A 72089-nucleotide genomic window follows, 5' to 3' on the forward strand; every position below is an offset into this window, starting at 1 on the left:
GGAAATGTGAAACCACAAGGGTTAGATCACTTACAGAAGTTTAAGGCAAGACTTAAGAACACAGAGGAACACTTTAGAGCTCTTGGAATGATCAGATGAATGAGTTTTGAGGTGTGTTCTAAGTTGTGAACAAGTATGCCTATTTATAGTGCAAACCAAGCTCCAAGATCATCACACATTGGTCTATAAGTGACCATGGATGATGGGCAGGTGGCCTAGAGTGTTATGGGTCGAGCATAGAGTGCCCATGCCCCATTAATTGGTTGTTGGTCGTTCAAATGGTCCAAAGGTCAAGTAGTTACAATGTTTCTGCATCTGGGCGTCTAATGCGGCCCGCATGGAAGTTCCATGCGTTTATAATGCGGGCCGCCTGGGATTTAAATATCAGGCGAGTAAAAAGGGAGGCTCGCGGCCCACCTCAACTTAACCAACATGCAATGCGGGTCGCGTGAAGCCTGTTTTTCAGATTTTTAAAATCTTTTGAAATGATTACGAAATCCTGGTAATTAATAACGAAATCTTTCGTAATGATTTACCTGACCTTTCGGGTTTGAAGGGGTAACTTTGCGGTTTGGCCCTCGGTTATTTACCGATAGGGGCCTCATGTTATTTATCCGCGCTATTAAGTCCCCGGTTAGTTTATTAATTATTTGGAAAGCCTTAACTTTCACTGTTGATGCTTTTAACCCTTCTCATACGAATTCGAGTATAACTCTTTCGTTTTAAAACGGAATCTTCGCGGAATTTATACAGTATATTCTAGTGAGCGTATAATACTGTTACGAAGCCTTGGGAATGTTAAAGGGTCACTCAGATGTATAATTAAACATGTTGACACAGTTAACCCCTGTAGTTCGTAATCTCTCACTTTCTTCCGCGTTTCGCTTCCGTACGATTTATGATTTATTCGTTTGAAGGTACAAGCATTTATTTAGGGTTACTATACAGTATATTTACCCTTGTTGACATTTATAACCCTCGAATTTATATACTTTCAAGGTTTGTCAAAATTAGTCCTTTATTTATTATAGATGCCACGTGTAAACAAATGACACGTGTTAACACATCATTGGACACCAAAAATTCGAGGTGTTACATCCTCACCCCCTTAAAATAAATCTCGACCCGAGATTTACTCAAATAAATAGGGGTACTTTTCTTTCATTGTAGCTTCGACTTCCCACGTATATTCAGGACCTCTACGAGCATCCCATTTGACTTTTACAATCGGTACGTGCTTTCTGCGAAGCTTCTTCACCTGTCGATCTTCAATCGACAAAGGTTTTTCTATAAATTTTAAGCTCTCATCTATATGCACATCTGTGTGTGGAATCACCAATGATTCATCGGCGAAGCACTTTTTGAGATTGCAGATGTGGAACACATTGTGAATTCCATTGAGCTCTTCAGGCAAGTTCAACTTATAGGCGACTGATCCGACCCGTTCAATGACCTCAAAAGGTCCTATGTATCTCGGACTTAGTTTGCCTTTCTTGCCGAAACGCATCACCCCCTTCCAGGGTGACACCTTAAGTAATACCTTTTCACCCACTTCGAAGTGAAAATCCTTACGCTTTGGATCAGCGTAGCTCTTCTGCCTATCGCGGGCAGCCTTGAGACGTTCCCGGATCTGGACAATCTTGTCCGTCGTCTGGAAAACAATCTCTGGTCCCGATAGTTGGACCTCTCCTACTTCCGCCCAACAAACAGGCGATCTACATTTCCTACCGTATAATGCCTCGAAAGGCGCAGCCTTTATGCTGGTGTGGTAGCTATTATTGTAGGAGAATTCGATCAGGGGTAGGTTCTTATCCCAGTTACCGCCTAAATCGATCGCACATGCACGAAGCATGTCTTCTAGCGTTTGGATAGTACGCTCACTTTGACCGTCCGTCTGTGGATGGTAAGCCGTACTAAAGTTTAAACGCGTGCCCAAAGATTGCTGGAAACTCTTCCAGAAGTGAGATGTGTATCTAGTATCCCTGTCGGAGATAATAGACACAGGTATGCCGTGTAAGGCTACAATCTTATCAACATAAAGTTGGGCTAGCATATCGGAGCTATACGTCTCCTTGATGGGTAGAAAATGAGCTGATTTAGTCAGCCTATCGACTATGACCCATATTGTATCATTTCCTTTCCTGGTTTTGGGTAACTTGGTTATGAAGTCCATAGTTACGCATTCCCACTTCCACTCGGGAAGTTCAGGCTGTTGTAGCAAGCCAGACGGCTTTTGGTGCTCGGCTTTGACTTGAGCACAAGTCAAGCACTTTGCTACATGGGCGGCTACAGACTTTTTCAAGCCTATCCACCAATAATTTGCCTTTAAGTCTTGGTACATCTTGTCAGCACCAGGATGGACTGAGTATTTGGAACTATGGGCTTCCTGGAGAACAACATCTCGTAGTCCTCCATAAATCGGAACCCATATACGTCCGTTCAGCCTAAGAATTCCATCCTTGCTAAGAGTCAACTGCTCCTCAGTTACTCCCAGCTTTTCATTGGGGTAATTAGCTTCCAACACAGCCTCTCGCTGTGCAGCTAAAATCCTTTCAATTAAATTGTTCTTGACCTCAATGCTCTTGGCATTGATTCGAATAGGTTTTACCCTTTCCTTTCTGCTCAAGGCATCGGCGACTACATTCGCCTTGCCGGGATGGTACCTGATCTCGCAATCATAGTCATTCAGGGTCTCCATCCAACGGCGCTGCCTCATGTTCAACTCCTTTTGGTTGAACAGGTGCTGGAGGCTCTTGTGATCAGAATAAATCACAAATTTAATACCATAAAGGTAATGCCTCCATAATTTCAGTGCAAATACAACGGCACCCAACTCCAAGTCGTGGGTGGTGTAATTCTTTTCATGCACCTTTAATTGCCTTGAAGCGTAGGCAATCACCTTGCCTTTCTGCATAAGCACACACCCCATGCCTGTGTGTGATGCATCGCAGTAAACTACGAATTCGTCTGTACCTTCTGGTAATGTCAGTACAGGTGCGTTGCTTAGCTTTTGCTTCAGTATTTCGAAGGACTCTTGCTGCTTTGGGCCCCAAATATACTTTTCTTTCTTCTTGGTCAAGGAAGTCAAGGGCGCAGCAATCCTCGAGAAATTTTCAATAAATCTCCGGTAGTATCCTGCTAACCCCAGGAAACTACGGATTTCGGTAGGCGTCTTTGGCTCTTGCCAGTTCATGACCGCCTCTACCTTAGCGGGATCCACTTGGATACCACGCTCACTCACAACGTGTCCTAAAAATTGAACCTCTCTTAGCCAGAATTCATATTTCGAGAATTTGGCGTAGAGTTTCTCACGCTGTAGTAATTCGAGAATGCAACGGAGGTGCTTCTCGTGGTCAGCTTGATTCTTGGAATAGATAAGGATATCGTCGATGAAGACTATGACGAATTTGTCTAAGTACGGCTTGCAAACGCGATTCATGAGATCCATGAACGCAGCCGGTGCATTTGTGAGCCCAAAAGGCATCACTAGGAACTCGTAATGACCATAGCGAGTCCTAAATGCAGTTTTGTGTACATCTTCATCTCTGACCCTTAGCTGATGATAACCCGACCTTAAGTCGATCTTGGAGAAGTAGCTTGCTCCTTGCAGCTGATCGAATAGATCATCGATCCTTGGTAAAGGATATCTATTCTTTATGGTAACTTTATTCAGTTCTCTATAGTCGATGCACAACCGCATCGATCCGTCCTTCTTCTTTACAAATAGGACAGGAGCTCCCCAGGGAGATGAACTAGGTCTGATAAAACCTTTCGCCAGCAGTTTATCCAACTGGGTCCTCAGTTCTTTCATTTCCGTTGGAGCTAGCCTGTAAGGTGCTCTTGCTATCGGAGCTGCTCCAGGAATGATGTCTATTCTGAACTCCACTTGTCTATCTGGTGGCAAACCAGGTAGTTCTTCAGGAAAAACCTCGGGATATTCAGAAATGACAGGAAGATCCTCGATCTTCGGCTTAGGTTCTTCTATTATCACCTGAGCCATGTAGATTACACAGCCTCTGTTCAAACACCTTGAAGCTTTCAGCATAGATACGTCTTCGGGCAATCCGTAATGCGTATCCCCTCGAATGGTAAGAGATTCACCACTCGGAGTCTTTAAAACTATCTGCCTTTTGCCGTAAATGATTTGGGCCTGATTACGGGATAACCAGTCCATGCCTAGCACGATGTCAAAACCCGCTAATTTGAAGGGAAGTAGAGATAAAGGAAAAGAATGGTTCCTAATGGACATTTCACATCCTTCTAGAACAGTTGAGACGGTTTCTATCGTGCCGTCTGCTAACTCTACTTCGTATTTCGCGTCAAGGGTTTTGATTGGCATATTTAGTAGTTGGCAAAATTTCTGGTCTACAAAGGATTTATCAGCGCCAGAATCGAATAGTACTCTTGCAAATATATTATTTACGAGAAAAGTACCTGTAAGCACGTTGTCGTTCTGGACCGCTTCCTTTGCATCCATGCGAAAAACTCTCGCATTTGACTTCTTAGTCTCCTCCGCCTTCTTGGCATACTTAGGGCAATTACTCTTTATGTGCCCCTTTTCGTTACAACCATAGCAGGTTGCATCCCTTATCTTTTTGCACTCCACGGTCTTATGATCCTTGGACTTGCATAGCCCACAGGATGGAGTCTTTTGTTGCGACTGTGAACCAGACGCAAACCTACACTTCCCGGAGTGAGGTTTCTTGCAGACCTTGCAGTGAGGTCTTCCATCAGCTTGCCCCTCCTTCTTTGCCTCCGACCCTCTCTTGCCCTCACCGTTTCCACGGTGCTTTTTCCCAGACTTTCGTGAGGTATCATCCTCACGTTTTCGCTTTTCAGCCTCCTTGCTCCTTTGTGCCCTCAGACGGACAACATCAAGTGTAAGAGACAAGGAGAGGTCAGTAACTGACCTGAAGGTCGTCGGCCTAGAGGCCTTCACACTGGCCTTGATCGCCGGCTCTAAGCCCCCAATGAAACGGGCGATTCTTCTGGGTTCTGGTGTCACAAGGTATGGAACTAGACGAGACATGGTATTGAAACTCGTCAAATACGCCTGGCAGTCCAGGTTCGTCATCACCAGTGAGACAAAATCAGCCTCTATCTTCTCAACCTCGTGCTGAGGGCAGTAGTTTTCTTTAATGAGAGCAATAAATTCCTCCCATGTCATTTTGTACAAAGCAGACTTACCAGATGCCTGCACCAACGCCCTCCACCACGCCAGGGCCTCGCCCTTAAAAGACTGGGACACATACTTCACCACATCCCTCGCTGCACCCGCTGATGTCCACAATAGTGTCCATCTCATCTAGCCAGGTGATGCAATCAACAACACCTTTCTCCCCTGTAAATTCCCGGGGCTTACATGATACAAAGTATTTGTAGGTGCAACCCTTAGCACTGGATGCATCAGTATATTCTCTATCACGATGAACGCTGTGCTCAGTGGACGAGTGTTTGTCGTCATCTTTCTTGGGTTCAGAGGGTGGTTTGGAGTGTGTCTTTGGTTTAGAGGGTGGTTTTGACACGGTTCTGCCTTGGGACTCAGTATATTGACGATCAATAGCTGCCTGAACAGCATTGTCAATCAGAGCCTTCAGTTGTGCGCCTGTCAGATGTACTGGCGTATTGTCATAGTCATCTTCATTTGTGTGGCTGTTCTCTCCATTGGGATCCACCATTGTAACTTGAATCTGTTACAGAAGATAACAAAATTTTATTTAGGCGATTATTATATAATTGTCTTTTATGACAATTCGTCAACCATGGTACAGAGACCATATTTGGTTAACTTATTAATTCATTACATATTAGGATCTGAATATACCCTATTTCAGCTATATAGATAATATTGGCGGCATAAAGCCTAATCATGATGATGTTTTATAATATTAGCCGAGATTTCAGAGAATCAAAGGCATAGAGATTTGAACCGTAGTTCTTTTATCTCTTTCTGACAGAGAGTCATAGACTGCCACTGCCTTTTGTCTTTATAAGACAATTATTATGGCCCATAGGCACTACACCTCTAATGGATGTTTTAATATAGTTGGCCCGTAGGCACTACATCTCAAATGGATGTTTTTAATAAGGTTGGCCCGTAGGCACCACATCACTAATGGATGTTTTTATAAGGTTGGCCCGTAGGCACTACATCTCTAATGGATGTTTTAATATGGTTGGCCCGTAGGCACTACATCTCTAATGGATGTCTTAATATGGTTGGCCCGTAGGCACTACATCACTAATGGATGTTTTTATAATACTGGCCCGTAGGCACTACATCACTAATGGATGTTTTTAATAATACTGGCCCGTAGGCACTACATCACTAATGGATGTTTTTAATAATACTGGCCCGTAGGCACTACATCACTAATGGATGTTTTTAATAATACTGATCACCTTCATTGGTGATTTAACCCACGATTTATAAATCATTTATTTGAGTTTTGAAATCCTTAAAGGATTATTGTATAAGAATGACGTGCGTGATTTTAACGAATCACATCTGCCATGATTGTTAACATGCGTACAGAGGTTAACAGGGAATCAGAATCTTTTCAATTAGGTCGTACCATCTTGACTGGATCTTTTTATAAAAGACACCAAGCTAGGTTTCACCTTTTAAGATTCTTTATTTAGGCAGATCAATATAAAAGGAATGGTTTTGATTTATTTTATACATATTAAAACAAAACTCATAACATACATTCCAAAATCTCAAATACAATTACATATTGCCCTAAACGGGTCTTTTAAATAGTACATACCTCCATAGAGGTTTTAAATATAAGTGACAAGTCCACGCAGGGACTAATACAAGATAGGTGTCCATGCAAGGACTAAAGATAAGTCCACGTAGGGACTGAAATACGATAAGTTGTCCACGCAGGGACTTATTTCAAAGTAGAAATTACATTAGTACATCTATTAAGGCTAATGGTCACGTTTCTTCTTTTTGCCCTTTAGTAGGTTCGCCAAGCCATTGAGAAATCCTCGGTGGCTCTTTTTCTCTTCTTCGAACTCTCTCTCCACACGATCTAGTCGATGGAGTATTTCTTCCTGTTCAGGAGGAGAGAAACGTGGTTGTGGCGCTTGATGCGGAACGGGAGGTCTGGGAGGTATTGGATACCCATGAGCTGAGTAGTCCGGTGGTCCCATGTTTCCATGTGCTCCGTCAGGGTAGCGCGCATTATATCTTGCCGACACCACATATGGGTCGCGCTCATAGCCGTAGTTGTATTGTGCTTGTGACCGTTCGAACGGGTTGTAAGCCGTTGGACCCGTGTAAGCTGGTATGGGTTGGTCATACCCAAACGGTGGCGAATTTTGTGCAGCTGGTGCGGAGTTCGCCTCCTGTATAGGACTTGAAGGTCCTTCTTCTCGTAGTGGCGGATAGTGGCTACTACTAGAATGTCGAGGAGTGCTGAAGTGGATACCCCCTCCTCCTCGTGTAGACATACGAGCATTTGTCCTCCTACGCCTTGGCGGATCAGGTATTACTGGTTGCGCCGGTGGCGGAGGTGGTGGCGTAACTGCCACAAAGCGTGAATCCTTAGAAGGATCCTGTGGATGTCGCGGTTGTTGAGATGTCTGTTGAGGTGGCGTGTAGTACCACTCATGTCGGTCAAACAACGCTTGGAAACTGTCAGGTCCTTGATAGGGCGTTCCATGGAAGGATGACCCATCAGAAACTTCTATCGGATGCGTGGGCGTACCACGCGCTGGTTCAGTAGGATCCTCATCTTCCTCCATGGGATCTTCAGAAAAGTGGTCTTGTGGCCCTAGTGGAACAAAACCTGAAGGTTCCTGTATGTAGTCAGCTGGATTAAACTGACCTATGTAGTATGGAGTAGGGTCGTCATAATTCCGGGTCGATACCGAACGTTGTAGAGGTATGAAGGAAGGTTGTGGGTTGTTGGGATCATTTTCTGAGTTTGGTCCAAAAGAGTGCCGGTAGGATGGCGTTGAGCTGTGCGAAGTGGAATGCCTCGCGGGTTCGTAGAGATCTTTTCGTCGTTGTGGTTCTTCGCTCCTTGTCATCGAAGGATGTCTTGTACCAGATGGTCCAGCTTCGTTATCGTGATGTGTCACGATTTCTCCTCGGCCTCTTCTTCCCCTTCCTCTTCCTCGGAATATAACGGGTGGCATTTTCCTGCTCCAAAACTTATTAAAAATCGAAATGAAAGTAAAGACAAAAAGGAGTATTAATCCGAACTTGTCCTAAGTTCTTGTCTAGACTCAAGTATGTGCAATTGTGTCATTGAGATTAAACACAATAAGATAGTGTTTAATTCACTCAATGTTGGCTCTGATACCAACCTGTCACACCCCGATTTCCACGTGTCTCACCGGTGGGCCCGGTGGGGGATTTCCGTGACGATGTTGGCAACAATATAGTCAAACCACACAATTATATAATGCACAGCGGAAGCTTAAAGATAAATATATAAACTTCAACCTCAGGTTGTAATATCAAATGTATTACAGAAGTTGAATATATCCACAGCGGATCGTAAATAAACATAAAGTGTTGTTCCATCAGATACTGCAATCAAGCTTGCGAGACTTATCACGACGCTAGGGAGCTAATACCAGCCAATTTACGTTTAGGTACCTGCACTTAATCTTTTTGGGGAAAATACGTCAGTTTACACTGGTAAATACATTCAACTGACACATTTGAAAATGTTTATTAAAAATTGATTTGAATGCACAAGGCACAAACTCTTTTATAACTTGGGAAAATTATAATAAAATCTTGTGAACGTTTTACATGTTCTTTTATGCGTTCAGTAGCCCGGGTCGTGCCGGGTTAAAGATTTATAGACACACCACGTTTGCGTAAAACCGTAGTATAAAAACCAACGGCTACGTCTTTTAATTTAATGTCGACACTTTATACCGGGTGTACGCCTACACCGGGATGTCGATGGTCGTGGCCATTTCGTAAAATGATGCCAAGGAAATCCGGGACAACGGTCATTAAACCCCCCAAAGGCTTATAAGCAACAAAACTGTTTAAATGAGCCGATCATATTTAATCAATTAACCACCTAAGCGATGGAATTATATAATGCTCAATCAAGCGGTATTAATATACTGTAACCCAAGCCCATATAGGGGAAATAAGTTAAAGTATTTACCTTTGCAAGTATATTTCCTTAATTTGGATTAAATCACCGATAGCTTTTACTGGGGCTCCTAATCTGGAACGAAGGTTTTAATTAACCTCTTAGAATCCTAACGGGTCGTTATAATGGCCGTAGCCTAGACCGGTTGGTTCCGATATATATATATATATATATGGTTTAATCGCGTGAAAGGCGAAAACCGAGAATGGAGTGTGATTCTGACCCAACAAGTTCAGAGACTTGTTTTATACGGGTTTATGGTTCACGCTCTGAATTTTGGGGTTCAAATAATATAATTTGACCCGTATCGGCTAATTTATGAAAACTAGTTTCATAAGCCGAACCGTGCGCGCAATAGGCGAAACGGTTAACCATGAGAGTCGTACGCTTATTTCCTAAGTCAATATGCCTTAAATGGGTTGTGGTATCAGTAGGATACCTTCCGTGATGCCCGTAACGAGTTTAAGTTAGTATTATGCCCCGTAGGGGCTTTTCGGTCATTTTAAAGACTTTAAAAGGGCTTTTCGAGTTCTACAGGAAATCTGAGTTTCCCGAACAGCTTATAAAGCTTAAAATACTTTATTTATTATTTAAAATCAGTAGCAACTGGAATCGGGTCAAAAGACCTTGTAGAACTCATGTTTTGGCCGAAAAGGGCATATTCGGTATTTACCGAACCGTAGCCATAACCGCAGGTTATGAGCGAGGTAAAATTTATTAAAAATCTTTAAAATTCCCAAAATATTATTTTAATACAGTGGGTAAAAGTTTTGGTGACGAAATCTTGGTTTAGATAGGTGTTATGCTAATTGCGCCGTTAATTAATAAAGTTTACTTTAAATGCGCCATTTAGCATAACTCACATTCTAGACCTCGGATTGACGTGAAACTTTAAGGACATGCTTATAATTTAGTAAGCAAGGTTCTGGTCCGTTCACGCGTCCGAAATACTCGTTTTAATTTCAAAAGGCCGTTACGGTCAACTTTTAGGCGAATGACGGAATTGCGCAAAAGACTCGGATAACTCATGAACCGATCACAGAGGTTTATACCAACATGTGACCTGGTCCTAAGAGAGTCCTAAGGTATATTTGTACCTCACTAAAACGGGTCAGAACTGAAGTCAAAGCAAAAGTCAAACTTTTGCGACATTCGGCTCCGAACCGGTTCAATATAGCAAATGGTCGATTCAAACGAGCGCAAACAAGTTTATATACTTAATATCATGTTTTATAAGTGTCAAAACAGGTTTCATAACATATACATTACAGATTATGCATAAATCGCTAAAATAGCTTTCTGTTGACTTTTTAACCGCACGTTTGACTCGATATTTGACATAGTTAGAGTGGTGATCAGGGGGAACCTTTTTAAAGGTTTATTACCCACATAAATACCATCTCATAACCACTTTTGATTCGTCATAAGACTGAACCATTTGCAAGTTATTGCAATGACAACCGTTAGTTACGACGGTTGTGTTTTTAGGCTATAACTATGGAAATGTGAAACCACAAGGGTTAGATCACTTACAGAAGTTTAAGGCAAGACTTAAGAACATAGAGGAACACTTTAGAGCTCTTGGAATGATCAGATGAATGAGTTTTGAGGTGTGTTCTAAGTTGTGAACAAGTATGCCTATTTATAGTGCAAACCAAGCTCCAAGATCATCACACATTGGTCTATAAGTGACCATGGATGATGGGCAGGTGGCCTAGAGTGTTATGGGTCGAGCATAGAGTGCCCATGCCCCATTAATTGGTTGTTGGTCGTTCAAATGGTCCAAAGGTCAAGTAGTTACAATGTTTCTGCATCTGGGCGTCTAATGCGGCCCGCATGGAAGTTCCATGCGTTTATAATGCGGGCCGCCTGGGATTTAAATATCAGGCGAGTAAAAAGGGAGGCTCGCGGCCCGCCTCAACTTAACCAACATGCAATGCGGGTCGCGTGAAGCCTGTTTTTCAGATTTTTAAAATCTTTTGAAATGATTACGAAATCCTGGTAATTAATAACGAAATCTTTCGTAATGATTTACCTGACCTTTCGGGTTTGAAGGGGTAACTTTGCGGTTTGGCCCTCGGTTATTTACCGATAGGGGCCTCGTGTTATTTATCCGCGCTATTAAGTCCCCGGTTAGTTTATTAATTATTTGGAAAGCCTTAACTTTCACTGTTGATGCTTTTAACCCTTCTCATACGAATTCGAGTATAACTCTTTCGTTTTAAAACGGAATCTTCGCGGAATTTATACAGTATATTCTAGTGAGCGTATAATACTGTTACGAAGCCTTGGGAATGTTAAAGGGTCACTCAGAGGTATAATTAAACATGTTGACACAGTTAACCCCTGTAGTTCGTAATCTCTCACTTTCTTCCGCGTTTCGCTTCCGTACGATTTATGATTTATTCGTTTGAAGGTACAAGCATTTATTTAGGGTTACTATACAGTATATTTACCCTTGTTGACATTTATAACCCTCGAATTTATATACTTTCAAGGTTTGTCAAAATTAGTCCTTTATTTATTATAGATGCCACGTGTAAACAAATGACACGTGTTAACACATCATTGGACACCAAAAATTCGAGGTGTTACATGAAGAAGCCTCGGTTGCTCTCGCGGTCTTCACGAACCACTCGCTCAACTCGGTTCAACCTATCGAGAACCTCTTGTTGGCGCTCCGGCGGAATTAGCTGCGGCTGCGGCGGCTGGTACAGAGGTTGAGGAGGTGGCGGACGCTGGTACCCATAAGTTGGGTAACCAGTGGTCCAAAGACCACCATAGGGTCCCTCTGGGTGACGAGCATTGTAGTCCCATGCCTCCTGGTATGGGTCCACATTAGCATAGTCGTAATGGGTAGGAGTCGGCTGCTCAAAAGGGTTGTACGCCGCTGAACCGGCGTAAGCAGGGATTGGGTTATCAAAACCCACTGGTGGCGCCATAGGCGCAGAGTTGCAGAGTTGATCTCTGGGATGGGGTTCGATGGACCCCCTATCTGTGGTTCTTCTTCTTCTTGGAGTGGCGGGTAATGACTGCCACTCAAAGGCTGGGGTGTGCTGATGCGGACACCCCCTCGCACGGACATCCGTGCGTTTGACCTTCTCCGCCTTGGTGGCTCCGGAGGCGGCTGCTGTTCCACGGGTGGTGGTGGTGGCGGAGTAACTGCCACAAATCGGGGATCCTCAGAAGGATCCTGCTGCTGTTGCTGCTGCCGGAGATGAGTGTTCAGAGGGCGTGAAATACCAGTCCCACTGGTTAAAACTCGCATGGTAACTGTCAGGACCACGGTGAGGTGATCCATGAAAAGATGACCCATCGGAGATTTCGATGGGGTGGTTCGGGGTCCCGGTAGCAGGCTCCACGGGATCCGTATCCTCGTCCATGTCATTTTCACCAGTGGTCCAAGTGGGTTAAAACCCACAGGTTCTTGAATGAATTTAGCCGGGTTGAACCGGCTTTGGAAGGCAGGGGTAGGGTCACCAAAGGAATGGTGCGAGTTCGACCTCTACAAGGGTATGAAAGAAGGTGGTTGGTTGTCGGGCTCGTTTTCGGATTGTGGCCCGAAAGAATGTAAATACGAAGGTGAGGAACTGAGGGAGACCGACCGCCTCCCGGGTTCGACGTAGAGCCTCCACGGCTCCTGAGGGCTTGTACTCATTGTAATAGATGGCGTACGCCGATGCGATGGCTCGGCTTCATGATCGTTGCCCGTAACTGGGCCCTTGCCTCGTCCTCTCAAAAACCTTGGTGGCATTGTCGACCTGCATACATGATTATGATAACAACAAGAAATATAAAATAAAAGACAACGCAAAATAAAACAAAAACAGAATTTGTCCTATGTTCTTTGTCTAGACTCGGAACTCAAGGAATGTGCAATTTGTGCACTGAGATTAAACAAAAAAGGCTAGTGTTTAATTCGCTCAGGTTGGCTCTGATACCAACCTGTCACACCCCTAATTTCCACGTGTCACCGGTGGGCCCGGTGGGGGAGTATCGTGACGTAGTTGATATCATCATAGTCAAACAACACAAATTATAATGCACAGCGGAAGCAAAAAGATAAATTTATTTCAATCAAACAACTGTAATATCCAAGTATCACAATATAGCTGAAATAGATCCACAGGCGGATCAAAATAAAAGGGAGAACTGTTCAACAGATAAATGGCATCCAAGCTTGCGAGACTCTAACGATGCTAAGGAGTAACCAGCCTATTACGTGTAGAACCTGCACTTAATCTTTTTGGGGAAAATACGTCAGTTTACACTGGTAAATACAATTTAACTGACTCATTTTGAAAACATTTTTAAAATTTATTTGGATGCACATGGCACAAAACTTTTTATAACTTGGGATAATTAATCAAATTTAAACTTGTAAAAGAATTACATGTTTGTTATGCGTTTAGTCGCCCGGTTCGTGCCGGGTTTAAGATTAATAGACACACCACTTAGTATAAATCCGCGGCGGGAAACCAACGGATTATACCTTAATAAATATGGACACATTGTCGGGTGTACGCCTACACCCGCGTGTCAAGGTCGTGGCCATTTCATGAATGATGCCAAGGATATCCGGGACATGGTCATTAAACTCCCAAAGGCGTAAAACAAACAAAACCAATTTTCAAACGGGTCATCTTGATAATACTTAACCACTAATCGATTAAGGTCAAATGCCCGACCAAGCGGTATTTTATATACCGTACCCCAAGCCATATAAGGGAAAATAAGTTAAAAGTATTTACCTGAGCAAGTACAAACCACAACAAGCAAGTGCAAGTTTCTTTTACTGAATCTCCTATTCTGGAACGAAGGTTTATAATAACCTATTAGAATCCTAACGGGTCCTTTTAATTTAGCCTAAGCTTAGACCGGTTAGTTTTCAAGGATGCATACGGTCCAATCGCATGAAAGGCGAAAACCGGTTTAGAATGTGGTTTTTGACCCGAAAAGCTTGCATACTTGTTTAATATGGGTAACTAAATCACATTCTGGATTTTGAGACAAAGATGATATGGTTTTACCCGTTTCGGCTAGAATGTGTAAACTAGTTACATAAGCCGATCCGAACGCGAAAGTGCGTAACGGGTAACCATATAAATCATATACAAGTTTCCTAAGATTATATGCACTAAATATGTTGTGATATCAGTAAGATACCTTCCATTATGCCCCAAATGGTTTTAAACCTAAACTATGCCTCATAAGGGTATTTTGGTCATTTTAAATGGTGTAAAAGAGTTAAACTAGTAACCTGAGTTACATATCTAAAAAAATCAGTAATTATACTTAATTTATTATGTTATAATAGTAGGGTATCATATATATATATGTGAAATTTATTAATTATAACCATCCTATGCACCGAAAGGGCATTTTGGTAATTTCCGATAAGTCTAAAAGGTCAAAACTGGAAACCTGAGTTTAAAACTTTAGTTTACTGTTATAATATAAAAATTTACTGAATATATCAGTAGGTATTGACCCTTATACATATAAACTAGTTTTGATACATACTAAGTCGTAAAAATGCCTAAAAAGGCGATTTGGAGCCATTTCCGGGTTTTGAAAGAAAAGCTGATGTTTTTATAATTCCAGAAGGGTCAAAATAATATATTTATCATAATATATCAGTTGAAAAAGGTTTGAGGTCAAAAGGATTTATAAAACTCATTTTATAGCCAAAAGGGTAAAACCGGCAATAACTGAAATAAGCTTAAAACTCTAAGTTATGCTCCGCCTAAAAATAAATAAAAATCTCCAAAAATCCCAAAATATTAATATATATCAGTGGGTATAAAGTTTGATATTAAAATTTGGGTTTAGATAGGCTACATGCTGATTATGCTATTTATTTACTAAGAAAGCTTCTAATTACGCTAATGAGCATAACTCTTAATCTAGACCTCAAACTGATGTCAAATTTTAGGTACAAGTTTATAATTTAGTAACTAAGATGTCTACCCTTTTATATTTTCAAAAATCATATTTTAAGGTCATTTGGGCATAATGGTCAACATATGGGCATTTAACGGAAACTCGCATAATAATTAGACAACTAGTGAACCAAGCCGTATAATCACAGAGGGTTATACTAACATGTAACTAGGTCCAAAAGAAGCTTTAAGGCAATCCTAAACTTGGCTAAAACGGGTCAGAACTGAAAGTCAAAGCGAAAGTCAAACTATGCGACTTTCGGTTCCAAGCCGGGTCAAAACAGAAAATTGTCAAGTTGAACATGTTGGGACATGTTCTTACATTAGTTACCAAGTTATATTAATGATCAAACAGGTTGCATGTATCCTACATTGCTAATTATGAGTTAATTTGGATTTAAGCATTCTGTTGACTTTTTAAAGTAAGCTTTGACTCGACAATTATCATGGTTAGAGTGGGAATCTGGAAATACCCTTTTAAGGGTTTGTTACCACCTAATTACCTATTTATAGGTATTTTTAATTCGAGATATTACTGAGTAATTATTGACTAATCTCGAAGTCAAACCTTAATTACGACAGTTTGACTTTTAGCTAATTAACTAAGCTAAAACAAATTAGAAAGGATTAAGGACACTTACAATAGTCCTAATTACTGCTAGGGATCACTAAGAAAATGGCTTGATGTCCAGAGAGCTCCAGAGATGCTTGAACCACAATTGCAAATGAGCAAGTGAAGTGGTTACAACTTCACCTCCTTATATAGTGGACAAGAGGTCAGAAGATCAGACAGGTGACAGATGAGGAGATTAAAACTGCTATGTTCTCCATTTCGGGCAACAAGGCGCCAGGGCCGTATGGGTATACGTCCACTTTTTTTAAGAAATCATGGAATATTGTCGGTTTGGATGTTTGTCGTGCATTAAAGGATTTCTTTACGAATGGCCATCTACTCCAACAACTGAACCACACTGTGATTTCGCTTATACCTAAGGTGACCACCCCAGATTTTGTTACGGATTATAGACCGATTTCTTGCTGTAATACTCTTTATAAGTGTATTAGTAAGATTTTATCCAACCGGATTAAAGAAGGTCTTGGTGATGTGGTTAGCATAAACCAGTCGGCATTTGTTCCTGGCAGAAGAATATCGGATAACATTCTTTTAACTCAGGAATTAATGCTTAACTATCATCGAAACACAGGGCCTCCTAGATGTGCGTTTAAAGTAAATATTCAGAAGGATTATGATACGGTTGACTGGGGATTCTTAGAGAGTTCGCTGAATGGTTTTGGTTTTCATCCTTTGATGGTTAAATGGATTATGGCTTGTGTCTCTTCTACATCGTTCTCTTTGGCAATCAATGGCAATCTTCATGGTTACTTTAAAGGTAAAAGGGGGCTGCGGCAGGGTGATCCAATGTCTCCATATCTGTTTACGTTGGTTATGGAGGTGATTACCTTGATTTTACAACGCCAGGTTGCGATCTCTTCGGATTTCAGGTTTCACAATAGATGTCAAAAGCAGCGAATTATTAATCTATGTTTCGCGGATGACTTATTTCTTTTTGCTAGAGGGGATAACAATTCAGCTAAGGTCATCTTGGATTCCCTTAACATGTTTAGAAATATGTCGGGTTTGGTTCCGAGCATGACAAAAAGTACTGTATTTTTTGGTAATGTTGCGGACTCGGTTAAAGCCCGGATTCTAAATATTATGCCATTCGACGAGGGGGTTTTACCGGTTAGATATCTGGGTGTTACGTTAATTTCTTCTCGGCTGCACTATAAAGATTGCAAAAAAAACTTGTGGAGAATATGGATGCGAGAATTATGAACTGGAAGACCAAGTGCTTATCATTTGCAGGTCGGTTACAACTTATAAAATCAGTTTTATCTTCTATGCATATCTACTGGGCGTCGGTATTTATTCTTCCTAAACGTATTATCCAAGAGCTTGAGGAGAGGATGCGGAAGTTCTTGTGGTCGCAAGGAAATAATATCAAAGGTAAAGCTAAAGTTAACTGGAAATCGGTATGTATGCCGAAAACGGAAGGAGGCTTGGGGATTCGGTGGGTGGTCGACATGAATAATGCTCTAATGACTACACATATTTGGAGTTTGCTTTCAAATCGGGAGTCTTTATTGGTCAAATGGGTGCACTCTTATCACATCCGAGATCGAAGTTTTTGGGATATTCCTGTTAAGAGTAATATTTCATGGAGCTGGCGAAAGTTGTTGTGTCTGAGGCCTCTTATTCGTGATTATGTATGGATTAAAGTGGGGGATGGCACAAAAACGTTTTTGTGGTTTGATAAATGGGATAATATTTGTCCGATTAGTATGTTTATTACCCCGAGACGTATATCCAATGCCGGGTTTAGAATGAATATGAAGCTGGCGGAGGTGTATGTTCAGGGAGAATGGGGATGGCCGATTGCCTGGATCAACAATTTTTGCGGTGCTAAACAGCTTGAGAGATCTGGAGCTAGCCTCAAATCGACATGATGAGCTTGTGAGGAGATCGAGGTTGGGAGTAGAATCGGAGTTTAGCACGGCTTTAGTTTGGGACGACATTAGACAAAGTCAGAATGAGGTGTCATGGGCGAACTTGGTGTGGTTTCCGCAGGCTATTCCAAGGCACTCATTTCTGGTGTGGCTCATTATTCATAAAAAATTGAAAACGCAAGACATTATGTGTAAATGGAACTCCTCGGGTAATGCTAATTTCAATTTATTATGCTGCTCTTTATGCACGTTGGGGCCGGACTCGCATGATCATTTGTTTTTTGAATGTAATTATGCAGATCAAATATGGAGTGGAGTTAGGGATAAAGCAGGTATGGGAGTGATTCAGAATAAATGGGTTGATATTTTTGATTATCTAGTGGGTATTGCGCAATCGAAGACGGCTGAGCATGTCATTGCTAAGCTTGTGGTAAATGCGACAGCATACTTTGTTTGGGAAGAAAGAAACAGGCGTCTCTTTACAAACAAAAGAAGAAGTAAGGACCAGCTGATTCAGGTTATCTTGATGACTGTTCGAATGAAATTATCGACTATGAAGTTCAAGAGTACAATTCAGGTGGCTCATGTTTTGCAAGATTGGAGTCTTCCTCGTGGTCTCCTTGTAGCGGATGATGATAGCGGTTGATTGGTTAGGAGTTGCTAGTCTTGTTTTGTCGCTTGTGGGCAAGTTGTTTATTTAGTTAGCGTGTTGCTGGTTTTATGTTTTGTTTTACTCTTGTATGGTATGTCATACTTGAGAACTGGAGGATTTCCTGTCCTTCACTTGTGCTTTATAGTTTCATGATTGGTATAAAATTCACCGGGGTAACCCTTTACCAAAAAAAGGACACTTACAATAGTCCTAATTACTGCTAGGGATCACTAAGAAAATGGCTTGATGTCCAGAGAGCTCCAGAGATGCTTGAACCACAATTGCAAATGAGCAAGTGAAGTGGTTACAACTTCACCTCCTTATATAGTGGACAAGAGGTCACAAGATGTTGCCAAAGTGGTCTACATGTGTTGCAAGATCATCCCAGGTGTCCCTAATATGTTATAAACTGCCTAGTGAGTCCCTGATTTCGAAAACCATTCATGAAAGGCGGTGGAACTGGCTGAACAGGCAGCTGTCCATTTCCTGCTGCCAGCGACAGCCTTACGGACCGTAAGCCAAAGCTCTTGCGGTCCGTATGCTCCTCTTGCGGACCGTATGATTATACGGTTACGGTCCGTAACCGACCCTGGTAAGATACGCCCAGATATGCACCTTGCGGACCGTAAGCCTAGGGCCTTACGGTCCGTAACCGTTGACCAGAACCAAAAAATTTTATAAATTTCAAGCCTTGACCATGCAACTTCGTGGACTCCGAATCTTCATGCTTTTACTGCAGTAGGAGGGTCCCTTGCTCAGCCTTTGCATGCCCTTACATTATTTGGCCTCTTGTGACAAGTTTTAGAAGTGTCGGAACATAGGGACATGAATTCTTATTTAAGTTTAATTTCTTAAAACAAGAATCCAACTTTCAAGTGTTTACAATAAGATTCTAGAAATCAAATTTCCCATATAAGATAGGATTTTATTTATTTAAACTAACCGGTTAATATCAGATGTTTATAAAATGATTCAAGGATCTTGGGATTTATAATTTGGGTCGATCAGAGGTATTTTAATAACATGTCGCCCTTGGGTCGTTCAGAGGTATTTTAATAACATGACACCCTTTTTAAATCCTACCATACATCCGTATTTGGTCCGGGTTTCTGACACGTTTGTCTTACTTGACACGTGTCTTTATTTTATTGGACATGAATTTTCGAGGTGTTACAAAAATCAAATTAAAAACTGTCATTTAAACACGCTCTCCGGGGTTTCAGGGGTATTATCGTCAAATTCCAAAATAACCGCCGTTGATTATACACAGAAACGCTTCAAAAAAAAGTGCATTACGTTTTACAGTTCCATTGAACGATCAAACACATACAGAAATTGGAGAAAATCATACTCCATTGAAGTTCATGGCGTCGTCGAGAGATAATTTGAAGGTTTACCTTCGAGTTACTGGAAAAAAATCCGTCTCTGAAAACCCTAAATCATCAAAGAAGCCAAAAACATCGTCAGCTGAAGAAAACATAGATGAACAAGAAAATATTAGCCGAAAATCAACAATGAAACAACAAAGAACTAGAAAACGCAAAGATATTTCAGACAATGGTAATTTTATCTATTTTGCTCTTTAACTGAATTCAAGTTACGTTTTATGAAGTACAATAGACCTAATATATCATATCCGTTCCCAAAAATAGTTAATGAGTTATATCTTCCCCTATCTTAACATTTTTGTTACTAGAGACTACATTGCGTTTTATGTTAAAACTATGATCTAAGATGCTAATGCTTCTTATGGGATTTATATATTGTGAATTAATGCGTTTTACCTTAATAAATTTGCAGAAACAAAGAGATTATTATTATGATAATTGTAATCGAATTTTAGAAAATTGCGTTTTATCTTTGAATTTGCTGAGATACATGTGTTGTTAACTATTGCGTTTTATATTAAATGCTATCAAATGCTTTTTTTTTAAAAAAATTGACTAATGCGTTTTATATTAATATATCATAAAAAACAAAATGAGATTATGTAATGTTAATTTGGTGTGTTAAATAATATGATGTAAAGTATTGCGTTTTATCTTAAACATGTGAATTACTGGTTTTTATCTTTATAGTGTTAGCTAATGCGTTTTATTATAAATTTGTTAATTGACATTGTTTCATTATTCTATTTAAAGTTAAAAAACAAGAGGAAAAACAAAAAAGGAGAAGAAAGAAAGTGGTGATAGAATCTTCAGAAGATACAGTTTCTGATCCAAAGGATGAAAAATCTAGTCGAGCTATAGTTCTGCATACTTCCGAACAACAACAAGTAAATTCAGGTAACATAAAACGCATTTAACAAATTTCTTGAAAAAAATATATGTTTTTAACACACTTCAATGTATCAGATGATCAGTGGCGGAGCTTGACCAAAAGTTTCGAGGGGGCGTAAAGTGATGAGAGCGAAATTTTTTTTCCTATCGTTATGTTTCAGGTCGGGTTAGGTCGGCTATTCGATTCAAGTCGGGTCAAATAATAATAATTCCAAATAAAACTAACAAAAAATTCATTCATTCAAAGAACCCGTTCTTGCACATAGAAAAACTAAATATTGCATTCCTATAATCCAATTAACAATAACTACAAAAGAATAAAGAAAAGAATTGTTACCCAAATGATGTTGGTGGAACCGTGAATCACTAAATTGCAAATGGATAAGGATGACACCACTTCCCAAGTTGTGAAATTGGCCCAAAAGTCTTACCGGAGAACTGAAGAAACAGAAGTCAGAACCAAAAGTCTTGGGGCAGGATGCAGAAACAAAAAGCTACGGCGGCTGGGAAAAAGATAAATAATATTTGATAATTAATAATTTGGTATTAAGTTTGTTGTGTGGTGGGTAATCTAGGGTTAAACAAATAAAATAAGAGTTAAAATATATTTATCAAATTACCCACCATTTAGGAAAAATAATCGGGTGGGCGATCCTATATAAATTTTAAATTTTCGGACGAAAAATCGGACCATATACACACTTCTAGCCGAAACATTGGGGTGGGCGGGTGCACCCCCGAGTAACCATAATGCTTCGCCCCTGCAGATGATGATTTTGTTGATCCACAACCAAGAGTTAACCCGACAAAAAATCAAAAGAAGGAAAAAGCAGAATCAAAACCAAAGAGATCACTGAGGAAAGATAAAACAAAAGAACAACCAGAACAACAACCATATTATGATTACGACGGAAAAAAAATCAACATAAGATGTGCAGTCAATAATCTAAAAGATTATATTGAAGGTTTGTCAAAAGAGCAAAGGAATGTTGTTAGAGAAATAGGGTTTGAGAGCATACTAAAATTCAAGCTGCATTCAGTTGCACGCAAATTCAGATATTGGCTGGTAAAAAACTTTTGATGCTGAAAATGATGAAATAAATACTGGAGATGAAAAGATTAAGATCACAGCTGAATTGATCCAAAAGGTATTTCAAATACCAAATGGAAAAACAGAGATTGAGGAAAAATTGAGACCAAAAGACACTGATCTTATAATTAAATTCTGGCGCGGTCAATTCAGCAAAGATATTTTGAAGAGAATGTATGCGCACAACTTGATTAGTAATTTAAAATCAAGAAATGAGCTTGGAAGATTGTTTAAACTAAATTTCTTGGTTATATTTTTTACGATCATGGCAGAGGCAATGCAAAGTAGTAATGTTAATCAAAGATTCTTGCCATCGATAAAAAGTGACAAAAAACCCAGGATTTTAATTGGTGTGAATATATTCTGACCGTTTTAAGACGTACAAGAAGACAATGGCCTGGAAATGAGAAGTTCTTCAATGGACCTATTGCATTGTTAGCGGTATGAAATCTGATCTTTCATTATTGCTACATATTTGCTGAATGCTTGTTTAGGCTGCTTGTTTATATTCTTTGTTTGTTTAAAACTATACTTTATAAAACGCAATGTATATTTTAAAACGCAATGATCTTTCATTCTTTGTTTGTTTACATTCTTTGTTTGTTTAAAACTATTCTTTGCTTGTGTAAGACGCAATGTTTTTGTAAAACGCAATATATTTAAAGTTACAAAAAATTAGTTTTGTAAGTTGTTTACAATGATTTATATTTTAAAACGCAACAAAATTTGAATTGATTATTTTTCTAAAATGCAATGATTCATATAGATACTATATGCTTACAAAAAACAAGGATTTGACGATGCTGAAAACACTGAAGAGTTCTCTCTTGATAAAATTGACTATACAACATTACAAGAATTTGAAGATGAATTGGAAATTGATGCGCAAAATGAGGGGAGATGTCTTGTAATGGATAAAGAGAAAAAAGTCAGAAAGAATAAACAAAAAAAGAAAGATGAAAAGGATGAATTTTATGTTTATCCAACTGAATCCGAGAATGAAAACGAAGAAATTTTTGAAGATGAATCTGAAGAAAAAGATGAAGACGATGCTGAAGAACAACCAATCACCTTACTTAAAGCTGCAACAGACTGGATTGATCAAGAGAATCAAGAGAATGTTCAAAACAGCCTAATTAAAACCAATGAAACTGAGAAAACACATACAGAAAGTGGAGGATCATGGGGGCAATTCTTCATTAAACCATCAATAGGAAATAAAGATAAAATGTGGGTAGACAGTCAAAGCCGACTGCGTAATTTCATGCCATCACAAAATCAAAGTGAAGGTCTTTCTGACATTCATTCAACAAAAAGTGGCGATGAAAATATGAAGAACATTGAAGATAAAAAATCACATGAAGAATATCTTGTGACTGCTTTGGATGATCATTTTAAAGGATTTGAAGAAATTTTCGAAAACATTCAATTACGCATAGATGAGATCGTCGAAGAATATCCAAACAGTGAAGCTCTTCATAACAAAGTAAACGAATGGGCGTCATTGATTGAAAAATTCAACCATCAAGCAAAAAAGCACAAGAAAGTTAATATTGATTCAACTCTGATGGAAACACCATCAATATTTCTAAATCTGAGCCAAAATGAAGACACCGAAAATCAAATCATTTCAACACCATTGATTGTAAAACGCAATGATGATGATACAAAACGCAATGAGGATAACACACCTGTAGTCCAGTCCCCCAATCCAGAAAAAATCAGTGAGAATGAACCTGCATCTGTTCTCCAAACACACATTGAAAAACCTTCAATGGTACAATCATCATTTAGCGAAGAAACTCCATCATTAATGTTGGAGATAATAAAAAAGACAGATGAAGAAGAAAAAAATCAAATCAAAAGAAAAGTCATGATGATGAGGTACTATCCTTTGATTTGAAAATTTCTCAGTTGTCTTCAAATGTTGATGAAAATGAAGTTGAAGTTGATGCTACTCGCTACGCTGCACAAACCGAAATTCAAGCGGAATCTGAAAATAAAACAATAGAAAAAGAAGTTCAAATTACTGGAATACAAACAATGTTTGATAGAATTGAAGAACAGGATACTGAAAAGGAAATCAGTGATCTAATTCAAAACACATCATTCCTCAACCCACAAGAAGATCCGTATAAAACACCTGCAAAATCAGTTCATCAAGAACAACCAACAAGTGATATAAGCAAAACAGAAGAAATAATCACAAGGATGGTACGACGAGATCGACAGAAAAATGTACCAGAAGTATTTTGTTCACCATACTATCTAAGACAAGTAGCAATGAAGGAAGCAAGAACGGCAACGAAAACAACATATCGGGATATGCTTTCCATGCAGAAGGAGAAATGATGTAAAAAATCATTTATATACACTAAAACAAAAAAACAAAAATCAAAATATTCTAATTTAATTTTTTTTTTTTTTTTGCGGGGACACTCTCTTTGAAATTAAAGAACATGTATTTCTATATAGATATGCTGCTGAAACAATGAGGCCAGGATTGGAAATCACCGGAGAAGTAATCAATTGTTGGTCATATATTTTGAATGAAGAAGAAAAAAGAAGATCAAAAGACAACAAAACTCCAAGATTTTTCTGTACTATTCGAATGCTGGTATGATATATAAAACGCAATTTTTCTGTTTTAGAAATAATATTCGTATAATGAAGTATTTTGAAGTTTGATTGAATGAAGTTTTATAAAACGCAATTGCAGTTTTATTTCTTTCATAAAACGCAATGCTTACTTTCTTTGAATGAAGTTTTATAAAACGCAGCTGTATGTTTTATTACCTTCATAAAACGCAGCTGTATGTTTTATTACCTTCATAAAACGCAATAATATGTTAATTTGTTTAATGTTATGCAGGCTTTAACATCGAGTGATAAGGAAGAAACTAAAAATAAAGAAAAGATGATAGAAGCATTCACAAAGAACATTGAAAAAATTCTTCAAGGTGCAAAGCTAAAAAGCATAAAGGATTTTAAAATTATCCTTGTCCCGATTCTCCTTTCAGAGCATTTCATTTTGATCTCCTTCAATCTTGAAAAGAAAGAAATATTCATCATTGACAACAGTGCGAAAGAAGAAACAAATGAAGCTAAATATGGTGATGTGCCTGAAAATACAGTAAGTATTCTTACTTATGCTTTTAAAACACAAATATAAACCACCTAATCTTTTTGTTTTTTTTTTTCTGTAGAGGAATGCTTTGGCAGCTTACCTTAAATCTGTTGGACATGAAAAAGCAAATGAAATAAAGGGAGTAACCCCTGTTAGAATGGAGATGAAATGGAGGACAAAAGATAACGGCATTGACTGTGGTATATTCTGTATGCGTCATATGGAATGTTATAATGGTGAAGCAGTCGACAAATGGGATTGTGGGTTTAGTCAGGAATATGAAGAACCTGCAAATATCAAGAAGGGTAAAAACAAAGTTCATTGCAAAGATATTATTGCACGAAATCAACGAACAAAAAGATTATGTTATTGAGGACTCAAAGAAGTTTCGAGAGCTCAGTGCGAAACTTAAAAAACAATCTTATGACACTAGTTTAGATATGATTAAAGACAGGCTTGCTCTTGCTGGTTTACTTTGATTTTGAAATGCTACTTATTATAAAACGCAATGTTTATTCTTTTAGCATGGTTTTAATATAACTCATTATTTTCTTGATCTTGCTGGTTACTTTGATTTAGAAATGCTATTATTATAAAACGCAATGTTTTTTCTTTTGGGATAATATTCATATAACGCAATATTTTGATGATATATTTAAAACGCAATACTTATCCTTTCTTTTAAACAAATTATTTAAACATTATTTTGAAAAAAAATTATATAATATATTTAAAATTTATAAAAAGGATACATATATAGTGAAATTTTATTAATATAAAACGCAACATTTTAATAGTATGCTATAACTCAACATTGTCTATTTATTTGTTGTTTGACATAAGTTATTTACTCTAAAACGCATTACAAAGTGTTTCCTAATTATTCATTTCTAAAACATATAACGCAATATACTTTATAACGCAATGATTTTTTTTACAATTTTTATAACACAAAAAACAAATTAAAAACTTAATTACAATAATGACAATCATAAAAATGATATATTATAATCTACTAAAACGCAATCTTATAAAAAAAATAATAATAAATGAATAGACCCTACTAGATAAAACAAAAAAAAATTGATAGCTTAATGACAAGGAAATTGATTAGACAAAAAGCCTTAAAAAGCCTTTTGGATTCCTGATATAAAATACTGTATGATTGAACAATCAATTCAAAGAAAAAAATAAAAAATAATCATTTTTATTATTAACACACTTGATTCAAATCCTTCTACCAATCCATTATATAAGAACAAAAACCCTAAACTATTTTCATATTGCTCTCATCATACACCAAATACACCAATACCCAACACACACAAACCCTAAAATGGCTAATCAACAACTATCAGTTTGGTGGGTTAAAAGAGACAATTTCGTTCTTCAATTCCTTGATGGAAAAAAAAATAAAATACCATTCCGTTGCTTCTGTTCTTCAAAACTGCAATGATAATGTTTTGAGAAGGATGAATGAAATAGGCATACCACCTGCTTGTTACACAGATCAAACAGCCGCACTGTTCAGAATTCTACACAAAAGATTTGGAAATCCGAATCAAACTGCAACTGAAGATGCCAGGGTTACATCTTGGGAGTTCATTGAGGAAACTTTCAAAGTTTCAGTGACTTGGGACGATGGTGATGTGGAGATGTATGACCCAAAGGAAATATCTACCAGTGAGGATCTAAATTTTTTGAAGCAGTTATCTGAAATACCAATCATTAACAACTCTGCTAGCAAATTTGCAGAGAAGCTTCAAAACGCAGTAGTCTCACAGGTTGAACTTTGGGTTGAATCTGAAAGTGATGAGGAAATCGCTGATGGAAGCTTAGGGTTCTCATCCGAAGAAGAAACAAACTTTGATCCATGATGCTGATCATGCTAGTAATTTTTATTTTATTTTGTAGTTTGAAATCATCATCTTTGTTTAAAACTATCATCATCTATATAACGCAATGTTTATGATATTCACTTGCATTTCTTGTTTAATTTGTTCTATGTATAAAACGCAATAACAATATACTGTTGTTATCATAAAACGCAATTAACCAAAAAAAGCTGATATTTATGAAGGATATTACAAAACGCAGTAACAAAAAGAGATGAAACCTATACATCATAAAACGCAATGACAAAATTTTTGTTTTCTTATTGATATCTGATTTTGACAGAATTTGTATACATACTTACATTGCATTGCTAGAACCTATAGCATTAGAAGAAACCTTATCTTTACATGTGCGACTGTTATTTCATTTTCCGCCACATACACGGCACGATTTCTGGATCTTTGATGATTTCTGAATTGCAATCTCACGATTAGACTTGATCCTTTTTTGTACACCGCATCCTTTGGTCCTTATTTTGATCAGGACACGAATCATAGAATCTGATTTTTCTAAGTTCCCTCCAATATCAGCAAATCTTTCTTTGCGACTAGGAGGCGAAGCAGCAACCATAATCTCATCCGCTTTATCAATATAACTTTTAATATGATCCCTGTAACGACACAGCTCATCTAAATCCCCGACCAGCCTATTAACCACATACTCATTTGCAACAACGATTTCTCTATAAACTTTATCAATTTCACTATTCCTACCAATTTCATTAAACCGAATATTGCAATGATTTGATCCAATTGAAACAACATCTCTCATCCATCTTCTATGAACATATCTTCTAGGAAACCCAGTTATATCATCATACCGTAGAACATAAAATATATGGCGACACAATATACCAAATTGTTCAAACCGTTTGCAAGAACAACTTATACTTAAACCATCTTCTTGTTTGCTGTATTGCACTTGTAAATATGATTAAAAAGCTATATAAAATTAGTGAAATGTAATATAAAACGCAATGAATAATAAATATAATACAGAAATAAGTATATGATCATATAATGATAAAACGCAACAAAAGATGGGAAAAAATAAAACGCAATAGATATTTAAAACAATATAAATTTAAAAAATACCTTGAATAAAGATGTGCATGGCTGTTTGAAATCCTTTATTTCATAATATTGAACATCACCCACAGTATCAAGAGACTTTGACATACACTTTGTAATGGCAGCATCAATTTCAATCTGAATATCCTTAAAAATTGTTTTGGTATATATTTCTGATGCTTGTTTCTCCAATACAAAGTCACTCCAGGTCTTACACTGAATATACCTTGTATCATGATCATTCCTCCTATGCTCATGCTTTGAATATCCATTGCAGTCTCAAAATGAGTGAAAAATTCAACAAGTGTACATCTTGGATTGCAAATCTGACCAAAGAAGTAATTCTCGCTTTCACATCTAGACGTAGTACGCATAAGACCAGCCAAATCCTCTCCATGGTAATAAGCGGGAATCAAATCAAATCGAAGATCGTACATATCTTTTAACCACTCATGATTTTCCAATCCAAAAGTAGACATTATTGAATGCCACTCAGTTTCAAAATCTTCTGGAATAATAGTATCATTCCAAACAACATGAGTCATTCTTGTATTAAAATCAATGTTTGCTGACAAAACAGGACCAACCTGAATAAAAAGTAATAAAATTATTAAACATAAAACGCAATAATTTCAAAACCCAATATATTGAAAATGATAAACATAATGCATCGATGGTAAAACGCAATTGTTTTGTAATTCTATTGATAAAAGTGTTTGGGGATCTTATTGTATAATACATAAAACGCAATAACAAAACAATATAAACTTGCAGTTTGTTATATCATAAAAACAGCTAATACCTTTGTCTTCAATTTCTCCGATATATGCCACATACGTAACCTATGTAACGCCCTGCGTTTTCATAATTTCCCTATTTAGAAACCATTGCTTGAAATTCTATTTTTGGAAACCTTGTATTCTTGTGATCGTTCTTTCCTTGTAATCATTGTCAAACCGAGACTTGGATCATTAATGAAACTTGTATTTTGTTACATTATTGTTGTACGCACTCTAATTATGCTCGTATGTTCGATTAGTGAATCAATTTGTGCTTTAACGTTATTCTTGGAAACTATGTGCTAAACTTGTAATTAAACTAAACTTATGCATTGAACGTGTTTTGAACGAGAACGATACTTGGTTATGACATTTATACGCTTAATTATACTTTGATGTTGATCATCGTACTTGATTACACCTTATACTATGCTTTTATATCAAAACAAGTCCCTAAACTATCAAAAATGCATCAAAAAGAATCAAACATAAACTTCAGGGGCCAAAGTGCAACAAAATCAACCTTCTTCGAACTAGGGCGCCGTGTGACGCCAAGCCCCCCTCGCGTCACGCTAAGCCCCTGTTTCGGCAGAATGTGTGTTTCTTGAGCTGTTTGCACGAAATCCCATTAATCCAACTCACCCAATCACCTTTAATCCACCTCTAATCACCTCCAATCACCTTATAACTCTTCCATTATAAATACCCACCTTCTCCAACCCTTTTTACACTTTCACAACTCTCTAATCTTCACAAAATTGCTCTCAAACCTGCTATGAATCTGAGTTTTGGACAGATTTGTGAAGCTTTACTAAAGTGAGTATAACTTGTTCATTTCTCAACCAAATCACTTGGTTCTTCTTCCTATTGCTTTGTTATGTCCTTGGGTTTGATTCCTTGGTTTTTCCTTGGAGAAATCATGCTTGGAATTGCCCTAAAAAGGACCAAAACTTTCTGTTTTGTTTTATGTTATTCAAAGACTTGTTATTTCTTATCAAACTTGAGCCTACTCATCTCAAACCTATGTCCTAATGCTTACAACACTTTTCGTGGTTGGTTAAGCTTAAAAACAAGGTTGAGACACTTAAAATCAGAGGATTAAACCTCATAAACTTGGTGTTTTGTTTAGGGTTTTGACCCACAAGTCATGTTAAACTTAGACTTTGATGCATGAGTGATTATGGAACAACTTGGGTTGTCCAAACATACAATCCTCACATGATTTGATGATTTCTCTTAGCTTAGTTTATCTTACATACTTGTATAGACCTTAGTTCGTGACCCTCCTTGGTTGTCTTTACATCAAGTGAAGTGGTGAACATCAAAGGGGTGCCTAAATGGAAGCTTAGTCTTCCTACCCCATACATGACATCCTTGTAACTAGAGGTGCCTAAATGGAGATTTATTCTTCTACCTCCTACTTGAAATATTGGACCTAAATAATATGTAATACTTAACCTAAGTATAAGCACATACTCATTCGAACCTTTGATGTCAAACTTATGTTTACATGTTAAAGAAGTAGAACATCATCCAAGACCTAAACCTTAATATGATTCTAATGGGTATACTACCCATGAAAAACATTAAATAACCATATTGGTTACCTAGTGTCATATGATGGTTAAAAGGTTTAAAAGATGATTATTTTTATATACACATATATTTTCTTTATGCTAAGTTATTCCATATTCCTAATCTTCCGTAAACGCCAAACTCACACACCTACGTTTCCTCGTGTAGAAGGACTAGGTGCTCCAAGCTAAATCATCCACCAGGCTTACTCTCGGATCTTCAAGTCAAGACTTGTAAACCGTGAGTATACTCGATCCCTTTTTTCCCCTTTACACTTTGGGATGCAACATGTATACCTATTCAAAACAACTTTTATGCTTAAACAAAACATACTCTATCTATGAACGTGACATGAAACTATTGTGAATATTTGCTATGCTTGTATGCTCTATGAACGATTTGGAACGTTATATGCTCATTAACTTTGCTAGCCCACCTTAACAATTATAGCGCTATAGGATTGACGCCCCGCCCGTTATTCTTGTGGGTATTGTTAAGTTAAACTTTACCACCCCGCTAAACTTTTGGGATTAGGCTTGTTATGCGTTGTATTCTTGGGTTTGATCATATTGTACGCCAAAAATTTGCATTGCTAGTAATTTACACATTATGTGACATGTTGGATATGAGTTTTTATTCTATTATGCTATGTAGTCAAACTTGTATACTCGCCTGTAGGATCGTATCCCGAACCGAATGAGTCGATCAGAGGCGTTTTCGTCAATTACAGGTGCGGAATAACAAGTAATCAACGTAGGAATAGCTTGCAATACACTTTAAACTCTTTCTGTATTGATTTGACGGTAAATACAACCAGTTCTCGATCCGGCAGCACTTCGGTACGAGATTCAACCAAACGTTACAACTGAGATCGCTCCAAGGGTTTATATAGGCTACTGGGATCGCTTATTGGACAGGCCCAATAAGCGATCCAGGCTGTCACTCGAGCGGACCATGCTGATTGACACTCGAGCGATCCTAAGACTTGTCAAATGAGCGGCCCAAACCCTAAATGACCTAATGAGCGATCCAACTATATAAAATCTATACAATCACTCTATTTTTCGTATTTCGTGCCCAGATCTAACATTCTAAGATAATGACTCGATACAAGACGGAATCAGCAGATGAAGTGCACCAACATCGCCTTTGCTTTTGCATTGAACTCTATTTTAATACATGTTGCAGGTTAATCGATGAAGTGATGTTACACGATGAAACAAGATTTAGGGTGGACTAGATACACACCTAGATTAATCTATCTTTTGTTGTTATGTTACAATTTGAAACAATGTTGTTATTTCTATTTGAGTCTTGTATGACAATTTAGTATTGCAATGAAATTTGAATTTAAATTAAATATTGTCACATAGTTATGAAGTCTCTAGCAATCTATATACACTTCGTCTCATCCCGATGTTTCCGCCATCGGTTGGGGTGTGACAACCTATGCCTACTTCTTGAAAGTACATCCTTAATAGCTCTCTTCATTGCAACATCTTGATCAGTAACAACAACTTTAGGCTCACTTCCAAAAGCATTAACAAAGCACCTTAAAAGCCATCTATAAGAATATGTAGTCTCCGAACCAAGTAATGCACCACCAAATGTGACATTCCTAAAATGATTATCAATACCAGTAAATGGTACAAAAACCAAATCATACCTACATAAAAAACAAATTAAAAAAGCATTAGAAAAAATACAACATGATATATAACACAATAGAATATATAACGCAATAAATGAAAAAAACTGACTTGTTTGATTTATAAGTAGCATCAAAACCAAATATGTCCCCAAACACTGTATAATTTGTTTTTGACTGCTCATCAGCCCTGAAAAGCCCTTTCAATCTTCTATCTTCACCAATAACATAATCACATGTGAAACCAGGACAACATTCTTTCTTCCTAATAAGACGCCTAACTACCATTTCTGCATCATACTCTCCTATGTAAAGATTCAAATCCCTTCTATAATTCTTACAATCAACTTTACTAGCACCAACTTCACCAAAACCACCATACATTGTTTTCATAATATTGAATGCTTTAACAGGTCCAATATTGATTGCAGACAATCCAGATATAAAACTTTCTTTCACATAATCGATACTTCTGGCAGCCGGCAAGAAATGAATATCTTCATCTTCAACAAAGATATGATTATGTTCTTCTTCAAAGTAGTAGATTTTAAACATATTATTGTTCTCTAATATTAATTTCACCTGAGCATTGCATCCAACTCTTTTTGAACCTCTATTACGTCTAACAATTTTTTTACCATTCTCATCAACTGAACCAGAATCTATTTCTTTGCTAACATGAAATCCTTCTTTTGAGCAGACAATATATCTTATTTTCACTAAACCACCACCATTTTTCGAAGAGGTATTTTTTCTTGTAGAAAAACCTGCAGCAAGTGCATATCTCTGATAAAACGCAAAAGTCTCATCAAATGACTTAAAAAACATTCCAACAGCAGGTGTAATGGATGCACTGACTTTCGGTTTGAAATACTTTCTTCCACTGTTTAAGCATACACGTTCCTCCCACTTGGAAATGTTATCTGAAACAATTAAAAAAACTGTAAAACGCAATACCTCTTATATAATAATGTTTTTAGTGATATAAACCTAAAAATATGTTAATAAAAATTTAAAAATACAAACCTTTAAAGTTTGTATATGAACTAATATGGATAAAAGCATAAAACGCAATACGTAGAGTAAAACGCATCATGTGATCTGAAACACTTAACAAAATAACCATAAAACGCAATACAAGTTATATAATAATGTTTTTAGTGTTAAATCTCAAAATATGTTAATAAAAATTTAGAAATACAGACCTTTAAATTTTGTATATGAACTATTATGGATAAAAGCATAAAACGCAATACGTTCAGTAAAACGCATCAAAATGATGAACAGACAAAAATTGTACAACAATGACAGTTATAGCTTTTTATATTACATAAATCTTAAATTAAAAGTTTGTATGCATATAATTTAATTAATATCATAAAACGCAACTCTTCACTAAAACGCAATAAATGATGAAGAAACAAAACGAACAAATTATGTTAAATTATACAACAATAACAATTAAACTTATGAAAAATCAAATATTAATAACAGAAACACGAATTATAAAACGTAAAACAATGAATTTCGGAAAAAATAACAAAAATTTACTCAAAATTGAAGCTAAACATACCAGCAGAGTCTGAAGAAGACATTGAGGTTATCGAATTGACGAATGAGAGAAGATTAATGTTTGAAAAGAGGTGAATTTGCGATCGATGGCGATTTAGGGTTATAGAATCTTCAATTCTGTTATGAGAGTGATGAACTAAGAAGAGAGGTAACAGAATCTATAATCGAATTAGAACGAAGATATGATAATGTAAAAAGACGAAAAAGCCCACGCGTCCAAAATTTAAAAAAAAAGATGATGAACGGCTAAGATTGCTTCCTATACTTCCTAGCCAAAATAAACTTCCTATTTGATCTTTTCTCTTAATTTGTATACAAAAGTTTTAATATTCTTTTTAGTGATTATTTTCTTTTTTAATCAAAATAAATCATTTAGCTATCAACTTATAAGCCAACAGTCCAAGAGCTAGTTGGCCTAATGACATTAATACACTATTGATTTATCTGAACTTAGTGATAAGGATTTAAATCTTATTGAGGGCATACAAGTATTGTAAAATTAGGGAGTGTATCTGTTTGGACTATCGTTTTTAAAAGACCTATTTAAATTATAAATGTGCAAGAGACTAACAATAATAACACTTTTAAAGGGCTAAAAAGAAGATGATGTGGCACTTACCCCACTCACCCTCTCGGCCTCTCCTGCCCTCATACAAACATTTCTTTTCCTCTAAAAACAAGGTTCTCTACTTCTCTCGCCTCTCTTATACTCAAAATCTTCATTTTTCATATTCATACAAAAGAAATTCTTTATCTTCTCTCAATCTACACCACCCTTTATACTCTCTCTCTCCGTAAGACCATACTCAATCTACACCACCCCTTATATTCTCTCTCCGTAGGACCATAAGAGCATTCACATCCTAACCATCAAATTATGTGAGGAGGGGTTTTTATATTATAAAGGGTATAAAAAGTGGTTGTGAGTAGAGGAGAGAGAAAATGTTACTGTTCATCTGTATATTTAGGGGGACACTGTTCACCCGTTATAATTTTTTAATATATTTTGAAAGTGGTTGTGAGTGGAAGTTAGAGAAAAATGTAATGATAATATTATTTAATTGAAAGGAGAGAGAAAAAGTATTTGTTTTTAGTGGAAATATATTGATATAGGAGTTGTTTTTTAGTGAAATGTATGTATAATTTGATGGATTGGATGTGAATGCTCTAAGGTGTGCTTTTCTCTTCACACTTCCCTACTTCCCACTCTATACTCGTTACCACCTCGGTGTCATGTCAATTTCACTACCCACTAGTCAACCATGGAAATAGTCATCACTTTTCACCACTCTTAAGCATTTTCTAATAGAGATGAGTATTTGGTACGGGATGTCTGGATACCGGTCGGTATCGGTACCCACTATCGGTACTGGTAAAATCCCGATTTTTACCTTCAAATACCGGTACCGTACCGTACCAAACATTTTCGGTACCGGTACCCAGTTTTGACGATTTTTGGTACCAGTATTTTCGGTAACGGTTCGGTACAGTACCAGTACCACGCTTATCCCTATTTTCTAACAATTTATTAAATACAATTTTTATTTTAATTTTTAAACATTATAAATGTAATAATATCATTATAAGATAGATATAAATTATAAAAACACCAATTCAATTTGAAAAAAAAAACACAAAAGTAAATAAAAAAAATAAATAAATAAATACCTAGTCCTCATTGTTGTCGAGTAGTCGAAGTGTGTAAATATGTTGCAAGGAAAGTTGCCAATCCATAACACGCCAAAACCGCTTACGACACTCAAAAAATTTTTATTAGCAAACTAACTCGGTTTCTAGTAAAAAAAATATATCGAAATGATCATAAAAACAATTTAAACAAGACAATACATTTAGATTTTTTTATGGTGAACGAATACATGTTATTAGATAAAAATCAAATTAAATGATTACTAAAACATTATTAAAAAACAACCCTCCATCTAGTGACCAATTCTCACACAAATAATTCATGCAAGAGCCACATCAACCACACAGGACCCTTACTTGGGTGTGACACGGTGTTCATCATGTGGTCACACTACACTGCCACATCACTCACGCGTGTGATGACCATCGTCAAGTAAAGCTAAATTAACCTAAATAGTTAGGATAAGTAGAGTAGTGTTTACGAGTAGCATCCGGTTAAAATTATACGATTTATTTGATTATGAAATTAACATAAAAGTATTGTTTGATTCGAATTAAGCTTACTTAAACTAAATTGTAACCTACTTAAAAAGCGTGAATGTAAAGAAAAGACACAAAAGAAAATTAAAATGAGAGACATGATCACTTCCAAATTTAGGTTTAATCAATAAATTACAAAACTTGTAATTTCACTTGAAATGTTTGACAAATCTATATCTATATATATATATATAAACATGATAAATAAGGGCTTATGTGTCATGTTATGAGGGCTTGGAAAATGAGGTGGCATCACCATAGGGCTTCTTGAAATTGGTTTTGGCTCCAAAATCCCGTCCACCTTTTTGGTTTTCTAGAATACCCATTTTGGTAACCCGACCCGCTAATATGGATACAATATAAAGGGTTCTTTCCGGTTCTCCCTTCACCCATTCATTCTAAACCCTAGCAGCCTCCCTCCCACACAATTCCTGCAGATCCATTTGTTGACGAGTTTCAAAGGTTAGTACACCATATTCTTTTGTCTCCCAATCATCTCTTTATTCTCAAATAAAATCCCTAAATTGCTCATCCTCATCTGCCGACTATCACATACATCGTTCTAAACCCTAGCCTCTCCTTCACCCCCTATCTATCTATTGCAATCGGTTTACATGGATTAGATTAAATCAGACGAATCATTCCCATTTCGATCAGGTAGTTGGTTTATAGATCTACATATAATTTAAAGTTCTTTATGATTCAACATTTAAGTTTTATGTTTGTATTTGCGAACCCTAATGTAGAGCGATGGTTATGTAGTGGCGATCATGTCTGGAAAGTAGCGGGTGCGTGTGGTGTGTTATGTTTGGTTGTAGGTCTCCTTAAAGTTTATCTTACGTTGTAGGATTTCCAAGAACACTTGAAGATCTTCATCTTCTTAGGTAATTCTTAATATTAATAATAATCTCATTTTTTATGTTGTTTTTATGTATTGTGAGATATTGGATCTTTTGGTTTTTATTTTGTTTTGTTAGATTGGGATTTTAAACATTTCATTAATTTGTATGTGATAATTGATTAAGAACTTGGTATGCTATATAACAATTTTTTCTCAATTTTAAGTGAAACAGTGCCAAATAAATAACAATTTTGCCCTTCTTTAGTTCAGGTTAATGAAGTCATGGTCGTAATGGAAAGTGCAAGGGCGAAGCTTCATAGGAGCCAGGGGATATAGGTAACACGTCAGAATAAGTTGAGTTCGGCTGGCCAAAATTTCTAAATTATACTTAGAAGTATATTTTATCTTTTATATTATTCCAGTCTCTCTGTTTCTTTTAACTTTTTAGGGGATATCTTAGTTATATTGTTTTTTTTTTAATTTCATTTAGGATCTGAATTACATGAAGTGTTAGATCCAAATGGTTATACCTTCAAGCCCGGTTGGAAAGATATATTTGGGATGAATGAAAATGAGTTTGAATCAGAAATGAGAAAAGTTTCCAGTGATCCGATTCTTGATCCCCGAAGGAAGGCTTATCTCATGCAAAACCTTATGACCAGGTGTGTTTGATTTTCCCCTTATCTTTTTTGGTTTTTTTTTTTTTTTTGTTTTTCATTTTTATGGTAATTTCAGTTATTTTAAAGAGTAAAATGCCATTTTCGTCCCTAAGGTTTGGCCACTTTTGCGACTTTTGTCCAAAGGTTTGTTTTCCCGCATCCGCATCCAAAAGGTTTGAAACCTTGCCATTTTCAGCCAAGTCGTTAACTCCATCCATTTTTCATCGTTAAATGAGGGCCATTTTTGTCTTTTTAGACATTTTTTATTAAAATAAAAAAACACTATAAGAAATAAAGATCCACCTCTGTTGACTTTCTCCCCACCAAACCCTTTAAACATCACAAAAATGTCTAAAAAGACGAAAATACCCCTGACTTGGCGTTAAAAAATGGATGGAGTTAACAAGTTGGATGAAAATGGCAAGATTCAAACCTTTTGGACCCAGATGCGGAAAATCAAAACTTTTGGATGAAAGTCGCAAAAGTAACAAAACCTCATGGACGAAAATCGGAAAATGGCATTTTACTCTATTTTAGGGAAGTGCCAGATGAGGTATACAAAAGTCTGGATGCAGTTGGTGAAGGTGAAAACTGGTGGGAGGTATTTATTAATATATATTCTTATTATTATTTTTTTATGTTAGGCATTTCTTAATATCTCACAAAATTGATGTTTTAATTATAATTGGAATATTTTTTAATTGTTGCAGGCAGTTAAGTTGCAGAAGCTGATATTGGCTCATAATGAAATTCAGTTGCTAAAGGAAGACATAAGAAACTTACCGTTGTTGTCGGTGTTGAATGTTAGCCATAATAAGCTTTCTCACCTTCCAACTGCTATAGGAGAGTAAGATACTTTAATGCGCGTTAAATTTAAACCATTTATTTTTTTTGTTTGTTATAATGTATTTTATTATATTCATTGATGACAGGCTTAAATCACTTGAGGCATTAGATGTGTCTAATAATTTGCTGAATGAGCTAGCTGAAGAAGTTGGATCTGCGACTGCTTTGATAAAGTACGTTTTTTATTTACTTTTGGCTGTAAGTTCATATGAAATTATATTGAAACATATAAAATGATTTTTTTATGAACATGTGGTTTTACAGGTTTGATTGTTCCGGCAACCAAATTAAGGATCTTCCTTGCTCTCTTGGAAACTGTCTAGATTTATCAGATCTCAAGGTTTGGCTGTATAGTGCAATGTGTTTTAAAATTTATGCTTACGAATTATGATTGATGTACTATCTTATACTGCAATTTGTGCGTGCTTATAGGCATCAAACAATCGCCTCACCAGTTTGCCAGAAGAACTTAGCAATTATTCAAAAATGTCAAAGTTAGATGTAGAGGTATCTCAAACTGTTGATATCGGTTCTTCATTTTTTTCTCACATGTTGTCGTTTATGCATATTTGGTAGTGGGCATAAATCATTAGTTTTTTTAGGGAAATAAGCTGACAACGCTATCTGAGAAATTGGTTGCATCATGGACTTTTCTCACTGAACTTATTGCAGGCAAGTCACATGCTTTGTTTTCATTTTTTAGCTCACTTGACATGCTCACAGTTCTTTAAGCTGTAATTCTATCATTGATGATGCAACGAAAAACGCACTTACTGATATCCCAGAGAGTATCGGAAGTCTTTCACGTCTCATTCGCCTTGACTTTCATCAAAACAGTTAGTAGTTCAAGTTCCTTTTTACCTCGATCTTTTGTACTTTGATCTTATATAGTTATATCTATATTTGGTGATACGTTCTCCATGTCATTCTGGTGCAGAAATTGCATCGATTCCATCATCAATAAAGGGCTGCTCTTTGTTAGCAGAATCCATCGACGACGACGATTTCTCGGCTAGATTAGAGCTATGATCATAGCCTAAAGAGAGGGTTTACGTCTTTCTTCGCATCATCATTCCCGAATTCATAGGTTTGTGGCCCATTCTTCTTTAGTTATGTGTTCGCTTTTTTTTGTAGAGCCCTAACGGTATTTACCATTGTTTGGTTCGTGGTTTATGTTTGCAGCAAGGGTGGCTTTCAATTTACTTTTTTTGGCTAAATGTTGCAGATTTCCCATGATTAATTTGAAGAGTATGTTTGTTTATACATCATATAATGCTTACCTTTTTGTTACGTATGTATGCATATATCAAAATATGTGATGTATGTGGGATTTGAAAATAATATTAGGGGTTCTGGGATAGACAATGGATGTATAAGGCTTACTTCTTTGTAATTTTGGTTTACATTGACCTATAGTTTAGTGTAGAAATAGAATTAATTATTTGTATACCTTAAAATCAACCTGTAAAAGTAAGCTTTCTTATTTTTGGGTTTTTAATTTTATACTTGATTACAATATTATGGGCTTGGGTACAAAGTTTTTTATATTAAAAGAAGTTTACAACACAACATGCGCTGAAGCCAAGTTAGTGTTACTCTTGATGCAATATTTAACTCATAGGTATGGTTTGATTTTAATTTGAAATAGAAATGAATCAGTGTGTGTTGAAATTTTTGATTAATGTAATTTAAATTTTCCTACCCGGGTGATAACCTAGTTACATATACATAACTTGTGTACCTTTTATATTGACCAATTAATTAAAGTCAATCAATCGCATAGCCTATAATACAACATGATTAAATCTCTGTGTACCTAGTTTAGTCATAATACAACCCAATAGTCTTTTGAGTAAATTGCACAAAACGTCCTTTAAGTTTCACCAATCTTGCTGGTTTCAGCCTTAATTTTTAAAAGTTGCCAAAACCAGCCTTTAAGATTAATTTTGATGCCGGTTTCATCCTTTATTACTAACTCAGTTACTAATCCATGTTAAATGGCCTCTCATGCGGGTAAAACCGTCTTTTCATGCTTGTGATGTTATTAAAACCCAAATAAAATCCCAGACCCACTTCATCAATTCGTTCTTCCTGTTCTTTAACCTAACACATTTGCACCTTTCAAACCCTAGATTCTAATCCCATCTACAATGTCGTTTGTTTATTGTTTGTGTGGGAGGGAAGCAATATTACGAACTTCTCGGTCAGATAGAAACCCAAGATGACTGTATCACTCGTGTCCATTCAAAGTAAGTTTTCCCCAAATTCACCATAATTTGAGAATCAATGTTTAGTTTATGTTTTGTTTATAGGCATCACCAATTTGTAAGACATTCATTGGATGGGCTGAACCAAAGGCTAAAGGCTGATGAAGAAGCACAATATACTATTTCAGGTTTACCAAGCACTACCAATGAACTCATGGATTCAAATCAGGAGCTTCATGTTAGAAAAAAGAAACTTGAACCACATTTGGAAGACAACATAGCTGAATCAAAAAATGGAAAAAGTACATGATTCTTAGTTGGATGATGTTTTTCACTGTTGTTTTTGTTAAAGTGGTTATGTAGTGGAATGAAATCTAGTAAGATCTTGATGTATTTTGCTTTGTAGTTGTGAATTATGTTATGGCAGTGAAAGTATTTTGGATATTATGTTGATGTTGATATTGTTGCAGTTGTTGTTTGTATCAAGTTTTTATAACCGCGGACATAACAAGTGAAAGCATAAGTGTCCGCGGCTACAAATTTAATTGCACAAGTGTCCACGGACAGAACCAAGTGAAAGCATAAGTGTATGCGGACATAACGAAGTGAAAAAGCATAAGTGTCCGCGGACATAACAAAGTGAAAGATTAAGTGTCAGCGGACATAACAAAGTGACAACATAAGTGTCCGAGGAATAAAGTTGGACATCAGACACTTATCATCATAACAGTAAAAAAATTGAACCAGTAAATCAAAACTTTAAACCAGTAAATGAAAAGGATCGAAGTCAGATATAAAAAAAAAAAAATTGAACTTTGAAATTTACCATAAATTTCATCGACATCATAATCATCTTCTTCTTTTTCTCATATGTGAAATCCACCTCCTCTGTTATCCATTTAGGGTTTTGAATGATCTGGGTTTGAACAGAATGGTGAGTGTTGATCGGAATAGTGTTTGATCGGAAATAGTGTTTGATCGGAATTCCAATCGACGATGAGGGTTTTATGAGTATTGAAAGATGTTTGAACTGATGAAGTGGGTCTGGGATTTTATTTGGGTTTTAATAACATCACAAGCATGAAAAGACGGTTTTACCCTCACATGCATAGCATGTGAGGCCATTTAATATGGATTAGTAACTGGGTTAGTGATAAAGGATGAAACCGGCAACAAAATTAATCTTAAAGGCTGATCTTGACAACTTTTAAAGATTAAGGCTGAAACCTGCAAGATTGGTGAAACTTAAAGGACATTTTGTGCAATTTACTCTAGTCTTTTTATACATGAATATGACCATCTTGGTGAATTAACCTCAAATTGATTTTCAGGTTAACATAACAACAACAACACAACAATAACATAAACACAATCAGAAACATTAGTGGATCATGCACATGATTTTTTTAAAGCTCAAACACCAAAAAAAAAAAACAATAATGTCTTATAATAAAATAATCAAACAAGAATACTGGTTTGTGATCACGAAGAACGAACTACTTAAACATACAAACAAAAGAAGCAAACTTTCTACATGTTCTCATGACGTCCAGCCAAAACCACCCCCAAACCTACGAACTGCGGACTGGGTGATGTGTCCCCCCTTCGATCCTTCTGTTTCTCCTTCATTTATGTGGAATTGTGGGCTGCTATCTACTTAACTTATTGGGTCATTGATAAGGTGACGTCCGAACCACTGGACCAAACACAACATACAATAGAATGAACCTCATGCTCCGATTCTATAAGAACGTCCGACCAAAAGGATCTTTTGTAACTAACTCTAGGCCCATGCTCATAACCACCCGATAGTGACTGGGCCGGTCATAACTGCCCGAACCACGTCAGCATGTCCACGAGTATAAATACTCCACTTAAAACTCTAAAAAAAGGTAATCAGTAGTTCTTGAGTCTTCAGTCATCTAACTAATTCAGCCCATTACACCTTCATAGTTTCATTGCAATAATGCAATGCAATCCAATCCAATTTAACTTCTTGTTTTCAGCCCAAATCAACTAGAATCAAATACAGTTGACGAGATTTACATATCGGTATATCACAGTGGTATGATCTTTGAGTCGTGTAATGTTTGGACAAGTGTATCAACATTTATCTAATATCCTATCATAACCTACTAAATATATAAATATTTACAAAATATAGAAAAGACAAATAAAAGTAACATATATTATATTATAATAATATTAATAATGCATTTAGAATTAAACCACATGCAAAATCAAGTACATAAAATAAACCGATCATCTGGACTCCGTGAGAATGGTGCCGCCAGGGACAGATATAGCTTGAGATAAGAGGGAGCCCCTGGTACCCTTTGATGTTCCTGTGATAGTGTAAATTTTGGAAAAATTTAACGTTTTTTCGATTTCGCTACCCCTATAGAAAAGAAAATTTTGAAACTTTGCCCCTTAACGTTTTTTTTTTTCTAAATCCGCCACTGGGTGCCGCATGGTTTAAAAGTTAATAACACACAACTGAGGATGGTCTTATTGTGTGTCGCCAAACTATAGTCTAAATAAAGCAAATCTAGTGATTGGTATAAGCTTTTGGGGCTGTTAAAGTTTATCAAACGGGCAATGTTTTGTTTGCGGAATATGGAGCCAATATCTATAGCCCATTTTGAGATCTAGCACATCTTTTAGCCGTAGCCCATTTCCCAAATACCAGTTTTCTCTCCCTCAAAAACCAAAATAAGACCATGGGGTATGTTGGGGCTTGGGTTGGGCATTTGGTGACATGTGGAATTGGAGCTCCCTTACCGCCTGGTTACGTGTCCGCGGAGTATGGCGGGGGCGGGGGTTGGGCTTGGGTTGGGTGCACCGGTGGCATAAATTAAAAAAAAATTACAAAAAATTTAAAAAAAAATCACACAACATTTATAAAAAAAAACCTACAACTTAATTAAAATTTAAAATTACATAATCCTAAAAATTACATAATTTATAAAAATTACAAAATAAACCTAGAGCGTTAAATAAATTTCAAAAAGGTCGATCTTGTCGAACGTCTTTCGCTCCTTGCCTCGAAACTCTATGTTCGCCACCGTCACCCGGTCCTCGTGGCTCAACTCGCCGCTCGGAACCGCTTCGTAGTAAGCCTTGAAACAGTCGAGCTTGGGTCGTAGCTCGCGCCATTTATGTTGGCATGCGTTGAGGTTGTGGCGGTCGTTACCGACGTTATGTCGGTAGGCCGCGAATGCTTCCACCCAGTATTTTGTTTGGCCCGGTGGCCGTCCCTTCATAGCGTCGACGACGCTAGTGACGAGTGCCATTTCTTCTTCATGGGTCCACGATGCCATAGCGGTGTTGGGGGGGACCAGTGGGGTAGCGGGTTCAAGAGAAGGGGTAGCCGGTGGGGTTTCGGTTCGTGGGATGGGGGACCAGTGGGTGGGGGTTACAAATATATAGAGGGTTGTTGGGAGACCGGGGTGGCGGTTTGGTGGTATGGGGGGACCGTTTGAATTTTAAAATTCAAAATTTGAATTGTAACCGCCTGACGTGGCGGGGTGAGCAAATGATATTCCGCCAGCTCGCTTGGCCATACCGCCCCACGCCCGGCTTGAAAGCCAAGCCCCAAGGGGCCACGCCCCAACCCAAACCCACCTGGGGTGGTGCCTTGGGCGTTTTACCCCAACCCACGCCCCAACCCAAGCCCCATACCCCACGGCCTAAGTAGAAGTAACATGGGTCAGGTGAACACGTAGGCATATTCAGTTTGCCAACCCATTCTCACTTTTACCTATTTAGCATTTGCACAAAAATAAAGACTACAAAATGTGAAATATGTTAACAGGTGTAGCTGTTTATATTTATATGTTCAGTTTTATGTCCAAAAATGTATAGATATTTTTAGCAACTTGTTTGTAATGTGTTTGTTCTTTTATGTTTGAGGTTTTTAATTGGTTGTGGGCTGCTGGAGTTGATGTCATCGACTAGAAGCTGTTAAAGTTGGGCTCAAGTAGAATCTTGGTGGTGCAGGCGACGACAACAGCACTCAGATCACCATTGAAGGTCAAGTAGTTCCATATGTAACTACATTCAAATACTGAGTATCGTTTGTATAAAGAAAAGGGGAGATAGATACAGGGTTGCAGTTAGAATTGTTATGTTGTATGAGACAGAATGTTAGGTCATCAAGAAGGCACAAACGAGCAAGATGAAGATAGTAAAGATGAGGATGTTAAGATGGATGTGTGGACCCATAAGGTTAGACCACAGAATGTTATCTAGGAGGAGGCACCATACTCGACCACCCCTCCGAATAAGTCTAGTAATTAATCAGGTAGGGGGTAACAACATCCCCTCCCACCGACTGCATGGATCAAGTAAGAATCCCGGGTTTCCATACTCGATGATTATGTGTGTGTGGGAATTTTTTAATATCTAAATTCTTTTTTTAAATTATAAATATCTCACATATAGGCTAGCAATTTCAGACACGGACATGAAAACACGACACGACCTTAACAAGTTCGTGTTTGACTCTTAATAGGTTTCGTGTCTTAAACAAGTTGGCATGATAAGACCTGTTAAGTTTTGTGTCGTATTAGTGTTTACCTATTTCGTGTTCATGTCGTATTCGTGTTTACCTATTTTGTGTTCGTGTATTAATAGGTTGTGTCTGACACGATATGCCACCCTTAGACTCCACACTCCACCCTCCTGGGCAAGTTATGTTAAAAATTCGTGTCTTAACAGGTCATGTGCCTGTCTTAACAGGTCGTATGATACGCTTGTAAGCTATTTCATGTCTTAAGAGGTTGTATTCGTGTTAGCTGTTTATTATCAGGTTCGTGTTTGGAAAACTTGACCCGATAAGATTTCGTGCTTTGTTCGTGTTAACTTGTTTAGTGTTCGTGTCTTAATTGGTCATGTCTGACACGATATGCCAGCCCTACTCACATATTTAACATCTATACCGAAAAAAATCTATATTTTTTTATCTATTCTCTACAATTTCTATACCAAAAAATATTACACAATGGATGTTCCATCCGATTATAGTACACTTGGGTTGCCTTTGGGTTATCCGGTTACGATGATCTTTTTTGCCAGCCGTTCGATTCTAATAGTGGTGTCGAGGTTTTTTTTTTTTTTTTTTTTTTTTGCTTTTTTTTTTGCCAAGTGGCCGCTGCAAGCGAGTTTTGGACACCGCAAAATATACGAAAAAATATTTGTTGCCACCATGAATTGGCTAATGAAGCTCTAATGAATGGTTACTTTGTCGAAAACCCGAAATACAATGCAAATACGTTTAGATCGAGATTTCTCTTACCAAAGAATTATTTTAAAAAATCATCGAGGATATTAAAGCAAATGCAAGGTTTGAATGGTTTCAAAATGGTTACGATGGGAGGTTAAATAAGAGCTTCACGCCAATTCAGAAATGCACACCAGCTATTTGTCAACTCACTACAGGTAATGTTCCTGACGAATACGGTGAATATTTAGCTATGTCTGGTAGAACTTCCGTGAATCTATAGAATATTTTGCAATTCAATTATTATGTTGTACGCTAAAGAGTTTTTATATAGAATGAATAACCATATTACATGTTTGTACAATGAGCATGAAGCTAGATGGGGCCTGCTAGGGATGGTCGATAACATCGATTGTACACATATCATATGGAGAACATGTCTGACAAGTCTGCAAGGCTAATTATGAGAGGTGATCACAAATACTCAATGTTCATGCTCGAAGTGGTGGTATCACATGACTTGTGGTTTGGCATGCATACTATGGTCCCACTGGTTCGAATAATGACATCGGTGTTCTCAATCAATCTCCGTTGTTCAATAACCAAATGCTTGGAACCGCCCTAAGGTGTCCTTTTCAGGTTAATGTCCGCTAATACAAATGTGACTAATATCTTGCTTATGGGATTCACCTAGCTTGGTATGTTATTGTGAAATATTTTCCATACCTGATTGACCTGAAAGACAAAAGATTCAAGAAAGTGCAAGAGTCGGCAAAAAAAAGATGTCAAACGAGGGTTGGTGCTTTAGAAAGTAAATGAGGTATACTTAATCCAACGCAACGGGCAATGAAGTGCGGGAAAATACATAAATTGATGTGCACATGTCTCATGTTGCACAATATGATTATAAAGCGTGGCGAGAATGTAATATTATCCAATTATGTGTTGGACCCTCCGATCGATGTAGTTGTAGACCACAAGGTAATTTATGAGTTACGGGATGAAGATATATGCTTTAGAACGTTGATATGATCTTGTCGAACACATCGCTACCCCACCAAACTAGAGCACCGATGATTAAGACAACGATTAGTTTAAATTCTACATTTATTTATAACTATTTGTATTTTGTTTTTAAATTATAAAATTGTCCTTTTTATTTCAATGTTTAGTTTTTGTAGTTTTTTATTGAGAAAAATGTAGTGAGTACTTAAGGTATTTTGACTATGTGCAACTTCCAAAATTGAGTAGTTTGGATAAGTTTGAGATGACGGAATCTAATTGAGTACTTATGTCATGAGGTAAACAACAAATCTTTTATATATTAGTTTTGATTTTCAAGCTTTGCCCACTTTTTATTTGGGTATATATTAATGAGTTTAAGAAATAATTTTTTTTTATTGAAAGTAACTTTATTCTAACATCTCTTCATGTTTTGTTGATTCACTCATTCATGTCTTTACGGTCTATATAAAGCACGTTTACTGTCTGGAAGGGGGTTAGAATGGTGGTGTGGGTAAAGTTCTTGCCTCATTCAGTTTATATAAATCACGTTAACTGCTAGTACTTGATTCAAGCTTATTAGAACTTCTCTTGAGGCAGATAGCATCAAATCAAGGGAAGTAAGAACGGCTTGAATCCCTTATAAATAAACTACTGTTAAAACTTTAAACCGGCCTTGCGGGACTGTATCCCTGCTGACTCAGACCAATATGGCCGGGGGTAGCGTTGCCTCCAAAAGAGAGACATGCCACATCTTGCATTAATAACTTACTTAATTATTTTTCAATAATTCAGCCTTGCGAGACTGTATCCTTGCTGACTCAGACAAATATGGCTGAGGGTAGCGTTGCCTCCAAAAGAGGGACATACCACAATAACTAAGATAATCTCTTAAAAAACCCAAACTACGGAAATCATCAAAGGATACGTAAAAGAGAAGTCGGAACCAAGTGATTCTATCTTGTTCATTGTTTATCCTAAATATTTTATTTTTCTTTTCATTTTTATTTACTAACATATATTCTCAAAAAATTGGTTAGACTAGACGTTGATGATATTCCGGTATTAAAAGCTCTTGTGTCCTTAAACGACCTCAGTATCTTACCATCGCTATACTACGCCAACAATGGGTGCATTTACCCTAGCGTGTTGTAGAGAGTGATTGTGTTATATCGTGTTTTATAAATTTAAAGCTTGATAAACGAGTAAAGGTGCTAAAAATATACCAAAAATTATACCACCCTCGCACCACGTCACCAAACATGACAAAAATGTTAAAAACCTAAAAATGCAACAACAACGACAGATGGGCTCAAGACTTATGAAGGCAATTTAAAGTTGCTTCGCCATTTGTGAATGATCATCATTGGCCACATTTTAAAGTTACCTAACAAATAAGCACCATGAAAACCACATAGAGGCCCAAACCAAACACAACCAAAAGTTACTTTTAACACATCAAATCATCAACGCAGACGTTAGGGGTCTAAAAACCTTAACAAAGAAAGTGTTAAATCCATTTAGATGAAAACATCACATTTCTCATGTTAAGTAAATCCAAACCATGAAAGCCAAGAGATGCAAATACATCAAAGTATCAAACACCAACGATGTAACACCTCGTAAAATCACGTCCAATGATGTATTGACACGTGTAATAAACCCTAATGAAGTCAAACAGTGAAATTTAGGGACTAATTTTTTTGAAAAATTTAAAACTTTGATTATAAAAGGACTGAACGTGTTAGCATACCTAAAATAAGTTTTTAAATAACCTCTTACAATGTTTATATTCACAAATGTGCCACTTGATGAATAAGTGTAGCCGTTTGCGTGATTAATTGAAAGTTTGCGCGATGAAGGGTTAAAAGCGTCAACATGTTAATCCTTACCTCTGAGTGACCTTTTAACAAACCGGGAGCTTCATGATGTTTAATTATACTCTCGGGCCATATAAGGTTTTGATGCCTATAAGCAAAGTTACGCGCAACTTTGCAAATTAGAGGGGCTAAAAGTGTCAATATGTTTAATTATACCTTTGAATGACCTTTTAGCGAACCCGAAGCATCGTGATGTTTAATAATACTTACAAGAATGCCCAATATGGATTAGATGAGGCTTCAATGCTATTAAATGATGAGATGCGCAAGTTTGCGCAATAGAGGGACCTAAAGCGTCAACTTTTGAATCTACGCCATTCGGAGACCATTTAAGCGAACGAGAGCGTAGTAATATTTAAGTATATGCTTAGGAATGATTATTATGGGCCATGGAAGGCTTAGATATCATTAAACGGCATTTCGCGCTACTTTGCGCAATTAAGGGACTAATTACGTCAAACAGCAAAAGGAGGTCGAATCGTTTGATAACGGACCTTCCGGAATATGTCCATGAGTTAAACATACCCCATTTATTATTTATATAGCTTAGATATAGGCTTAGAGGTGTTTGGTGCGCAAAAATAAACTTTTATGTCATGCAGGGACTAAAAGTGTCAAAAAGTGCACAAGTTTGCACTTTTGCGCATATCTCGCATTCTGAATATCCCCGGACACCCAAAAATTTATGTAAGCACTAAAATATTTTATTTTAGTGTGTGGCATGATAAAATTCCACTCGTCGCGTAATTTGGACCGTTTTTCGCGTCCGTCCGTGTTCCGTCGTAATTAGCCGAACAACGTGACCGTACGACCAAACGAACCGACATCCGGAATATTTTTGAGCATGTTTCATATTCCCTATGCTTAGGCATCATTTTATAGCCTTAAAAATGGGTTAACGGGCCTCAAACGCATCAGAAAGGGGCTAGAAACATGCAGGGACCAAAACTGCCGTTTTAGAAACTTGATTTCCAGCTGTTACCAGCTGTTACAGCTGTTTTAATCAATTGCAAATGGTTTTCTTCGGTCCTTGGGCAGCCCATAGATTGCTAAAACAAGGGGTAAAGGTGTACGGTCCAGATTTGATCACATTTATCAAGGAACGATCCTAACGGTCCTCTAAATCCTATAAATACCCATTGAATGTTTGGCTCTCATTTGCACCTCTCCTTCAATCTGATAAACTCTCTGAATTGTGAGGATCTTGAACTCTTTTGAGAACCTCCCTCGGTCCTTTGGACCCTTTGTAAGTCCCCTTTCGTGCTTAGTTTAATTATTTAGCGTTTATAGCCGAAAAGTCAAGCGTTTTCGATAAACGCTTTGACTTTCAAATGGCTGAGCCATTGTTTGCAACGAACATGGCTACGTGACCGTAATTAGGTGGGTGTTAAACCCTCAAAAGGGCACCTCCTAATTACCACGTTTACTTAGTTTAATTGTCGGGTCAAATTAAAGTCAAACGGGTTAGTTTTAAATGAAACTCATAACTATTAATATAAAAGTCATAAAATCAGTTTTGCCACTTTAATAACTTGGTAAATATTAGTTGAACATGTTTAAACATGGTTCAACCCGACAATTCTAAGTATAGGCCCGGTTCGGAACCGAAAGTCGCAAAAGTTGACTTTTGCTTTGACTTTCAGTTCTGACCCGATTTAGCTTAGTTTAGATATGCCTTAGGATTCCATTAGGACCGTATTATAAGTTAGTATAACTCTCTAAAGTTATACAACTTGGTTCCATAGAAATCCTAGTTCATGCTTGTTTCCGTTAAAAGCCTAAACGTTGACCGTTATGCCCTTTTGACCTTAAAACGACGTTTTTGAAAATGTGAAAGGATAGAAACCTTCACTACTGAATTATAAACTTGTCCCTAAAATTTGACATCAGTTTGAGATCTAGATTAGAAGTTATGCTCAATAGCGTAATTAGAAAGCCTTTTATTAATTAAACGGCGTAACTAGCATATATCCTATCTAAACCCAATTTTTGATACCAAACTTCTTACCTACTGATATAAAATAATATTTTGGGATTTTTAAGGATTTTTATTTATTTTTAGGCTGAGCATAACATAGGGTTATAGGCTTGATTCGGTAATTGCCGGTTTTGCCCTTTTGGGCTATAAAATGAGTTTTACAAATCCTTTTGACCCCAAACCTTTTTCTACTGATCTAAAATGATAAATAAAATATTTTGAGCCTTCTGGAATAATAAAAATATCAGCTCTTCTTAGAAAACCCGAAAATGGCTCTAAATCGCCTTTTTAAGCATTTTAAGCGCATAAGTATGTACTAGAACCTTTTTAAGCATAAAGGGTTGATACCTACTGATGTGTTCAGTAAGTTTTTATATTTTTAACAGTAGGCAAATATTTTAAACTCAGAATTCCAGAAGTGACCTTTTAGGCACATGTGAAATAACCAAAATGCCCCTACGGTGCATAGTAAGGTTAAAGGTAATAAAATTCACCTAGGTTTGATACCCTACTGTTATAACTTAGTAAATTAAGTATATTTACTGAATTAATCAGACCTGTACTTCAGGTTATGATTTAAACCCTTGTACACCCTTTAAAATGACCAAAATGCCCTCATAAGGCATAGTTTGGGTTTAAAACTATTTGGGGCATAACGGAAGGTATCCTGCTGATATCACAACATATTTAGGGCATACTAACTTAGGAAACCTGTTCATGATTCATTGGTTACTCGTTACGCACTTTTCGCGTTCGGATCGGCGTATGTAACTAGTTTGCATATATTAGCCGAAACGGGTCAAACCATATCGTTTTTATCTCAAATTCCAGAATGTGTTTAAGTTACCCATATTAAACAAGCATGCAAGCTTGTCGGGTCAAAACCACATTCTAAATCGGTCTTCGCTTTGTCATGCGTTTGAACCGTATTCTTCTGACTAAAACTAACCGGTCTGAGCTTAGGCTTAATTAAAAACCCGTTAGAAATCTAATAGGTTATTAAAAACCTTCGTTCCAGATTTAGGAGCCCAGTAAAAGCTATCTGTACTTGCTTGGTGGTATACGGCTGGGATAAATTGTATAAATTTGCTCAGGTAAATACGTTTAACTTATTTTCCCTATACGGGCTTGGGGTACGGTATATAAAATACCGCTTGGTCGGGGAATTGACCTTATCCAGTTGATGGTTAAGTGTTGTCAAATTAACCCGTTTGAAAATGATGTTTTGTTTGTTTAACGCCTTTGGGGGTTTAATGACCATGTCCCGGATATCCTTGGCATCATTCAAAGAATGGCCACGACCTTAGCACACGGGTGTAGGCGTACACCCGTTGTGCATTTCATTAATGTATAATCGTCGGCCGAGAGAAGTCTTGCGGCGGAATTATATTAAGTGGTGTGTCTATTAAACTTTAACCCGGCACGACCCGGGCCACTGAACGCATAACGAACATGTAATTCTTTTACAAGATTATTAAGCAAATAATTATCCCAAGTTATAAAAAGTTTTGTGCCGCGGGCATTTAAATCAATTTTAAAACATTTTTCAAAATGAGTCAGTTAAATTGTATTTACCAGTGAAAACTGACGTATTTTCCCAAAAAGACTAAGTGCAGGTACTACGCGTAATAGGCTGGTTTCTCCTAGCATCAAATAGAAGTCTCGCAAGCTTAGATGTTAAAGTCTGTTCAACAAGCTTCCTCTTTATTTTTGATCCGCCTGTGGATCTTTTACTTTCCGTTTGTAATACTTGGATATTACTTCATATCGGATTGTAATTTGTTTATCTTTTGCTTCCGCTGTGAATTTAAATTGTGTGGTTTGACTATGATGATATCAACTACGTAACGTACTCCCCACCGGGCCCACCGGTGACACGTGGAAAAAAATAGGGGTGTGACAGGTTGGTATCAGAGCCAACACTGAGTGAATTAAACACTAGCCTTTTGTGTTTAATCTCAGTTACACAATTGCACATTTCTTGATTCTTGAGTCTAGACAAGAACTTAGGACTAATTCAAATTCATTTTGTTTTGTCCCTGATTGGTTCCTTTGATTATTTTTCTGATTAGCCCCTGCATGGGCAAGTCATTTCAGTAGAAGTCCCTTTTAGGGCAACCAAGTATATTGTTTAAATTTAAGGGAACGGTTAGACTTAAAATAACATTCCCATTATAAGATCTACCATTATAGTAAAATGGCAAAATCTAAAAAGGACAAGACCTAGCTCAGGTGTCGTTTTAAGACAGGGCCAAGATGGTAGTTCCTCAATTAGATTCAGATCCTTGTTAACATCTCAATTTAGGATTGCTCTGCGAATAATATTAAAAGAGAATCTTAGGGGTAAAACCTAGCCACGTGTCATTTTAGACATGGCTAAGATGGTAGAACCTGTCTATATTAAAAGAGAATCTTAGGGGTAAAACCTAGCCACGTGTCATTGTAGACATGGCCAAGATGGTAGAACCTGTCTAAAAGATTCCAAAATTTTGTTAACATCTGTAGGCATGTTAGCATAATTGGGTAAATTGTGATGCAGTATAAATCACACAGGCCATCTTTGAAAATTGGGATTTATTTAAAATTCCCTGTAAGTAGATAGCCATCCTTTAAGGATGAAGTGCCTACGGGTAATAAATAACGTCCTCTGGGATTAAGAGACAGTAGAAGTCTGCAACTCACTTTCAAGAAAGGGTAATGAACTGTGATTCAGACCCAAATACCTCGATTCTGTGAAAATCCTGGTTATAAACTAAAACCGTCTTTGTGACTAGGCTTTTGTGCCAATATTAAAACTGTAATATAGGATTGTAATAAAGGTCCTGAATATATAAATGATTAACAAATTAACCAGAAATGGCCATTTAAAACCATGGTTAATAAATTATAATACTGTAAAACTTTCTAAAATAAACCTTGTCCATTATTTCCTTATGTGGCAATTAAAGCTACATGGCAAGGTCAGATAAGGTAAACAACCGTCCGGTGAAAAAAAAAACCATGGGTTATAAATTTTAGAAAATTCATAAGCCTATTCTAAGGATTCAAATCCTTGTAAACACCTGTAAACATGTTAACATTCCTGGCAGATGTGATTTAATCACATAATTCATCTTTGTACTGGATTCTCCTGAAATCCTTCTTATTTGGCGAATAAAGCATCCATTAAGGATGTAACGCTTACGGGCCATATTCATTGTCATATAAGACAAAAGACAGTGGTAGCATACGGCTCCCTGTCAAGAAAAGGCAATGAACAACGTTCAAAGCCTAAATACCTGATTCTGCAAGATCATGGTTTATAATTTAAAGTTGCCCTTGTGACTTGGCCTTTTGTGCCATAGTTATATTTTAAAATAAATTTAGGATAATTATAATGGAAATCCTGAATAAAATAAATATCATTCCTTTTCTGCCAGTGAATATATTAAAAAGAATCTTAAAAGGTATAACCTAGCTTGAATGTCAGTAAAGACCTAGCTATGATGGTAAAACCTGTATTAAAAAGATTCGATTCCTTGATAAACATGTTAGCACTCTTGACAACAGTGATGCGGTAAAATCACATTTGTCATCCTTGTATTGGGAATTTCCAAACCCCTTATTTAGCCTAGATGATCAGAATGAATCATGGTTAATAATCGTCGAACATGATGTATATGTCAAAACATCCTTTTAAGATGTATGCATACGGGCAAAGATGTATTCATGGTAGAGATAGTTATTCATAACTTCCTGTCGAAAGGTAATGGGTTATGAAATTTTCCGATCCAAAGGAATCTTTGATTATGTTTTAGATTGTCCTTATGACAAGGCTTTGTGCCATCTAAAGAATCCTTTGAAACAAGCCTTTGTGCTGTATAAAGTGTCTGTACGACATTGACAGTTGTGACTTATATCCCCTGTCTAATAAGAAGGATTAGATTCTGTGTAAACACCAAAGATGGTTTATTTTAAAACCTAGGCAAAACATAATCAAATAAATCTTATACTATCTAATGGCCTATAAGGTTTAATTTCACCATGGCTATTTAATCATAAAATTCGACGATTGGCCATATAATTAAGTAAATTATTATTACCTGGTTTTTAGCCTTCAAAGCTTCATCATGGCGGATTTATATGAAGCCCACAGTCATTCAGTTAATCAGAGTAACACAGTAAGACTGATCTTAACGAGCACTGAGATACAAGCTATGTTGGATATAGCCGTAAACAAAGCAGTGGACCGAGTATTTAAGGATCATAAGAGACAGTGCAAGAATATCCCAATTAAGGTTACAAAAAAGGGGTAAGACTGGTCCAAATTATAACTAGTCCAAGCCAATTGAGGCAAAACCCAAATGTAAAACCTGCGGGAAAACAGCACTTCGGAAAATGTATCCAAAAGCAGATCACGAGATGTGGCATCTGTATGAAGACAGATCACAAGACTCATGAATGCAAGGACTTGAAGGACGCCACATGCTATGGTTGTGGCGAGAAGAGGCACATAAAGACCCACTGCCCAAAGAAGGCGACTAAAGAGAAGGGCATTTAGAAGTCACAAGCTAAGCCTTGTAAAATCTGTGATAAGGAAAGGCACAAATCTTTGGAGTGCCAAGATAGAAAGGACGTAACCTACTATGGTTGTAAGGAAATAGGGCACATCAAAAACTAATTTCCCAATTAAACCAACAAGCCTGGGGAGGCTAAGGAGACCAAAGCTGGAGACTCTCAAATGAATGTTCAAGAGGCCGTTCAGGATGACAATGTCACGACAGGTACCTTCCTGATAAATGGCGTTCATGCTAGAGTATTACTTGATTCAGGTTCAGATAAGTCTTTCATAGACAATGGATTTGATAAATCATTAAATCTGCCTGCTTAAAACTCTAAGCGTTAAGAATAAAGTAGAATTGACCGATAGAACCTTAGAGACTGCTTCAGCAATATTAAATGGATGTTTTATATCCGCTAAGAATCATTCTTATCCGTTGTCCTTGTTTCCGTTAATATAAGAGGAACTGGATACAGTGGTAAGAATGAATTGATCGTCTTAAAGATCAAGCCCATATTGTGGGAGATAAGAAGCAAGAAGCTATCAAGACTCCTTATGATAAGCCTTTGACAATTCAAGGAAACATATGGTATGGATTGCCTATGTATCTGCTGAATTTGGTGTTTAATACCAAAGCTTCGAGTATGGAAACTCAGAGAAGACAAACAGCAGTCGCGATACTAGAAATGCGACAAATGTTAATGGTGCATCAAATATGAACCTCAATGTTGAGGGAGTTAATCGCCAAAACTGTGAGTAACACAGCTGTTAGAAACGCTATAAGAAAATCCATGAGAAGGTTCAAGAAGCTGAATGCTGTTTGCTCTAAAACACATGTCGCTGCCCATGATAAGAGCTTCATTCATACTTCAAATGCGAAAAATAAACCCAACAAAATCATATATGGCAAGGAGCCATTCCCTTTTAGGATATACTTAAAAGCACTTCGTCTCTTGGAAGTTAAGAGACTTCAATAGTAAAAAGGGGCCATCGATTACAGGAAATTGTTGGATAAAGTAGAAACCATTAGGCGTATCAGCGGCTATGCTGGAAAGAACACAGTAAGGTATGCATCACCGTCATTCGATGGCAATACCCTTAATTAGTAAGGACATTACTGAAGCCCACAAAGAAGATTCCCTTATACAGTGTGGGATGGTCCAGATTTTAAGGACCTTATTAGAAAAACCTATTACCCATTTCATGAAATGGAAAAAGATGGGATTAGAAATTTTTACTCTCACCATAAAAGTTCTAGATGGTCGACAGTATGTCGCAAATCTTAATCCTTTGGCTGAGATAGTGTTCTATTTAGATTACCCAAAATCTAAGCTTAATGTAATTAATTATCAGTGGCTAGCATCGGCAATAAGAGGGCACATTAAGTTTTCAAAACCGGCTCATCATAAATCCAGATCTACCTCAGCTACTCACGTTATATAGATTAAGAAATAACCAGTCAAAGCTGAGATTGTCCGGAAATTGTTAAAGATTCCGCAGCTAAGTTAAAAGGGATTAAGAATGGAGGCGTTTAACCCTCCTGATGTACGATTAGAGGCTGTTCACCTTAGTAATGACATTAGATAAATCACTTATTGTGATCCTTTTTCTAAGAATTACGTTTGGTTTCAGGTATTGCTAAGCCTCTCATAAGACCGTAAGCTTAGTAAACTTTTAGAAATTTTCCCATAAGAACCCCAGATACTAAGTGTAAGGTAAAACTTACAAGCGAAATTATAAGAACTATTACTCCTGTTCCTGTCAGAAACTTCTAATCGTAGAATTTTAGAAGTATCCTCTCTCTAGAGGAAGTGCGTTGCATATATAATTGATATCTCTTTAATCTCTATTGATTAAGAATACCAGATGGTATGACAAAAAGCGCCATATGAGGGTTGGTGTATCCTAGCAAGTTCCATAGATTGCTTCCATGCCTGATCAACATGGAGGTTTAATGCATGGAACCACAAAGATATTCCGATAATCATATGATACTAAAAGTCAACTAATGGTATTCAAAGAAGATGTCCACAATAGGATTGTCCAAGTAAATGTTCCCGATTAAGGAATTCGTGGACTTGTAACATAAATGTGTCATTTATTTGACACGAGCAATAATGGATAAATTGGAGCCTGAGATATGAAAAATCTCTATAACCTCCTTGTATCTTGATTATCTTCTCCTAGAATTTCCCTGTTCACCTCCTGAAAGGCAAGTCGAGTTAAAGTTTACATCCCATTTAGGGCAGTATTATTATAAAATCTCCAAGACGGCTAGTACCATCATTGGAAGAATCGAAACCTTGATTAAGTAAATTTTGAAATAGAAAATTCATATAGCCTAACTTAATACTCCGAGGATTCGGTATTGTTAATTAAGAAAGACGATTCGGTATTGTTAATTAAGCTACCCAGGATCGTCGATTTGTTCGACTAGCGGCAAGGATTAGCTATTCCTTAAGATTAGTTTTAAGCAGTGATTGGAATAACCAACTCACCTTAAGATAAACTTTTATATAATAATTGTTATATAAGTATCAAGGCTGCTCCTTGGGAGACCTTGTATAGATGAGATGTTAAACATCTATTGTTAGACAGAAAATTGGTAAGTCCAATTATTAGGATCTGAAAGTTGCCTTGGAAACAACGAATAAGATCGTGCACATCCGTAATCATCTATAAGTTGCCGGTATTCGGCAGAAAATCAAGGATTAATGAATGTAGCAACCCTCCTAAGTTTTTGATTAAGGGATAAAGTTCAACAAAGATATCACCCTGGAAGGGTGTACCAATCTATTAATTATCAGACAAGTTAAGCTCTGAATATACAGAATCATTCGAGGAAATCGAATATATCAAGATCAAATAGCTTATGAGCTAAAACCCATTTAAGGAGCTTGGTGGAACTCACAATATGACCCACACTAAAGGTTTAAGGATATGATTGCCCAATAAGTCAAGAAGCATTATCACGTAATGATATGCAGATCTATGATATGATGAGAAACCTGTATCGATTAAGGATCGGCAGGTTAAGAAGCCCCAAAAAGGATACACGTACCTATTATAAAGGTCAACTGGGGTGCGTGGAAAAGCCCCAGATATGCTATAGAAGTTATGTCCATTATAAAAAAAAGTACTTCCATCATTTAGCAAATCTCGAGGTCGAGATTTCTTTTAAGGGGGTGAGGATGTAACACCTCGTAAAATCACGTCCCATGATGTATTGACACGTGTAATAAACCCTAATGAAGTCAAACACTGAAATTTAGGGACTAATTTTTTCGAAAAATTTAAAACTTTGATTATAAAAGGACTGAACGTGTTAGCATACCTAAAATAAGTTTCTAAATAACCTCTTACAATGTTTATATTCACAAATGTGCCACTTGATGATTAAGTGTAGCCGTTTGCGTGATTAATTGAAAGTTTGCGCGATGAAGGGTTAAAAGCGTCAACATGTTAATCCTTACCTCTGAGTGACCTTTTAACAAACTGGGAGCTTCATGATGTTTAATTATACTCTCGGGAATGCCAAGTAATGGCCATATAAGGTTTTGATGCCTATAAGCAAAGTTACACGCAACTTTGCAAATTAGAGGGGCTAAAAGTGTCAATATGTTTAATTATACCTCTGAATGACCTTTTAGCGAACCCGAAGCATCGTGATGTTTAATAATACTTACAAGAATGCCCAATATGGATTAGATGAGGCTTCAATGCTATTAAATGATGAGATGCGCAAGTTTGCGCAATAGAGGGACCTAAAGCGTCAACTTTTGAATCTACGCCATTCGGGGACCATTTAAGCGAACGAAAGCATAGTAATATTTAAGTATATGCTTAGTAATGATTATTATGGGCCATGGAAGGCTTAGATATCATTAAACGGCATTTCGCGCTACTTTGCGCAATTAAGGGACTAATTACGTCAAACTGCAAAAGGAGGTCGAATCGTTTGATAACGGACCTTCCGGAATATGTCCATGAGTTAAACATACCCCATTTATTATTTATATAGCTTAGATATAGGCTTAGAGGTGTTGGGTGCGCAAAAATAAACTTTTATGTCATGCAGGGACTAAAAGTGTCAAAAAGTGCACAAGTTTGCACTTTTGCGCATATCTCGCATTCTGAATATCCCCGGACACCCAAAAATTTATGTAAGCACTAAAATATTTTATTTTAGTGTGTGGCATGATAAAATTCCACTCGTCGCGTAATTTGGACCGTTTTTCGCGTCCGTCCGTGTTCCGTCGTAATTAGCCGAACAACGTGACCGTACGACCAAACGAACCGACATCCGGCATAATTTTGAGCATGTTTCATATTCCCTATGCTTAGGCATCATTTTATAGCCTTAAAAATGGTTTAACGGGCCTCAAACGCATCAGAAAGGGGCTAGAAGCATGCAGGGACCAAAACTGCCATTTTAGAAACTTGATTTCCAACTGTTACCAGCTGTTACCAGCTGTTACAGCTGTTTTAATCAATTGCAAATGGTTTTCTTCAGTCCTTGGGCAGCCCATAGATTGCTAAAAGAGCTGTTTTAATCAATTGCAAATGTTTTAATCAATTGCAAATGGTTTTCTTCAGTCCTTGGGCAGCCCATAGGGGTAAAGGTGTACGGTCCAGATTTGATCACATTTATCAAGGAACGATCCTAACGGTCCTCTAAATCCTATAAATACCCATTGAATGTTTGGCTCTCATTTGCGCACTTTTCGCACTTAGGAAACCTGTTCATGATTCATTGGTTACTCGTTACGCACTTTTCGCGTTCGGATCGACGTATGTAACTAGTTTGCATATATTAGCCGAAACGGGTCAAACCATATCGTTTTTATCTCAAATTCCAGAATGTGTTTAAGTTACCCATATTAAACAAGCATGCAAGCTTGTCGGGTCAAAACCACATTCTAAATCGGTCTTCGCTTTGTCATGCGTTTGAACCGTATTCTTCTGACTAAAACTAACCGGTCTGAGCTTAGGCTTAATTAAAAACCCGTTAGAAATCTAATAGGTTATTAAAAACCTTCATTCCAGATTTAGGAGCCCAGTAAAAGCTATCTGTACTTGCTTGGTGGTATACGGCTGGGATAAATTGTATAAATTTGCTCAGGTAAATACGTTTAACTTATTTTCCCTATACGGGCTTGGGGTACGGTATATAAAATACCGCTTGGTCGGGGAATTGACCTTATCCAGTTGATGGTTAAGTGTTGTCAAATTAACCCGTTTGAAAATGCTGTTTTGTTTGTTTAACGCCTTTGGGGGTTTAATGATCATGTCCCGGATATCCTTGGCATCATTCAAAGAATGGCCACGACCTTAGCACACGGGTGTAGGCGTACACCCGTTGTGCATTTCATTAATGTATAATCGTCGGCCGAGAGAAGTCTTGCGGCGGAATTATATTAAGTGGTGTGTCTATTAAACTTTAACCCGGCACGACCCGGGCCACTGAACGCATAACGAACATGTAATTCTTTTACAAGATTATTAAGCAAATAATTATCCCAAGTTATAAAAAGTTTTGTGCCGCGGGCATTTAAATCAATTTTAAAACATTTTTCAAAATGAGTCAGTTAAATTGTATTTACCAGTGAAAACTGACGTATTTTCCCAAAAAGACTAAGTGCAGGTACTACGCGTAATAGGCTGGTCTCTCCTAGCATCAAATAGAAGTCTCGCAAGCTTAGATGTTAAAGTCTGTTCAACAAGCTTCCTCTTTATTTTTGATCCGCCTGTGGATCTTTTACTTTCCGTTTGTAATACTTGGATATTACTTCATATCGGATTGTAATTTGTTTATCTTTTGCTTCCGCTGTGAATTTAAATTGTGTGGTTTGACTATGATGATATCAACTACGTAACGTACTCCCCACCGGGCCCACCGGTGACACGTGGAAAAAAATAGGGGTGTGACAGGTTGGTATCAGAGCCAACACTGAGTGAATTAAACACTAGCCTTTTGTGTTTAATCTCAGTTACACAATTGCACATTTCTTGATTCTTGAGTCTAGACAAGAACTTAGGACTAATTCAAATTCATTTTGTTTTGTCCCTGATTGGTTCCTTTGATTATTTTTCTGATTAGCCCCTGCATGGGCAAGTCATTTCAGTAGAAGTCCCGTTTAGGGCAACCAAGTATATTGTTTAAATTTAAGGGAACGGTTAGACTTAAAATAACATTCCCATTATAAGATCTACCATTATAGTAAAATGGCAAAATCTAAAAAGGACAAGACCTAGCTCAGGTGTCGTTTTAAGACAGGGCCAAGATGGTAGTTCCTCAATTAGATTCAGATCCTTGTTAACATCTCAATTTAGGATTGCTCTGCGAATAATATTAAAAGAGAATCTTAGGGGTAAAACCTAGCCACGTGTCATTTTAGACATGGCTAAGATGGTAGAACCTGTCTATATTAAAAGAGAATCTTAGGGGTAAAACCTAGCCACGTGTCATTGTAGACATGGCCAAGATGGTAGAACCTGTCTAAAAGATTCCAAAATTTTGTTAACATCTGTAGGCATGTTAGCATAATTGGGTAAATTGTGATGCAGTATAAATCACACAGGCCATCTTTGAAAATTGGGATTTATTTAAAATTCCCTGTAAGTAGATAGCCATCCTTTAAGGATGAAGTGCCTACGGGTAATAAATAACGTCCTCTGGGATTAAGAGACAGTAGAAGTCTGCAACTCACTTTCAAGAAAGGGTAATGAACTGTGATTCAGACCCAAATACCTCGATTCTGTGAAAATCCTGGTTATAAATTAAAACCGTCTTTGTGACTAGGCTTTTGTGCCAATATTAAAACTGTAATATAGGATTGTAATAAAGGTCCTGAATATATAAATGATTAACAAATTAACCAGAAATGGCCATTTAAAACCATGGTTAATAAATTATAATACTGTAAAACTTTCTAAAATAAACCTTGTCCATTATTTCCTTATGTGGCAATTAAAGCTACATGGCAAGGTCAGATAAGGTAAACAACCGTTCGGTGAAAAAAAAACCATGGGTTATAAATTTTAGAAAATTCATAAGCCTATTCTAAGGATTCAAATCCTTGTAAACACCTGTAAACATGTTAACATTCCTGGCAGATGTGATTTAATCAAAACAAACCTGTTTAGTCAAAAGAAAAAATGTGTCTCACACTCGAGGCAAACATATTTATATCATTGGGCGGAGGAGCCACACGAGACAAACCCACCAGACATCAAGGGTTTAAATGTAAACAACAAATGATGAATCAAACGTGTTAAATGGAAAGTTGAAGGGCGAAAGTCAGGAGGTTCTTTCACCACCGAGTTTAGTTTTAGTATATATGGTAACTATCATTGTTTATTTATAAATAGTTTAAGGCTAATATAATTTAAACTTTTTAATATGTTATCTTACTAGGTTAGAACCCCGTGTATTACACGGGTTAATAAATGTAATTTTATATATTAAATAATAAAAAGTTAAATCTTTATGAACCTCGTATATTTTACGAGTTAAATAAATGTAATTTTATATATCAAATAATAAAAAATAGTTATATCTTTAAAAACCATGAGTATTACACAGATTAAATAAATGTAAATTTGTAAACTAAATACTAAAAACGTCGTATCTTTAAAAAAACCCGTGTATAATCGGGTTGAATAAATCTACCAAATAATAAAAATATTACATCCTTAAAAACCTCGTATGTTACACGTGTTGAATAGATCGAAAAATAGTTATATCTTTAAAAACCATGGGTATTACACATATTAAATAAATGTAATTTTGTATATTAAATACTAAAAACGTCGTATCTTTAAAAAACCCGTGTATAATCAGGTTGAATAAATCTACCAAATAATAAAAATATTACATCCTTAAAACCTCGTATGTTACACGTGTTGAATAAATCTAAAAAAGAGTTATATCCTTAAAAACCATGGGTATTACACATATTAAATAAATGTAATTTTGTATATTAAATACTAAAAACGTTGTATCTTTAAAAAAACTCGTGTATAGTCGGGTTGAAAAATCTACCAAATAATATAAAAATTTGTATCCTTAAAAACCCCGTGTATTACACGTGTTGAATAAATATAATTTTACATAGCAAATGATAAAAAGTTATATATTTAAAAACTTCGTGTATTACACGTATTTTAAAAATATATTAAATTAACAATTTAGATTTGAGGATAATATTTTATTAAAGTATGATAAGATTTAGTATTAATTTATTATTTATTTGTTTAGTTAATATAATATAAGATAAGTATAGATTTAAGGATACCTCCTATGAATGACACGTGTCCAAAACTTGGTTTCTTTTATTATAGTAGACTAGCGGTAAGACCCATGTGCAAACACGGGTCATTTCTTAGAAAACCATGCATAACATATATTGACAGAGAGTAAAAAAATAATTACTGCAGACTTACAAAATTGATATAAATTAATGATTAATAGCTTTATTCAACAACAATTCCATTATGTTGAGAACAAACTACTTTACAAAATTACTTTAATAATAGGGTGACTTGGGATTTTTAAAAATGTTTTTTTTGTACTACTTTACAAAATTACATAGAATTCAAGAAAACGAAACAACAAATTAAACAGATATTGAGTTATTCAAAGTTCTGTTGAATACTAAATGAGATGTTAACCAAAATTAAAACTGATGTTGACCAAAAGTCAATCAGATGTTGACCAATAGTCAAACAGATGTTGACCTTAAACAGATGTTTGGTTTAATGCCACAGATCTGTTTATGGCCAAACATCTGTTTAAGTCCAAAAATCTGATATAGAAGGCCAAACATCTGTTTAAGGAAAAACATATGTTCAAGGTGAACATCTGTTTATGACCAAACATCTGTTTAAGAACAAACATCTGTTTAAGTCTAAACCTCTGATATAAAAGGCCAAACATCTGTTAAAGGCCAAACATCTGTTAAAGGCCAAACATCTGTTTAAGGCCAAACATCTGTTTAAATCTGAACAGATGTTTAACTGAATCAGATCTACTGTCTTCTCACATTGTTTTCCTCTTCAAAACACTATTGAACCTAACATGGGTTTCCATTAACTATTGACCAAAAGTCAAACAGATGTTCAAACCACTGTTTGTTCTTGTATTTCCATTAACTATTGACCAAAAGTCAAACAGATGTTCAAACCCTGGTTTTGACAACATGAAACACAAAATCATCATGCCAAATACAGTCATATACATCCATCCATTATTCTGAATTCATAAACCCATAAATGCAGAAGAATGTCACATTTGCGATTAATAAACCAAGTTTCTACTAATTGCAGTTACTATTAGCAAAAAGAAGCATGATATCATCTATATATAAAACATAAAGTGCTAATAACAGTGTTTTATCATGTTAGCTATACATAGCAGCAAAACATCAAGTTAATAATTTAAAAAAAAAACATACAATTTCACCATCAAAAAATTCATAATTATAATTGTTGGGATTGAACCCTATCAGAGGAACAGATAATGTAAAGCCAAAACTGGATCAGCTCAGTGGATCCAGAATAAGCAGATGTTGATATACATACCTCTCCCCTTGAAAGTGATTACAACAACTGATGACCTCCTATCTGCTGATCTTACTAACTGCTGACCAATAACTGCTGCTCAATTAAAGATCTGATGAAGACTAAAGTCCTGCTGATTCAATCTACTGCCTTGAGTCAAGCACTGCTGATCCGGACAAGTGCTGCTGGGTTCACAGCAGTAGAAGGTTACAACAGTTGTTCTATAGTCTGTTATGTAATAGAATGTAATAGCAGTAGTTAACACAGGCAGTGTCTGTATAGATCAGAGGTTAGAGTTTGTTAGGAGGTTAGATGTCACTTTCATGTTGATGTCAGCTTTGATTCTCAGTGGTTTGATCTGCACTATAAATAGAGCAGTACCTGTACTGTTCTATTTGAGCTTAGAGCTTTTGCTCATCTCCTTTCATCTTGTACGATCAACCAGGGAGTATCAGGCTGAGGGGGAGTTTAGTATGTAAACATGTATGTAATCTTTTGATTTGAATCCTTCGACTAATGAGAATCAATTGTTTATGAAAAACTATTTCCCTTTGTTTTGTGTTTACAAAGTTTGCCACTCATTTCCGCTGCACTTCATCATTTATGCAAACAAACACAAATCATGACAGCCTCAGATCCTAACAATTGGTATCAGAGCCTGGACAGTCAAATTCGATCTAACAATCAATTTGACATAACAGTTCAGCTCAAAATTTATTGATACTAAGGTTGATTGTATGTTGTTGAAAAACAGAGAAACGAGAAATCATGTTCAAAATGATTATTCAGATACTCTGTAAAACAACCAAGATGTCATATGACACACAAACTTCACATAACAAGTGATATCATGCATAAAACACGTATAGTGCTCAGATATGAAAATATGTCTGATAACTATGGTATAATCTCTTTATTTTACAAAATTGATTTCAATTGTTGTTATGAAGGTTGTGATGTTTTTATCATGACTGCTGCTAAGGTGTTTACCTCATGTCAACGAAAATCTATGTTCGGATGATAACATTAGTGTTTTTGTTAGCATAAAAAGAGGGAAATCAAAACTTTAGCTATTTAGATCTTATGTATTGAAAAACAGGTTGAAAGTCCTCTAAAAGGACCAAAAATCAACTATGTTAAGAATACATTAAGAAAATCAGCAGTCAAAATATCCAGATCATGAGTAATGTGGAATTTGACATAAGCAAGTGCAAAAATGTTCAAGTCTCTCAAAACATTGCTGAAAATGATTTTGGATTGAGTATTCTTTCCTTGAAAACTTTCATGTAAAAGTTTCAATACTTTTCTATGGAAAGGGTAAAAAGGGAAAGAAGAAAAATTACAAAAACTCAAAAGTGTGTTTATCTCAAAACTTTTGAATTCAAAACAAAAGAGTATAAACCCAAAACACTTAAGAGTCCACAGGTTAATCCTACAAAAGGAAAACAAAAAATAGATCTGCATTTTTGGTCAAACATAATGTCATCAATCAACCATGCACAATCATTGTTTCAGGGAAGTTCAGGTAACAAAAGTATCTCCAGATATTTTTCAATAAAGAGGAATAGGCCAAATTTCTCAGAAATTATTCACATGGTAATAAGGTTCACAAAGAACTTTCAAAACCTTTGTGAACGGGCTCCTCATGGTAACAATCAACTGACAAGGAAATGGTACCAAACAGTGGTTACAGGACTTTAGTTCAAACCACTGACCATTGTCCTAAGCTTGAGAATGAAGTGATCTTGAGACACACCAGATCTAATTGATTGTATTATCAGAAAACGTTTACTCTTTTTCTTTGTAAAGTTTTCTCCAAATAAAACAGGATATATTATTCTTTATTTTTCTTTAAGAATGATATATTTTGTACTTTTACTTGTTTTTGATAGCAAAAGTTCAAACACTTGTCAGGATGTAGACCCTTATTTTTTTGGTGATACTATCCTTGAAAATAGATCAAAAGGAAATGGTGCAAGTGTCAAGGTCATGTCAAACTCAAGTTTGTTTTATCACTGATCAAAGATTGTTTGCTAACAGACCTTAAAATACTTGGATGCTCATGTTCTAATTCAAAATTATGACACAAAATGAGTAGACATAGTAAAAAGGTTTTCATCATCTGGGGTACTAAACCACTATCAGGAATCTATAAAAGTGTTCAAAACTTGAAATAGATAAACATGTGGTAAAACTTTGAATGCTGAAACAAGTAAATTTGCTGCATTAAAAATCCCTGTAAACCTTGCTGTTATGATTAATTTTGATAAACTTGCATTTAAAATGTGCTTGTCAAGTATTTGGTTCTGCAGGTAACTCACAATCATCATGAACAAATGTTGGACATGATACTAAAATCATTTCCATCATCATAGCAGCAGATGTACAAAACAGCTGTTAAAGCTCATCCACTGATGTACAAACAGTGATTGATCAAAATTGCTTTCTAATTCTCTACCAATACTTCACCAAACCACTGTTGATAAATATTCATCAAAAAAAAAATTATCAGTGTGCCAAAACTCTCTTTCAAATTCTTTCACATCCATTTCAAGCCACTGCTGGATCATCAAAGTCACCAGCAGTGGTAAGCTCAGATGACTCACATCTGCAGCCTCACCTTTTGAACATCAATGACATTTTAAAATTCAACCATCTCACCATTTTCTTGACAACATCAATGAAAAGGATTCATTTAAAAAGGCTATCTTAAAACATGTGTCTTCTTGTTGACTTTCTACCACTCCATCAACAAGTCAAAGTGCCATAAAGCACTGAAAGACAGAAAGTTGGGTAGTTGTCTCCTAAGAAGAGCTTCAGCAGTTCAGTGACAACAAGCTTGAAAAACTTGTGCCACAGCCAAAGGATGAGAATTCTTTCGGCAAAAAGTGGGTCCTCAAAGAACATTGCATATGCTAGGAGCATGATTGTCAAGATTTATCATACTTAAACAAGCACATACACTGTCACACCCCCAAATAACCACCTAGGGCATGTCCCTATTGGAGGTGCAATGATCCAACAAAGGGCCACCAATCATATCAAACGCAAGTTATAATGTATTGAAATACCCAATTGAAAGAAATGTATCGTTTGAAAAGTTAAACCAAAACCAAAGTATTGAGCGGAAGCATAAATGTATAAGTGTGTAAATGTATCGAAACCAAATCAATGTAATTGTTTATCATGACCACAACCACTCCAGCAGCATCAGACGGCAAGCTCCCAAGTTCCTTCAATAATTACCTACAAGCATGCAACAAGTGTGTCAGACTACGCTGGTGAGTTCAAGGTTTTGTTAACAAGTTATGTTACCATATGTATGTTAATACGATTTAACACTGCGATACAATGTTGCTCATGCTAGATACCCTAGGGAATGTGCCCATATGTATCCGGGGAGTGGGTACCCCTTAACGACCGTTTGCTATGTTGCCTTCGTTAGATACCCTAGGGAGAGTGCCCATATGTATCCGAGGAGTGTGCCTCTAACAACCATAGCCATACCCAGATAATTAGTTCACGCCCGTCCTTACGGCCCGGTGTGAGGTTTCCCACCTAATAGCGCTATCAACTAAATACCTCCATTGCCCTCCAGGCAATAACCAAAACCGATTAAGTTGTTTACCCAATGTTTCCCTTCCAAATGTTTACCAGTTGTCCCAAACCACCGGGACGCATGCTTAGAGAGAAAATGCAATGAACTCACCTTGATTTGCTCGGCAGAATATTTCACTTGTTAATTTATTCAATACTCGCGACCTAGGAGAGTGTTTGGTAATGATCAGTTTTACAGTTTGTTTACACATAGATCACATCAGTGATTGTCACGTATGGCACGTATAACAGTTAAACAAGTAATGCACATGATCGCTAAATTCACTGATGTCTTTAATATCAAATGACACATTGAACCATACAATAATTCCCACAAGTTTAGACAGTACATTCGGGTCCTTGCACACTTAACCTTTTCTCATTTATCACACACATTCTCATAATTGGTTCATGCATCTTTAGCGGGCTCGATGGCCACTCATAACCAACCCCATCCGGTTACCAGTTTAAGTGGGACGGCCCAGTTTCATGGCCCGTTTCCCACATATCATGCATTGGCAATTATCAAAGTCAAGCACACTCCCTGTAACAATATTCATGCTCTAGACTGACTTCATGTTAACCTACTTTATTCATGGACATGCATTATTTCATTCGTAAGTTCAAACATTCACCCACAATTCTGGTTTATTATGTGAAGGTTACTACCACTCTTATATGTTGACTATCCTAGCATATGATCAAAGAAACAGATTGCATATATAACACACCATACCACATGAGCAAGATTAATAATTATACATTAAAGTTTAAGTGAACATGGATACTATACAAAAGATACATCAATGAAGGGGCTGATCGTCGAAGGAAATAGAGGTTTTTATTATCTTTCATATTTTATGTACTCCTTATTTGATGGCCACCGCCCATAAACCAATAAGAGAAGACACCATGTTCAACTAGTGGAGAAGAAACCATTTTAATTGGACCTTTTAACCACCTCATGCCATTGGACCTAAATCACATATCACCATATTCCTTCACAAATTGAATGCACATGGTTTGATAATTAATTGTCAGCAAATAATTGATAAGCCAACATGAATTCAGTAACTAACATTCACACACATAACTAATCAGTAAGTCAACATGATTGTCAGCAAATGATTGGCCAGTTATACGGCTGCCGATCATAAAGTCGCCGCGAGTTCCTATTTGTCTAATCTTATACGGCTGCACATGCATGGTCATTATATATTCAAAAAGGTTTACATGTTATGGCCGACAACTATGAATTGCCTTATGATGCTATTGGACCCTTTGCATAAGATCACAGTAAATAAAAACACATATAATTCTGTTGATCATACCACACATACATGTTATACTGCACCTAGATTAATCTAGATAACAACCACATCATCTACACATATGCTTTCACACAAAGATGAAAATAATCAGTGAATATTACTAACCGGGAACTGATAGATCGGGATGTAACTCGAACAAAGGGGGGGGGTCTCCTACGTCTGATGCGAATCAAGGAAGAAGCTTTAGGGTTTTAGACTTGTGACATAAGTAACTTAATATTAATATAGGATTGAAACTTAATACGTATTCGTATAGGATTGCACTAATTGAGGCGGTTCCCTTCTAGACGTAGCAATGGGCTTAAGCCCATGTAGAATAGGCTGCCCAACTTAGCAAACAAGCAATATATTTTTACAATTAAGGGAGGTGGGGGATCCGGCTTAGGTTTGGGCCTCATATTGGGCTCTCGATTGCAAGTGTGAGCAATCGTTTAATTAGGCTGGACCACATAGGTTAAACGATACTAACCTGAAATGTTCGGGTTGTCACATCATCCCCAACTTGAAAGAAATTTCGTCCCGAAATTTAGCACGTGGTTACTGAGGAAGCTAGCTAAGTTGCGTGGTTTCCTGGTTTTTCTTGGGGTGTCACATCCTTCCCCCGTTGATTGGGAATTTCGTCCCGAAATTCCACTGTAGTTTCAGTAGTAGACTTACGTTCATTGCACAACTGGGGATACTTGCGTTTCCTTTGATTTACTTGTTATCAGGTGAACTCTGGGCCACGACGGGAGTTCCAACGAACTCGAACAAGAGGCATTGCATCAATCAATAGGCACCGGGTAGTACAAAGGCCAGCGAGAGGTTTACCATAATTAAGATAACTGTCGTAGAGTCAAAGATGTGACTCTTGTGGTGCAAGGGTAAAAAGAGGTAAGGTGACGACTCAGTACAAGAAATATCCTTTAAACGATAAAATAAGAAACCCATTCAAATTAAACCATATAAGTCACTACATCGAATATTCGCCAAAAGTTTTAATCACCATGATTGTTTATACGAAAACAACTGAAAGAAAAATAACTAGATAAACAATTGAAAGACGAGTCAGTCGTCCACGTCACCATCCCCGAGGTCACTACCATCATCATCGTCTCCGTCATTATCCGAGACCTCCTCTGGCTCTTCTTCCTCCTCTTCCGACTCTTCATCAGACTCTTCCGCCTCTGGTTCGGGAGGTGCCGGGACTGGGGCTGGCTCGGGTTCAGGTGCGAAGCGGGCTTCCTCCAACTGATGGACCCTCCAATCCATCATACCTATCCTTTCGGCATGCGAGTTAAGCCTTTCATGATCCACTCGAGCGTCTCTCAGTATCAGACCTTGTACCTCACGCCCTTTTAGGGCTTCTGCCTTCAAGTCAGTAGTTCTCCTATTAAGTTCCTGTATCTGCTTCTCTTGAGCTTCCACTCGCCCTCCTAGGGTATCAACCTTTCTTAGCAATTTCTGATTTTGCTCCATTAAGACTTGGTTTTGTCCTATTAGAATCTGGTTATAATCTCGGAGGGCCTTACTCACAGCCGACTCGGCCTGAGCGCTGAGGGAGTTAGCTGGTAGTGCATGCGTAGGTCGGGAGGACGACTCCCCGCCCTGTGCGAGTCTCTTCCTATAAGCAGCACGCGTCTCCATCTGACGCGGGGGTGAGTGAGTAGTAGCGGGTGCCTTCCCTGGCGCCCGGGATTGGTCGAAAGATGCGGACGGTGCAGACATGCCTATCGAGTTGATGACGTAACACAAGTTAAACGAAAGAATGCACACTCACAACGTACCAAAAGAGGGTATTAACGCAGAAAGGAAAAAAAATGACAGAAAGAGTAAGCACACAAGGTTTCAATCAACAGTTGCTACGTCCGTTTCCTCGTCCACTCATGTTTCTATATATGGAAATGAACTAATTTAAGAGTCGAGAACGAGAAAAGTGTTCAGATTTATCACGTTAGGGACGATTAACTACCATGTTCATACACAAATAGGGAAGAACCCCTCTTACACTCGTTAAGCCTCATTGGGATTTGCATGCACCACGCGTTATTATTATGTGTGCACCCATGATAATAAGGCGGTTTGCATGCTCCTCTCGATGCTTCTTAACTTATGTTTGAAGTTTCTCCCACCCCAATCAACACAAAATAAGCACTACCAACAAGATTAGAATTTACTAGATGCAAGTGTTATGTTACACTATCAATGTGTCATGATGTCTACCATGTCGTATCGTGTATGCCATAAATATAGTTACGTTTACTAGGCATATAATGCATAAGCTAAGGAGGAACGAACCTTGCAGTCTGAAGCTGAGTGTCATGGTCATCGTTTGGATCAATTCGGTTATAGTCTGGTTTTATGAAAACATTTTAAAACCGAGTTCTCTATAACCAGTGGCTCTGATACCAAACTGTCACACCCCCAAATAACCACCTAGGGCATGTCCCTATTGGAGGTGCAACGATCCAACAAAGGGCCACCAATCATATCAAACGCAAGTTATAATGTATTGAAATACCCAATTGAAAGAAATGTATCGTTTGAAAAGTTAAACCAAAACCAAAGTATTGAGCGGAAGCATAAATGTATAAGTGTGTAAATGTATCGAAACCAAATCAATGTAATTGTTTATCATGACCACAACCACTCCAGCAGCATCAGACGGCAAGCTCCCAAGTTCCTTCAATAATTACCTACAAGCATGCAACAAGTGTGTCAGACTACGCTGGTGAGTTCAAGGTTTTGTTAACAAGTTATGTTACCATATGTATGTTAATACGATTTAACACTGCGATACAATGTTGCTCATGCTAGATACCCTAGGGAATGTGCCCATATGTATCCGGGGAGTGGGTACCCCTTAACGACCGTTTGCTATGTTGCCTTCGTTAGATACCCTAGGGAGAGTGCCCATATGTATCCGAGGAGTGTGCCTCTAACAACCATAGCCATACCCAGATAATTAGTTCACGCCCGTCCTTACGG

General features: G+C 37.0%; 2 protein-coding genes across 14 annotated transcripts; one reads left to right on the plus strand and one right to left on the minus strand.

The window, feature by feature from the left end:
* Positions 1-26991: 26991 nt before the first annotated feature.
* On the minus strand, positions 26992-33295 carry LOC110876432 (protein FAR1-RELATED SEQUENCE 5-like). Its single transcript, XM_035977050.1, has 6 exons — positions 33274-33295; positions 32727-32801; positions 31813-32623; positions 31523-31718; positions 27925-28285; positions 26992-27548 (listed from the first exon to the last, which is right to left on the minus strand). Exons 1-6 carry the CDS (start codon positions 33293-33295, stop codon positions 26992-26994), a joined length of 2022 nt encoding a protein of 673 aa, XP_035832943.1.
* A 2535-nt stretch (positions 33296-35830) lies between these two features.
* Positions 35831-39198, plus strand: LOC110874719 (plant intracellular Ras-group-related LRR protein 6-like). Of its 13 annotated transcripts, none has more exons than XM_035977629.1 (14): positions 35841-35921; positions 36033-36116; positions 36222-36343; positions 36571-36653; positions 36791-36962; positions 37497-37560; positions 37670-37806; positions 37892-37978; positions 38070-38145; positions 38238-38312; positions 38408-38477; positions 38564-38641; positions 38743-38892; positions 38988-39198. In XM_035977629.1, exons 5-13 carry the CDS (start codon positions 36862-36864, stop codon positions 38832-38834), a joined length of 780 nt encoding a protein of 259 aa, XP_035833522.1. In that variant the 5' UTR covers positions 35841-35921; positions 36033-36116; positions 36222-36343; positions 36571-36653; positions 36791-36861; the 3' UTR covers positions 38835-38892; positions 38988-39198. The 13 variants fall into 13 exon arrangements, 11 of the variants coding, with proteins under 11 accessions (XP_035833524.1, XP_035833523.1, XP_035833521.1 ...); XM_035977632.1 differs by having other exon boundaries at positions 36307-36343; XM_035977631.1 differs by having other exon boundaries at positions 35831-36116; positions 36307-36343; positions 36566-36636.
* Positions 39199-72089: the final 32891 nt, after the last annotated feature.

The sequence above is a fragment of the Helianthus annuus genome, chromosome 9, assembly GCF_002127325.2.
Source record: "Helianthus annuus cultivar XRQ/B chromosome 9, HanXRQr2.0-SUNRISE, whole genome shotgun sequence".
Classification (NCBI taxonomy): domain Eukaryota; kingdom Viridiplantae; phylum Streptophyta; class Magnoliopsida; order Asterales; family Asteraceae; genus Helianthus; species Helianthus annuus.

What these genes read in the sequence shown, in the direction of transcription:
- LOC110876432 (XM_035977050.1), bottom strand. Translation starts at nt 33,295, where the DNA reads ATGTCTTCTTCAGACTCTGCTG. An exon ending in GCTACTTATAAATCAAACAA is followed by an intron (nt 31,719 to 31,812) that starts GTCAGTTTTTTT and finishes TTTTTTATGTAG; the next exon opens with GTATGATTTGGTTTTTGTAC. An exon ending in AGGAATGATCATGATACAAG is followed by an intron (nt 27,549 to 27,924) that starts GTATATTCAGTG and finishes CATATTTACAAG; the next exon opens with TGCAATACAGCAAACAAGAA.
- LOC110874719 (XM_035977631.1), top strand. Translation starts at nt 36,862, where the DNA reads ATGAATGAAAATGAGTTTGAATCAGAAATGAGAAAAGTTTCCAGTGAT. An exon ending in TCTGCGACTGCTTTGATAAA is followed by an intron (nt 37,979 to 38,069) that starts GTACGTTTTTTA and finishes GTGGTTTTACAG; the next exon opens with GTTTGATTGTTCCGGCAACC. An exon ending in TGTCAAAGTTAGATGTAGAG is followed by an intron (nt 38,313 to 38,407) that starts GTATCTCAAACT and finishes TAGTTTTTTTAG; the next exon opens with GGAAATAAGCTGACAACGCT.